This window comes from Molothrus ater, chromosome 3 (assembly GCF_012460135.2).
Source record: "Molothrus ater isolate BHLD 08-10-18 breed brown headed cowbird chromosome 3, BPBGC_Mater_1.1, whole genome shotgun sequence".
In the NCBI taxonomy this organism is placed as follows: Eukaryota; Metazoa; Chordata; class Aves; order Passeriformes; family Icteridae; genus Molothrus; species Molothrus ater.
In genome coordinates, this window is record NC_050480.2 from 87,270,687 (window position 1) to 87,337,147 (window position 66,461).

General features: G+C 44.5%; 1 protein-coding gene across 2 annotated transcripts; it reads right to left on the reverse strand.

The window, feature by feature from the left end:
- Positions 1 to 4,164: 4,164 nt before the first annotated feature.
- ELOVL5 (ELOVL fatty acid elongase 5) lies at positions 4,165 to 43,653 on the reverse strand. 2 transcript variants are annotated; one of them, XM_036380637.1, is made up of 8 exons: positions 43,583 to 43,653; positions 20,774 to 20,842; positions 18,755 to 18,942; positions 11,980 to 12,057; positions 11,168 to 11,339; positions 9,516 to 9,640; positions 7,546 to 7,680; positions 4,165 to 6,076 (listed from the first exon to the last, which is right to left on the reverse strand). In XM_036380637.1, exons 2-8 carry the CDS (start codon positions 20,829 to 20,831, stop codon positions 5,945 to 5,947), a joined length of 888 nt encoding a protein of 295 aa, XP_036236530.1. In that variant the 5' UTR covers positions 20,832 to 20,842; positions 43,583 to 43,653; the 3' UTR covers positions 4,165 to 5,944. The 2 variants fall into 2 exon arrangements, with proteins under 2 accessions (XP_036236530.1, XP_036236531.1); XM_036380638.2 differs by lacking the exon at positions 43,583 to 43,653 and adding an exon at positions 42,347 to 42,368.
- Between the last annotated feature and the right edge of the window lie 22,808 nt (positions 43,654 to 66,461).

Consider the following 66,461-nt stretch of genomic DNA (forward strand, 5'->3'; position numbering starts at 1 on the left):
CTCCTCTCTCTGTTTTGCCCTTTCTTAGATATACTTTCACAGAGTACCAACAGCTGCTTTTTGCCACAATGCAGAGCAGCACACCAGGAGATCCCATCCCTGGTTTTACCAGCTTTAGAAGTGGTCAGTGACCCATCTTCAAGCAATCCCCCAGACCTCCACACTACTCTTATGGGAAAATTGCTCCAGAGCCATATTTCACCAAAAAAAGCACTCATCCTATTTCTAGCCTAGGAAGACTCTTGGGTAGCTTATACCAAATTGATTTGTGTCATACACTTAAAATAGCTCATTTTCCTTCACAAAAATTTGAATCTACTGATGTGATACCCATGTTGGCTGAGGTTACATGCCTTCTCAACACTGTTCTTGTTAAACATCTGTTTTGCAGAACTTCTCCATTTCTTTGCCCATCTCAGTAACTCTTCTGTACAGCAGATCTTTTAAAATCAGTTTTCTTGAGAGCTGATGTATTCATCAAAAGGAAGTCCTGCTAGAGCCTCATCCTCCCATGCTAGCACATTACTCCTACTGAAAATGGACCAATTAGCAAATAAGAGATTTTTCCTCCTTTTTTTTTTTTCCCACAGTTGCAGCTTTAAGTTGTTGAAGAGATTATTTGAAATGATGATCTTCCTTCACTTCAGTCATGTCCACCTTTAACTCCCATGGAAACAGCTGTTACTGGTGCCTAAGGGGGATTTACAGTAATTCCATTTCTTACTCCAGCCATCAAGGTAGTTGCTGTAGGAGATGTAATCTTTCCTGGCACTGACAGTACTTTCTGATGTTGTAATCTCCAAATACTGTTGGAAACAGTCCTGGTTTTTACACCAGGGTTTCTCCTAAAACATTATTACTGGGCTCTGTTCTGGCTGAAAGCATTGAGACAAAGCATCTGCTCATCAGTCTGACCTTGCTTATCCATGGATCCTGTTGCTGGTCACCACACCCTGTAGTTTACATAATAATTTCCAAGATTAAAAATACTACCTATCCCAGAGGGATGGAAGATATATTTCCTTTGTCTACACAGTATTTTTTTAATTAAAAAACAATATGGGTCAATCAGATGTGATTACTTCCAGAAAAGCACTGTTACATTTTTCCCATTTTCTTTTTACTTCCTTTTACTCATCCTTCACGTTTATTCTGAAACCTATCATCATATTGAAATCACTGGTATACCATCTACCAGAGACTTTTTACATTCCTCCTATAGAAAATATAGTATCTATATTATATATCATTGAAACACAAGACGTGTGAGTCTCTCCACATCCCAGGTTGACTGATTTAAACATAATACACTTTTTTTTTTTTCACTGGACTTTAGTTGCTCTTTTCCCTCCTTTCTGTTGGAGATTATTTTAATACTTTGACTTAAAAACTAATGCCTCTGCTACTGTTATGTTACGGGAGGCCCTGGGGACTCCAGGTTCCCCTGCTTATACAAATGCATTCAACTGAAACTGAGAAACATATGGACCTTGTTTTGTATATCCATCTATTTAAAGTAAATGAATTAAAATAAAAAATGGAATCAAAGTTTGCTCTAAAAATCAGTTTGTGAAACATCCTGATGATCACAACTAATCACTTTTGCTGGTGCAGGAATTCTTGGCAAGAGGATGACAGTGACAATATAAGTTAATCCTCTGTACCACTACAACTTGGAGCAGCATTTCTCCAACAGATCTCTACGTGTATTTCATCATTCCCTGCATTGCCTCAAAGGGATTCTCTGCAGAACCCTTTGAGCTCAAGTAATTTGGCCTCTGATTTTTTTATACTTCTCTTTGGCATCCATCTTACTTTTACATCTCTTTTTTTGAACAAATGTATATGTTTTAGCACACATTGCAGTCTCATACAAGGAACACACTTTACCAACTTAAACACAAGACAGCTACCAAATATCAAAGGCAGAGGCAACCCCCAGAACAGCTCTCTATGAGTTTTGGGGCTATAAGTCCTATCATAAGCTCCAACACTTAGTATCTCTCTTGCATCAAGTAAAATACATGGTCAACCACAAAGATTTCCATAATTGTTCTCTGCTTTTCCTCTTCCTGCCAACCCAAGAATCCCAGTCCCACAGGTGGCTTGCACATCCAGGACACAGCACTCAATGTCAATAGCAGGATCACCCTAAAAAAGCTGCTTTCTGGCATTTGAGCTTACCTATCCCATTCACGGCTGAACAAAAGCTTAACATTTCATCACTGAGGCTGTAGAGCCTGAGTGCAGGGAGGGATTTGGTCAGCTCATGAACTGCACAAGATCTCAACCTAGTGGTTTGTAGCTTGGTCATTCTCTCTGCAAATAACTGAACTGTGTCCTCCTCAGCCAGCTTTACATGAAACCTCTCCATCCTGTTGGCAGCACTTCATCTTTTTTCAGCTCTCCTGCCTTACAACACAAGAAGTCCTTTCTGAGGACTCTCTCATAGTCCCAGGCACCAATCCCAGCTATTAGGAAAACTACAAGTGATCAGGAATTGAGGCAATGATGCACTGGAAGCTGAGCCAGGTGGGCCAACCCAAGGCTCATGCTTGGGTCCATCTATTATGGCATGATGTCTGATCTAAACCATCCAGCTCTCACTTTTCAGTTGCTGCTGAGACTGTAGAAGAGTATCCAGGAGCCACAGTTTTTGCCACACAGGTGTAGACACTGCTGATGTTCCCAAGGTCACATCTCCTGCCAGTTCTGGACAAAGTCACTGGGTTTTGTCACCACGTGCCATTAACCTTGAAGGTGAGGTTTGCAGCAGAGCCCCATCTCTGCTGGCTCACACAGGGAGGCCAGGTTGGTGCTTCTGCCTTTCAGGTACTTCCTGGAGATATGGCCTAACAGCCAAAGAACTGCATCTTACTGAGCCTTGCTTAGAAACACAATTTCATAGTTGAATTGGCATGTGAAGGAGAGGAAACTGTCTTAGCAACTACCTCAGGCACTCAGAGAACCCTCCCAGAGGAGACCAACAGAGCATGAAACCTCTGAGCCTTTCACACAAAGTGTAAACCCACTTCCCTGGTCTATGTTTTTTGTTTGAAGAGCCTGCAAGGGAAAAGACAGCCAGCCATTTAAGTAGCTCTCTTTTACCAAGTCTGTTGCGGTGTGAAGCAATATCCTGTTTCAGCTATCCCAGTTTCCCAGGTGTGCCAACCTCTCCCTTCCCCTCCCCCTTGCCCCCTTGCTAAGTGCTATCCATCAATCTTAACATTGCAGCAAGGGCGTGGTCTGGTTGGTGCAGTTCAAAAGATGCCTCTCAGCCCTGGGGTCACTGGCCAGTCCAGGTGTCACTGTCCCCTGAGACTGCCCCCCTCCCACCTGGTTGGTGGCACACCTGTCCCTTCCCCTCCCCTTTCCCCGGGCTTAAAAAGACACGGGACCATGTGGTCGGGATTCTGTTGGAGCTGTTACCAAGATCCGGGGATCTGTGACCATGGAATAAAACTCTGGATTAAACCCTATGACAGAATCTGTCTCCTTTTCCTCTTCACCTCGCCTAAAGCCTTTCCACTAGAGGTAAACCTGAGCTCCTGCTTGCCTGGACTTGTTCCAAGTGCCAGCTGCAGCATCCAGCCAGCCAAAGGTGTCTCTGAGGTGAAACACCACAGCTGCCACCTTTGGGCAAGCAGCAAGGGCCAGAGGAGCCCAGGCACGTTCCATCCGGCAATATTGGGATCATATTCCAATACATGTCCATCACCAGCCTGTCTGGGGTTGTTGCAAAGTTAAACACTGAAATCAGAGAGAGTTCTAAAACAATCACCTAGGGACAAGGGGAGCTAAAAGGAAATTGCAAAAATGCTCTCATTCTGGAGAGAGGTATTATCCTCATTTTATAGACAGGACAGCTGAGGCAGGAAGCCCCTCTCAGTCACATTAAGCTTTGCTCCTGGCATTCATCATCTCAGGCTATTGGGGCTGCTCTGCATTTAATGAGTCAGTAATCCCAGGGGGAGTTAAATCCATCACACAGACCAGTATTTCTACAGCTAGGCAAGGGAATAGTGTTTAGTAACTGCCAAAGGTTTCTGTAAAGAATGTCTTGCCAAATCTCTGGTACACTAAATGTCCCTGAATATCGTGGTGGCTCCTCCTTGGCCTGACACAGGATGGGGCAATGCATTGAATCTGTACAGACCCACAGAATTCAGGCAGAGATCATCAAAAGTGTTTTAATGATTAAACCATGTCAAACATTAACAATGAAGTATATTCAGATGAGCCAAGAGTTTATTACTAGCACATTTAGACAGCCTATTTTGAACATTATAGCTGCTGTACTGAGCTATGTAAAGACTCTGCAAACCAGTACCTAGAAATGAAGACACACGCACAAGCTTTGATAATGTAAACATAACAGACACTGTCTCCTTCAAAACAAGGAATGAAAACCCACAAGGCTAGTAAGAGAACTTATTAATTCCTTAAGAGATGTGCAAAAATTTTAAAAAATATTTAAAAACAATTAAATGTGTTAAAACTGGCATTTATATAAATATCAAAAAACCAAATAGTCAAACTTGAGCAATGACCAGCAGAATGTCTTGCACAATTCAATTTTTCAGAGCTTAATGGACTCCATCATGGAAGATACCAGAATACCAGCAACAGATATTGGCTCTGCAATTGACTCCTCATATGTGCAAGACAGGATTTTGCAAGAAGGAGTAACTTTAACCAGCACTCAAACCAAACCCTTAGATAACAAGCCAAAACATTACCAGTGATATACACAACTCACATTACAGAAACAGACATTTCCAGCACATTTCAGTAACATTTAAAAAACATTAGCTATGACTTTAACTGTTTAAACTTGCTTATTTGGGAAAAAAAAAATCTTTGTGTTAGGCACGTTTTGAAAGTGAATGTATGCTACATGAAGAACAGTTCAGATACCAACTTACACACAGACAATTCCATCAGAAAAGCATCCTTCTGGCTCCACTTTTAAATATGCTTTTGGATATGTCACAGACTTAAACAGTAGCTCCTAAAATACGGATATGGCTATGGTAATAACACTTGAAACTGCCAGTTTCTTATTAAAAACCACTCTTCATTTAGCATTTAAGAATTCTCAGAAATAAGAAAGAAAAAAAAAAAGAAAAAAGTGAAAAGAATAGATGGGTCCACCCTGTATATGCTCTAAACTTTAGAGACAATATTTAAATCTTACTCGACTGTGTAAGCGCCAATTACTTTTATGTTAGTGATGTACTTCAAATAAAAAAATAAGATCTATTAAAAAGGTAAAATAACTTTTCCATCTGTTTTGTGACTGTTGAGTCAATTAAAGCCAAATATACAAAACTAAATGCGCCGTTTCCAATTTCACTGCATCGAGTAAGAGATACGTAGCATTGTGTACCACACACAGAACAGTAAAATGATCAATGCATTCTTCTAAGTGACTTTTTGATAAAAAGTCAATCAACTGAAAAGTTGAAACATTCCCTAATTTTTAAACCAGTAATAAGCTTTGGGCCCTGCTTTTTAATTTAAGGCATGTGTGTTTATCTACTGAAACCAGCATCATACAAATTACCTCTACAATCACATGCATGATCTATAGTTAAAAAAATGGAGGTTTAGATTACAGTGTTTTCAAATTGTGAATCATAATTCAGCACCTATCATATTGACTAGTAAGGCAACAGCAGTGTTGGATAATATGATAATACTCCCTTCCACAGTCTATAGCAGGGTCAATGACAGCCCAGAATTATTTTTAAACTTTAACCTACTTTAATGTTCTGTATACAGTTTCTAGGGTGTTTGCACTGGTTAAGTCCTACATAAATCACACTATTCTAGGCAGGAATAGTTACAGTAGCCATTAGAGTATTAGTGCACAACTCTCATTGTGCTTACAATCAGATGATTTTGTTGTTGGGGTTATCAAAATGGTTTTTCAGTTTGGTCTTCAATCCTTCCTTTGTTTCCTTTGTTTCACATTGTTCTCAAGGGAAGAAAAGCTGTTTGTGTACCCGTTTGCAATGGCCGTAGAGCCATTCTGATACTCTTTCCTCCTCGAGGATGCCTTCTTGTTGTAAGTCTAAAATACATGGAAAGACACATGGTTTTGTTTAATTAGATATAAATAACCACTTCTTCACAGTAATTCTAGAAACACAAAAGTAAACTTGCATTCATCATTTCTAAAGACCTTGTGCCGGTGGTAAGAGTCTAACAAGCTCAACCACTTTTTGTGTATGAGACTACACTTCGCCTTTCATTCATCACAGTGAGAGGAGTAGTTCACTTGAAAAGAAAAAGACTTGGCAGTATGATGGCAGTGTTATACTAACAGTAAATCAGAAACAAGGGAAGCAATTTTATGAGCAGACTCATAATAAGAATATACTCAAAATGACATGTGAGGAAGTAGGTTTGAGGCACTGCAGGTGACAGTACCTTGAACAAAGCCAGAACAAGAGGTAGGTAAACAATAAAAGTGAAGTTCAGAGACAGAAATGTGATAGGAATTTCCATTGGCTAAGACAAGAATCAAAAACTAACAGGATTGGGGAGACTGTTTAAAAATTATAGACAGTAAAATATACATAATTCTTTTCAAAGGGGCTCAGCTGCCTGACAAAAGCAGATTTCCCTAAATTTCTGTATGAAAGTAATTTAAACAATTAAAAGTTAAAATATGAGCAAAATTGACAAAGAAAATCAAGTAATATCTGGAATATACTATAATGTTTAATTAGCATGTTCATATGCAGCAAGTGATAGAAATCATGGGACTGATTTTAAGAAGTACCAGAAGAACAGACAGGGAAGCCTGCTGTGTTTCCCCCCATGAATAATTCTCACAGGAACCAAAATGCCCAAATCTCTCAAATGACATTTGAATGACATTTGAAACATATAACAGTTTGCTTGACTGGGGGCAGCAGGCTGTTGGTTTGATTTTCTGCAGACAGTAGTTGTACATCTTTGTACAGAGCCCAGTTATGAACTGTTCTGAATAACACATACCAAGTCTGGATCTGTTCAAACATGAAATCAGATTTGTAGAAACACAACTAAACCCACTTATTTTCCGTATGAAAATACAAAAAAAGTGCCTGTAGAAGTGAACAAAATCCATATTTCTGCATGTTGTGAGTTTAGGAAGTTTCCCTGGATAAAAACCAAGCATCTCCCCTTGTAAAAGCAGAAATGAACAATTCCTTCGGGTGCTTCACAGGTTCACATGCTGCTGGTTTATTTCACACTGGAAAGCTTTGTCTTACCTAAAGCTCCTCCTCTCCCTTACCTGCAGCTAAAGTTGCAATAAGCCATTTTTTGTATAACTGGCTCACTGAAATTACTAAGCATTCTGAATGATGGGTACAAAGCATTAGAAGGCTTGAAAGTAGGGAGGGGGTGGATCAACAAGTGTAATACTTCAAGAACAAATGCACATTAGTGAAGGATAGCAAAAGGACATTTCCAGCATATCTTTCTGTCACAGCTTTCCAGTGAGACACAGCCAGCAGAATGCTAGAAAGAGTTGATGAATGTTACTTTTACCTGAATATAGAAATTTGTGAAGAGGATAATCAAAGAAATCATGTAAGAAATCTGAAAATACAGCCAGCCCTGAGGAAATGCACATGGCCAAACAACACCACAGCTGGTCTGGAAGATTGTCAAGACAAACTGAATCTGGGGAGAGAAAACAAAAATAAGAGAAATGGAGCACATTAATGGAAGGAGGAAAAAAAACATGAATGACCAAAACCTAAACAGTTATTTCCAAAACAAGTAAATAGTATGTAATATTGTGTGTTTGGCAAGTGTTTTCTCTGTAAACCTGAGTTAGCAGACATTCAGATTGTGGTATCCTGTTAAGTGTGTTTATTTCTATTTTTCCATTTTAGAACATCAGAGTAACTTAGGCAGAACTGATATATAAGTGTCCCAAGGAAGAAAGACCACGTTCTTCCTAGTGAGAGTTCAGTGGGATTTGACTTTACCATCCTAATGGAGTAGATCTGCATCTCACTGCTTCAGCTGCAAAAGACCTGGGGTCAACTTGGTCTACACACAGACCCCTGCAATCCCTTCCCACAGACAGGAACTGTCTGACATATGGCTCCAGTGGAAGAATGTTTGGGGTAAAGGCTGCAGGGAAGCTGGGGAGCCAGGGAGGAGGATAAGGGTTCAATTATCTTTAATTATCCCTTTTGGAAAAACAGAGTTTGGGCTTATGTGATGCAGAGGGCCTTAGGCAAAATTCATCCTCACATAAAGGCTACCAGATTAGGGAATGTTTATTTTAAAAGGGAAAGACTGTTTGTTCTGCTCTGCTATTTTGCTGCCCTAACAGCTATGCATGCAGAGCAGGCAAGGAAGTGAAAGCAGCTATGACAATAGCCAGGGGAGCAACTGAAGCACCAAGACACTGCACTCTGTAGCACTTGAACAACCAGGATGAAGAACAGAGCCTAAATCTGGAAAGAAAAACAGAAACAAACCTCAAACCAAAGCAAACCTATTCGTCCCATGAAAATAATGAGCCCTTAACTACAATACTTAGCCATCCTTCAGGAAGAACAGTGCTAAAAAAAAACATGTTGAGAATCAACACTGTGAATTGCTGGCAGTAAATGTTATTAATCATCACCAGCAAAGGTTATTAAAACTATTTACAGCTCTAAGAAGGGGTGGGGTGGGGGGGAAGAATATAAAAAATAATTTATCTCTAGGTTTCAGTTTCCCCCCTACAAAATGGGGAAGAGAGAACACTCATGCACATTTCCTTGTGGTGTTCTGACATGTTGTACACATTGAAACCTGCTTCTCGTGCAGTATCACTATAGCGTGTGCTGTATTACTGAATTTCACTGCTCTTACCACCTCCAGCATACAGTGGTCAGCTTCATCACCACACACACTAGAAACAATGCAAACTGATACAAGGAGTCCAACACGGAATTACAAGAGAAAAATCTGCCCATTTAAAGTGCAGAAAGAGAGCAGAAATATTGAATAGTTTTTAATAAACCATTTGCAACTGCATGCAAAAGTAGGACAGAAAAGGCATTGTCCCTCAGGACTAGAATGGCCCTTGTTAGCTGTGGATGGCATTGCACTCGGTTTCTGGTCTGTCCCAGCCTGACCAACCAAGCACAGGGAAGAGCAGGCTAGCTCAAGAGGGCTTGTAAGAAAAGCCTCCTCCCTGGCTACTGAGCCCCAGAAATCTCAGCACTGCAATTCCCAAATGCATCTAGCCACACAACATGGGGTGGGGGAGAAAGATCCCACAGACCTCAGCACTGATTCATGTACATCCCCAGTCCCCATGGTCCTGGAAACAGAGCAAACAGACGTGCAGAAGCTGGGTTTCTAAGGTGATGTAGGCACTACAAGGTGTAGAAGGTACTAGCTCTCATTCTCTCTTCCTCTATCCCCTGCCAAAATTTCCTGACTTGGTAAAGACAAGAGGACCTCATCATGAATAAAGAGCCTGCTGAAGCACTGAAGAGCAAGTCACTCACCAGCTGCCCCTGAGTGATGTACTTCTTCCACCACAGATAAGGACGCATTGCTGGAACAGCAGACAGTCCGTAGTAGGAGTACATGAGGACATGGATAAAGCTGTTCAGTGTGGCACCAAAGTAAGCTAAAAAAAGGGCAAGGGAAAAAGAAAGTACACTGCATTACCAGGAAGGAACATGCTGTTTCATGGAACCTACAAAAATAACAAGTTCAAAATGTTACTATTTAAAATACGATTTCTCTTAGAAGAAAAGCAAGAGGGTTCTTTTTTTACCCTGTTTTTTATTCTGCCTACCCAATGGAGTAGCTGAGCTGCTTTGCAGCTTTGTGCTTTACACCAGCCTTCTGGTTTTGTTTCCTCAAGTTACTCTTTTTTACATCTACATTATGGTTTCTCAAGGGAACTGAGGAAACTGATAAAAAGGAGGAACACTCACATACCAAACAATCAATAGTTTCACCCATCTACTTTTAGGCTGATTTCACTTCCTTCCAGGCAGGAGCCAATTTTGTCATTTATAACCAAAAAGCTTCAGATACCTTCAGAAACTGCAAGTTAGCTATTTTGTTTGTCCTTGTTCACAGCACCTTTAGTCATTAAAGAAACTTCTAGCTTAACACCAAACTGCATCGAGCTGTGATTACATAACAGAACATAAAGCTTGGAAGAAGACATGACTAGAAATAGCACAAAAGTGTTTTCAAACCACATGAGCACAAGATAGATTCCACGTGCATGCAGTTTTGATTGCTGTATGAACAAGGGCTGACTTCCTTGGAGGAGAACGTGTTTCCAGATGCAGACTTTTTATAAGTTCAGTATTACTCACTGTTGTGCTGACAACACAAAACAAATACAAGTTTCTATGCTCTTTGGCTGAGAGACCAGACTCCTGAGGAATGCAGCCTCTTAGTCTGCACTGCCAGTAGCTGACATCCATTGGGTTTGAAAAGGTTTCTCTTGAATGGAGCGTTCAAACAAAGCCAGCATCTATAAGCTGCACATCTTAACCACAGCTAAGCCATGATAATGCAGTTAAGAAACTAGATGCCAGCTAAATGCAGTAGAAGAATTGAAGTCAGATTGCCAAAGGTTAGCAGGATTTAGACAAGAGAGACGTGGAAATTTTCCACTTAAGATTCATTTGCTCATGTTCATTAGTGCTCAGGGGACAAGATTTTAATTGAAATCATTTGTTATGGCCAGTGGTATAATGAGGCTAAATTAAGAAAGTCATATCTCAAGTAAATTTTACAGATACAAGGACTTAGAGTCACTTTTAGCTGTTTTACAGCTGAAACAAGCTTCTGGCTTGACCTGGAAAAAGGGTATTGTTTCATCAAAAGGTCTGTAACTACAGCAAAAACAGAGAAAAGCAAGGTTGATGGGTATCTGACATGGGCTAATGCACCTGATAAATGTCACACTGCCACAAAAATTCTTCAGTCTACACAGACATTCCTTTCCTAGAGGCTGTGCTGGCAGCTTAATTCCTGCAACCATCTACAACAGTTGCAATTCAGCAAAGCAGTTTATATGGTACAGAACAAGTCTTGCAGCTGAAGGTACCAGAGATGTTTGGTTTGATCAAAAGACCACCAGAACAAAGCTCCTGATGCAGATGTTCCCCCACCATAACCCAGTACTTACAGTGACCACAAGGCACCCAGTTCATAACAAACCACCAGATGTTCAGCATTGTTGCATGGTGGTAGACATGCAGAACAGTGATCTGATGATTATTTTTCCTCAAAATGAAAAAGAAGGTATCCATGAACTCAATGAGTTTGGAGAAATAGTACCACCAGAGGACACGTATGATCTGGAAGGAGGAAACAAGTTTTAGAAGCATTGCACATTGTGGGGGTTTTCAACTCTTATGTTATCTAAGTGATCAAAATTCAGATTCTGTCCTGCACTACTAGGATTGAAGACACTGCTGGAATCTTCTGTAATACTTCTGCCTCAGGTTTCTCCAAGGAGATCGAGGCACAAATCTACAGCTACAGCTGAAAACAGGACGACAAAGACTGCTTCAGGAGGCTACTGCTGTGCACCTGGGTTGTCCTGGGAGAAATAAGAAAATATTTAACCAGAGCTGGTGCTGCAGTGCTCTCTGTAAAGGAGAGGTCAGAAGTGTGACCAGAAGAAATCATCACCACATCTCAGAAAGAGAAGGGGAGTCTCAACATAGAGTGGTTGGATACAGGCTGAACACCAGGTCCTCATTTTTTGATCTGGGACTCTTGAAAATTTGCACATAATTACTCACAAAAATACCAACCATGAATATATCAGAGATGAATTATTATGTCCGACAGTGCATTGTCTATTGTACTGCAAAGGAAGGAAAATAGCTTACAGTTTAACCAAAATGTGCATAATCAATACTGTTCTGCTCTCCACTTACACTCAAGTGGACAATTTGAAACATTTCCAGCTCTAAGTCTCGATTACAGTACCTTCATATCGGCCTCTCCTCCACTGTGTGTATCCTGACAGAAGAAATTGTATCCTCCTTCCAATACTCCCGTCACCAGCTGAGCAAATAAAAAAAATAAAGTGTTACTGGGGAGAAGGCTGAACTCTATGGCACCTGCAAAGCTCCACAGTGGCTCTGCCCAGACATCTGGTGTCAAGAAAATCCTGGGCACCTGAGGCTGGCATTAGGTTGAATTCAAGTTTCAAGCAGTGACTGAATCATAGTGAAGGGTGAATTAATAAATTCTCCCAACTGGGGTATACCAGAATAAAAACAGGAGAAAACATTTTATCCCCACTTATCCCACAGTGTGAGTATTTTCAGAGTGAAGTCTCCTTCTTTGCTGATGATCTCATTGTTAGAGAAAGTACATAATCAAAGTTCAGTAAATACATTTTTCTTCTGATTACTTTTGGAAAGAGCTACATCTTTAAAAAATTTTATACTCAAGAGATGTGCCTACAATTTTTTCAGCCATGTGACAAAGCATATTTTCAGCTTTGCTCTCCTTAATAGCTAACAACACATGCTTCACTGCATTGCCATTCTTCAAGATCTTTTTAAGCAATTCGCTCATGCCAAGCACATTACAACCTTCCCAATACAAGTGACTTCCTCTGCAGGATATGCCACTGCTTTCCTGACTTCCTGGCATAACAAGTAACACCTCAAACATAACGGAGTCACAATAAAGAGTAATGACCAGCTTTTAGTCATGACAGATGACAGGGTGTCTGCTGTGGAGGGGCTGGCTCTAATCTCTAGAGAAACAAGGTCCGTGTCGGATGTTCTCACCCTTTCACAGATGGTAGGAGATGGTAGGACAGGTTGACTTGAATGGGAGAAGGGAGCATGTGCAAAGACATAAACAAGATCCCCTTTAGTATCTCAACAGAAGGGATCATTTTATAAACAATGTTCAGATGTTCTTCCTCTTGGGAATAGCATGAGGAGAGGAGTAACAACTTGAGGCAACTCCCAAGTGAAAAAAAAAAATTGTTCGGTATCTCATAAAACATCTGAAAGGCAGAAGCAGTTGTATGTTTTTGGCCTTATCTATCTGCAGGATAAGAAATAGCTTTGCAAAGCCACAGTAGAAATTCCTTATACTAAAAGTCATTTTAAAAGATCACTTGATTAAAGGACTACAATAACAGGTATGACTAAATGCTGCTCAGAACTGTGAACAGGAAGCTAATTTTAAAAGGTTCAATGAAGATTATCACTTAAATGATCTACCTTTCCCCAGTGTTATTTCCTTCATGCCTCATTTTACTCCTAAATTAGCTTTTAAAATACTCAGTCAGCCTAGGTCATTATTTTTGACCTTCTGAGATAGTATTATTGCTGTGATTTAGGGGAAAAAACGTACATCTAGTTATATAATAATATACAGATCTGAAATTATCTCTTGTATTAGAGATAAATCAATAGCAGCCTCCCACAGCAAGGGCAGGGCAGCCGTGCACATCAGCAGCAGAGCCAGGCACTTCCCTACCCAAGCAACAAAGGGAAGGCAGGCATGCAAGGACTCCTCTCCTGGCTGCAGAGCTCTGCAGAGGACACCAGTTTAGAAGTGGTACCTTGCTCAAGGACCAGCTGTGCCCCAGAGCAAGCTCTGCACCAAGCCACCACCAGGCCCTGAGGGAAAGACTGCGTGCCTTGCAAGTGCCCGCCAGTCCCTCAGACAGAACACCACATTGTGCTGTGATCATGTTAAGAGCTTACAGATGTTTTCATACACTTCTCATAGTTCAAGGAAGTGTTAGGAATAGAAGGATAATCACATTGTTTACATTGTAATTAATCCACCATTAATGCTGCACTCCATAAACCTCTTCCCAGTAAAGGCTGGCATAGTGAATCCACAGCTCTTTTCCTGCAAGCAGTAGAGGTTCACCATCTAAAGTGTAATGCAACCAAAGGTGTCTCCATGGATCCCACCTCTCTAAGGGACAATGGCATCAGTGTGGCTATGAGCAGTGGCTTCACCTCAATCTGAGTACTCTCTTCTTTACAAAAGAATGTATTATTGTATGCTAGGAACTGTAATACTCTCACAGCCACAAATGACATAAGAAAAGCAACCTTTGTAGGAAATGTCAGCATATTTTATCATATAAATAGCTAGTAGAGTTACAAAAATAATTTCCTTCCCCACTTTCAAGAAGGAACTAATTGGTTAAAAGCTGCTACAGCTGCCCACAAACTGCTGTTGCTGCCCACAAACCTTACTCAGTGCAACATACAACATGTAAATAATCTTCCCCATTTAGCCAGCTGCTCCTTTGCCTGGCATCATTATTTCTTGCAGCCACAATGCTTTAATCCCATGCTGGAAGGCTTCAGAAAACAAAACCAAGAGATCACTCTGAAACATGACCACAAATGGCTCCATTATGCACGCGTGTACAGTCCCAGGAAGCTGCTTCCCTGCCACCCTAAAAGCAATAAGGAGGGGTGGGAAATTTCCAGCAGTGCATTTAAGTCCTTGCTCACACTTGATGTGGGCTGCTCCCTGGATGCCAGTGTTTCCAAGACTTCTTACACCACTGTACAGTAGGTGTGAAACCTGCCCAGAAACAGAGCAGTGGCTCCTCTGCCCACACAGCCCTGGACTGCCTTTCCTTCCTTGCCCGCTCTCTCCAGAAGTCCTTCATCTTCAGGCTGGCAGGAGTCCAGGGTGCTGATGGCACTGCTGATGGACAACCACAGGAAAATCTTCTCTTGAGAAATTAACATGTCCAGAAAAGGCCAATTATAGCCATTTGCACTTGAGCAAACCACTTCACATGGTTTCTAAACAGCACAAAAAGACAGTTCATAAGCCAATTTAAATGGTACTCAAACTCAATGTTAAGCCCCTCAGCTCAGGGGAAAACCTGCAGCTCAAGATTCCATTTGTGCTGAAACAACCCACACTTTCTTCCCCTGCAATGAAGTTTTCTTTTTTCCTATTGCTTTCATTTTGTAATTCTGTTGCTGAATTCTTTGAAATGCTGTGGCACATGCTTTTTTATCACTTCTGCTACCAAAATAGGCCAGGACACTTATGCCAGTCTGACTGGGTGGAGGAGCGGTGTTACTGTGGAGGACTTGGTTTTTTTCTCATGATAAAACTAAAGTCTGAGACTCACTGGAGAGGGGCAGATAAGGGACCTAGCACTGCATCACACTGTCAAGGCTGATGGGTTTACAAGGCTCAAAACACAGCTAGATTAGAATGAAGAGAAACAGAAGTTGAGGTTGATCAAAGAAAGCAAATGCCTGCACAGATACAGAATTTTATCTTTACATGAATGCAGTTACCCCAGGGCAGAGATAAGAGCTTCAGGAGGGTGGAGAAAGAAAGGGGAGAAGGAAGAGCAGCCTAGCCTGCCACCCATGGCTCCTGTGACACAGCACCTCTGCACAGAGTCCCCTGCAACACCTCATTCATCAGGAAAATCTCAGACTTTTCTCAGGCAGATTCAGTAGGGAATTTTTCAGATGAAGAAAGGAGACAGTAAAGAGATCACTTAATAAAGTGAGCCTTCATCATTGACTGGTTTTCTCTAATGTAAGCCCAGGTACTCCAGATCACTTGGCCAGTTTTGCTAACAAACTCCCCCAAAATAACACAGGTCTGTGTGCAGTGTAACTGGGTACCTGGCACTCCCAGCTGAGACTCAAGCAGAGAGGCACAGGCCCTTGCACAGGCATGTGTCACAGCGTTGTGATCCCAGCACAGAGCAGCAGCACGGGGGAAGCAGGGCTGCTTCTGCTGTACCAGCTGCTCCTGCAGCTCCCCCAGACACAGCCATGCCAGCCCATATCCTCTAACCCCACTGCCAGCCCCTGCTAGGCACCTTCTCCACCACGCAGGAAGCCATTCCTTGATGCCCCTGCCTGAGACATAGAGTGTTATTTCTCCTTAATGTCCAAGCACTGTAGATTTTTACAGAACAAAGCATTGTTTGTCCCTAAAGAACATCCTGTCCTCCTGAAGTATGTGACAAATTAGACAAAAAACCTCTCCAGCTCCCCTAGATCTGCCTTGTCTGTTACATTGTCTGGGACAAGAGCAGTCCTCTTCTCTGTGAGTACCAAAACCGAGCTAAGTCATTAAATATCCTAATAAAAAAGGTATAGCAAGCACAGACAGAAGCTATTAGGAATTCCACATAACAGGTCTTAAATTTCTAGTGATTGTAGACCGAAGTGCACAACACCTAGAATTACACAAATCCTATGATGCCAAACTTCCCCATGTTACTGTTTACAATCATTCAGACATAAAGGTCAGAAAACCAAGTAGGTCATCCTTTTCATCCCAGCTGGGAGGATACCTCACTTTAACATCTTGTTTTGGTCACATAATATGCAAACTGAGCTGTGATGCTATGAATCATGACCTGAATCACCATAGCTGTAACTCAGGAAAAACTTCAAAGTAGGGTTTCAGGTGTACTGTACACAAGCTATTAAAGCAACTTCTTTTCAGACACGCTACTAAACAAGTTCATAAATGGTGACATTTTATGATTTTTCCTCAGAGTAGGATTGAAAATATTTAATCCAACTGAAACTCAAAATGGAGTTTTGAGAGTTCCTTACAACAAGGAGGAGAACAGGGAGTTACTCAAGTTTTCTGAATGCTGTTCCTCATCATTCTGTCTTAAAAGCAAGTAAGTGCACTATGAAGTCCTGATATATGGCTAATCCTTCAAAGGAAAGTTTCCAAGACTGATGAGATATGAGCAAGGGTATCACATGCTGTGCAGGTACTCCAGATAGAGAACAGACCTAGAGGTGCAAGAACCCATTTTTCCCTGTGCCCTTTGGTTCTCTCCCTGCAAACATCAAGCAGTGTGGTGTTATGTCAGCATGGCTCTCTGCTTTGCAGCATTTTTATGGGATCAGTCCCTTGTTGCAGGGCATCACTTGCCCTCAAATTCAGCTTGTAAGTGCTGCCAACCACATTTTATTGCCACTATAATGTGTTTAATCATCTTCATAATGCTCTAGCTTTGTGTATGCCCATTTACAAGGAGAAGGTATATTTACAATACTAACAAACAGTTCCATGTGGATAATACTAGATTAAGAGCAACACTCATTTTCACATGAAGTATTTCATTATATAGGAAGGAGGGGTCTTAATATTCACTGCATTTTAGTTGTGTCATTGCTCCACAATATAAAAGCTATTTATCTGGTTACAAGTATGAGGACTTCTTCAGCATACAATGAACAGTCCCCCCTTGGTAACCAGTTTATTGTTAGCAAGAAAAAGACATTTATAGGATCAACAGTTTGGGTATTTTCTCTTGTTTAAATTTACCAGCAGGTTTTGTAACAGAGCAGAATGTTACAGTAATTTAGAAACTATGAGTATTATTCCAAGTATTCACACTTGGTACAACTGAAGAAAAGCCTGCACTTCTAAACTCTCAATAACATTACTGGAGGTTAAAACAACAGATCATTATATAACTGTAAATAATACCTGCATCAAATAATGCAGATGGACATTGAAGTCAACATCAACACTACATTTAAACAAATGAAACTGATCAACACACGTATTTTCTGGATTAGAACACCCTGACAAGGAGTTTAGAAATGTAAGCACATCAAGAACACAAGTAGTTCCAAGTACCTACTGAATCCAAAACAGCTCCCAACCGAACAATTAAGTATCAAGTTTCTTAATAAACCAACCCAATAAATTTTGAGTAGACAATTCACTACACAAGAGAAATAACATTGAATTTAAATCACTTCATCTCTAAAACACTCACCTTGTAAAACACTATAGAATTAACTACAACATTAAAGGAGAATCACAGCTTATATACACTTCTAAGCTCATGCAAAAAAAAAGAGATTAGTAGTTTTAGTCCTAGGCTGCATTTGAAAAGACTGTAGTGAAAGAATTGAAAAGAGGATGCTGAAAATGAAATATCTCCTTACAGAAAGAAGAAATACTTTGGCTAAAAGTGTGCCAGAATATTCTGTCCATTAAAGCAAAAGAGTAATTTTCTGACCACATCATTATTTACACTACCATAGTTCTTCATTTTCACTTGAACAAAAACAGACAGTTCTGAGTATAAGTAGCTAAAGAGATCTTTGGGAAGTAGGGACTTTACACTGCCTAAATATTTGTGTTTTTATGAAAGGAAATAAGTCCACAGAAAGTTCAATTCAGTCTGAAATCTTTTTGTATGTTTAGATTTTAAGCTCAAAGAAACAGATGAATCACAATGGCATTGTTTCAGCAACATTTTTTCTCAGCAAAACTAAGAGGATGCAAAAGAACCTATTGCAAGCTTACAGACACAGATGCAAGGAGTGCGTGCATGATTAAACACAAGTAAATAAAACATTTTGCCCTCCAAATAAAGCCACAATTTTTACAAGTACTTTGTACAGTCCACCAGCACAATCACATTGAGCAAGGAGACATTACTGAAGGAGTAGCCAAGTTCATGCTGAAAGATCAAGACGTCACTTCCACTGACTGAGCAAAGTGCATTTGAAACATTGCTGCCCAAGGTCAGCAGAGATGTTTAAGGCAAGGCTTGTTTCACACCATCCTTAGAGGTAACATTACAATTAGGGTTTTCTCCTCAGACAAGTGACATTGAAAATGGTTGCACCATTTCTGCAGATGCTTCCCGAATTCAGAGGCACTGCTCTACTTTCAACATGAGCCAATGTAATTAAAACAGACACTGCAAAATAAGCCTGAGCAACCCTCTCTCTCTTACCTCATAAAACATATACAGAGAAAGCAGCGTAAGTCCAAGGTTGTAGATCACTAGAATACCCCTGCACGAGAACGGCTGCTTATTTCGCATGTACTTTGGTCCTAGCCACACAATTAGTAAGTACAAGGCAGAGAAGATAAAGGTAGGTGTATAGTTCTCCAGAAGAAGCCATCCTTTTACTCTGGGGTCTGAAACAAACAAACAAAAACATACAAACACTTAGATTTTGTAAGGAGAGAATTCAATACAACTAAAAATAGTTGTACCCAAAATTATTCCAGTGCTGGAACACCAAAGAAAGACAAAGGAAGTGCAGCAAGCCCTTTTACTAATGGCCACGTTGCTAATTACAAAAAACATTTTATTTACACATTTAAGAAAGCAGAAATAATTCTTTTCCTAAGGCAAAAATATTCTTAAGTTATTACCACTATTATTTTTAAATACTCATTACCATTCAGAACTGTCACCCACTTGAATACCGCAGATAATTATAAAGAAAAGCTTCAACAAATCTCTCCCCTTTATTTTCTCAAACCAACCCTTCCTGATGGTACACATCTTATTTCCTAGAGTCAGCAAACTTAGGAGTGAAGCAGACACCTCTGTAGGTATAGGTGATGATCCTGATAATTATTTTCCAGTCAATCCTAACACAATTAGACTTATGTATGTGCTATTAGAAAGAATTAAATTTTGGAGTCCTTGTATGAGCAATGGAACACAGAGCAGTCAGTCCTGCCTGAGTAACCAGTCTGGCTGGCAATGCATCAGCTTCTCAGGAAAAGCTCAGAGAATTTTAGGGAGCTACTTGGAACATGAGTGTGATCCTTTTGAACCACATCTGTGTTGTCCACACCCAGCAACAGCACAGTACCTCACTCTTCTCACTAAAGTCAGCCCAGAGTACTGAAACCAAGTAAACCAAACTATGAATGAACAATTCAAGTATTGCTGTCATTCACAGTCTCGACTTAATTTTAAAGGAGTCATACATGGATCCTGAATGTATGAAAGGAGGCCTTAAAGCTGTAGGTTGGAAAGTAGGCAGGCAAGGCAGGGAATTGTTTGGATTTGCCACCTTTATGGTTCATAATTTTTCTCATACAGCAAACAGAGACCATATGCCAGCACATGCAATATGTTAAATTGCCTGGATGTTCTGATATAAACAGGCTTAGTATGGAGAGAGAGGCAACAAGGGCACTGAGATACTAATAAAAGCAAACAGAAAACACACTTAGAAGAATCAGAGGCTTGTTCCATCTCCTGTGGACTTTCTCCTGAGAAGGGGCACCATCACTGGATCTTGAGTGGGACAGAGAAAAGGCATTACTACAGCAGTCAAAAGAAGAAAGCACATGCAGAGCAGCACTGCTCTGCACACTCTGTGCGGGATGCAGCCATTTAATCCCCCTGGTCAGAACCAGGTGGAACTGGACCATCCTAACCAAGCCCGCAGCATGAGGCCACTGCTTGTCCTGGTTCCTCAGTCTCTGGCTTCCTCACACTGACCAGGACTGCAGTTCTCCACCAGCAGAGTTTTTCCCTGGGTAAAACCTACCAAAACTATTGCTTCTTCAAAAAAGAATGGTTTCAAAGAAGCAGTGTTTCCCAAAAACTATAGATATTTTTAGTGAAAAATTCCAGAGATCTAGTTATGAAGGCAAGAGTAGAGTGGCCTTTTTAGAATAAAAGCTATTACTAAATTTAAAAAAAAAACCAAAAAAGCAGCAAAGATCTGAGTGAGGTAAGTCACCCACTAAGACAAACAACATGAGCTTAACTGATAGCAAGAATGACCTCTTCAGGTCAAAAGATCAGGAGCATTGAATAGACTCTTATTTATTACACTGTCAGACATTTTGATGCTTTGCAGGTCCTAAAGAAAGTAGTCACCTGTCAATGTCAAGTTAGAGGAAAAATGTTTCTTATGTTCTAATAAGATCAGTTTAATTTATGTATTTATTATATTATTTTTATTTATGCATTTATATATTAGCTTTTGAGAAATCTTACCTCTGGGTCCAAGCCAAACATCAAAGTAACTATTGATTGTTTTATCCACAAGTTCCATTATACAACCTACTGAAATGGAAAGAAAAAGAGAAAGTTAGTTTTTCTGCTCAGTTTACTGTTCAGCATCTGAACACATTCTGTAAGGGTTAACAAAGAAAATACTAATATGCAAAAATTCTAGCAAACACAATGGACTTTCTCAGCATATAGTAAGTACATGAAGCTTATTCTAGTCTCAGAGAGTCATTGGTGTACGAGCTACATTTCCCACTGAAGTTATTAATCACAGTCATAGATGCACAGAAGCTTAAAATAATTAGCTCAGATTAACTTGAAGTTCTTTCTAGTTCTGTATTTTGTACACACAAATAAAAGCTGGTATCTTGAAAGATCCCTCAGTGAGGAGGAGGACTGGACTTTGAGAAAGCCAGCAACATTGAAATTTTCAGATAAAGACTATGAAGCTATTTTAACAAAGAGTCTCAAATAACTAGCAAGGCCAGCTAGGGAAGAGGAGGGAAGGAGGAAAAAAGTAAACAGTGGCTCTGCTATCACCTGCAGATAGGTGACTGATTACAGCTCTGATTAACAGCCCATAAAACCAAGAGATCAACAGTCACCCAGTGACAGAGAGGGCTGCAGAGTCCAGGGAGAAAATACAGCATCTCCTGGCATGAGCATCTCCAGTTCCAGAAACTGCTTACTGCTAAGACATTACCAGGTAAAATTCATCCAACATCAGTAGAGTGATCAAATGTCATCTGTCAGGTCCTCACACAGCCACTGTTTATGGGTAGCACCTGGTCTGTACATGGAGGCACCCATGTTGTGGTACCTCACTATGGTTAAAGCAGGAAAGAAGCAGCAACACTGTCCACAAGCAGGGACAACTGTGCACAAAGCTGTTCCCAAGAGAAGAGGAAGTAATTTTCTTCTTGATTAAGAAAAAACAAACAAAAAATAACCACCAAAAACCCTAACCAAAACAATAACCCCCAACTATCCCAATTTCCTCTTTTCTATCCAGAACTGTACTGTACTTTCACTAATAAAATTTTATCCACTTCTAACAGAATGGTTTTCACTTTGTGGTGTTTCTCCTTTCCTAAAGTATTAATATTAGGAATAATTTTTAGCTATGAGAAAATAACATAAGCAACACAAGCTGTCAGTATACCCACAGCACCAGCCAAAACAATTACACAAGCTTATTTGTACTTGTTAAGAAAAAAAAGTTAGTATTTTCTTTTTTTTTTAGTTTTACCTAAATAAATATTTCCCTTCCACCTGTGCAAATCCCGTCTCTAGGGGATTTCTGATTTATGAAAGTTAAATTAATCATATATCCTCTGGTTTTGGTCAGCTGGGACTGAAACCTCAATTTCATCCAGGTCCAACAAGAAAAGCCAAGCAGGATCCAAATTATGCTTTCTCCCCAGTCCCAAATGGGACTGGGAGCCAGTGCTGAAGGCCTGCAGGGGCTTTGACTTCCCATGGGACCAAGCAAATACAAGGGGCTTAGTCATGCATTTCCACTCTGTGGTCTTCTTCCCCTCCACTGCAGGGCCCCAGGCAGGAGGAGGCCAACAGGCTCCCTGAGCTCCCTGAGCACTTCTGCCTGCACCACCAGCCACTGTGCCCTGCAGGGCTCTCAGGGACACACAGGAGAGACTTTCACTTCCATGTCATACTATTGGGACTACAGAAAGCCACAGGAACATCACTGGAATCTGCTCAGCAGGCACAAACAAAAGGGCTTGATTGAAATACCCAGAAGTGTTAAAAGTGTTTTGCAGCCCTAATTCTTACTGGTTTTATTTTCTGACTTAACAAGCCCAGCCCAAGAAAGCAAACACTTCAGAATAAAGTGCATTTTTGGGATTATGTCACCTCACCAGCTATGGTACTATGAGCACTTGTGTGAATGGCCACAGCACTGGCACAATGGTGTCCCAGGAATAAGGAAACATAACTTGTGTCACCAGAAGCACAAACATCAGGAAAGCTGTGAGAAATGAGTATATAATTACAAGGAGAAAAAAAGATATTTAGAGAAAGCACCTTTTTTATCATCTCATCATTTTTTTTCATTTGTCAGCTATTAAATATTGCCACGAAACCCACTCTCTGCTGGATGATTCATTTTGTTGTTTGAGATCCCCACTTAAACAATTTGTTGCTCTTTTGATCCAGTACTAATTGGCCTAGTTATGCAGCACTGCATCAGGCAATAATCTGCATCTGACTTTAACCTTGCTTCTCACAGGCAAAGGCTTCAGATGGCAGAGGCTGGTACAAAACCAAAGGTTTGTTGTACTAAAATATACAAAAAAGCTCATGCCAGAAGTGACTTGCTACATCCATTGCTACATTCACTGTACACTAAAAATGCATATATGTAAATCAAACAAGTTAGAAACCAGAAACAAACTCTGCCTAGCTATAGTAAAGACAGCAAGAAATGAAAGTCCACATTGAAGTTCTCCATAAAACTGAAAGAAAAAATCATTCCCCAAGAGGAGGAGGCCTCTACAGAGGTCTCAGCTTTTTTGGGCTGGTACCCTAAAGCAGCTTTTTGTGGCAGCATTATCTGACAGCAGATTGTAAAAGACACAGCAAAGGAAAAACTACTCCTGGTGTCGATTTCCAGAATTTGCAGAAAAAGAAATTGTTTCAAAAGGAACTCATTTGTGTAACAGAAAAACAGAAGGAAACAATCTGCTTTTGTTCGAGAGGGGGTCATGTGAAAATGCATCAAGTCTCCTGCCAACAGCCACACAACATTAAACACTGCTTCAACAGCAGCAACTACAAGGGTTCTTTTTAAATTAGAATAGTTTCCCAATTCAGAGAAACATCGACTCCCAGAAAAATTAAACCAGTGGCCATTTGAAACACTGTGATTGGCCTGTTTCCTAATACTGAAAGTAAGGTAAGCAAATTCTGCAGCTGACCGCACACATGAGAAGATCAGCAGCTCCTTTACCTACAAGTCATCCCACAACAAGGCACACTATTCACAGAATCATGGAATGGTTTGGAAGAGACCTCTGAAGCTTATCTAGTCCAACTACCTCACCATCTTCCACTCAAGGTGCTCAGAGCCCCATCCAATCTTGGAAGTTTTTGTGCATGGGGCATCTATCACCTCTATGACCAATTTGTTCCAGTGCTCCAATGTCCTCACTGAAAAAACTTCTTCCTTACATCTAGTCTAAATCTGCCTTCTAGTTCAAAACCATTGTCCCTTGTCCTAACCCTACAGTCCCTATTAAAAAGTTTGTACCCATTTTCCTTGTAGGCCCCTTTTAGGTACTGGAAGGCCACAATAAGACCTCCCTGGAGCCTTCTCTTTTCCAGGCTGAGCAGCTTCAACTTGCTCAGCTTGTCTCCATAGGGAGAGATGCTCCAGCTCTCTAACCTCCTCTGGATCTACTTTAACATGTCCAGGTCTTTCCTGTGCTGAGGACCCCAGAGCTGGATGCAGCACTCCAGGTGGGGTCTCACCAGAGCAGAAGGGCAGAACCTCCTCCCTCATCCTACTGGCCACGCTGCTTTGGATGCAGCCCAGGACACAACTGGCTTTCTGGGTTGCAAGCACATGTTGCCAGCTCTCCTCTACCAGTTCCCCCAAGACCTTCTCAGCAGGGCTGCTCTCAATCCCTTCATCCCCCAAACCATGCTGATGGTTGTGGACTTCCCCACCCCAGGAACAGGACCTCACACTTGGCCTTGCTGAACCTCATGTGGCTCCCAAGACTCACTTCTTGAGCCTGTCCAGGTCCCTTTGGATGGCACCTCAGGCATGTCAACCACACCCCTCAGCTTGGCTGTTGCCAAACTTGCTGAGGGTGCACTCAATCCCACTGTCCATGTCACTGATGGGGACACTGAACAGTACTGGTCCCTCCACGGACCCTGAGGGACACCATCAGGACTCTGAGTCGCTGACCATTCCTCTCTGGAGGTGTCATCCAACCAATTCCTTTTCCAGTGAACAATCCACCCATCAAATCCATATGTCTCCAATTTAGAGAGAAGGATGTTGTGGGGCACTGTGTCAAAGGCCTTGTAGAAAATGACTGATTACATGAATAGCCTTATTCAGTACCTACAGTCAGGGAAAAAAGACCCAATTGAGCCACACAATGCTTTTTAAAACATGTACCTCTATATACACCAGCTCTATATACACCAGTTATTTTTTCCTAACCCGCCTTTCTACAATGGAAAAATAAATCATCCTCTCTGCCACCAATTTTTACCAGCGCAATAAGGCACTTGACCAGGGCAAATTGGATCAGAGTCTGGAAGACATTTCAGTCCTCCAAGTCCAAATATCTAATCCATAAAAAAAACCTATCTGATGCTTTAAACAAACAAAATTACTGGACTTTAATTCTGCAACACAAACATAACAAAGGGTAAACTTGCACCTTGCCCCAACAAATTGAGCAACATCATTGTAATACTACATTTTCAATAATCCTCTGGATTTTGACAGACAGGTTTTTTTTGGATCTTTTGGCATCCTGGGTTCATTTCTGGCACTATGAGCTGAGACAGCCACCATGCTCCAGCAACCACACAAATATTTGGGCAGCAGATGTGAAGCTCTGTCCTACTGTTTAGTCCAGGCATTGATAGCCCTGGTGCTTCTTGGTGTAACAATCAAAAATACAGTTTAAAGCCTACACAGAAACATGCTTGTCTTGTAGAATACACTTCAAAAATTTATTTATAGAAAGTGTTTCATACAGGCTACCAGCACTGACAGCCTGCTCTTCTAATGCATGTAAACTACTCTCTGAGGAAATGGCTACTACATACTGGAGGACTTAAACCAGTTTCTGCCCTTCAAAGGAAATTCTCCCCTACGCTTTCCACAAAAATGCATTCTAGAGGGTTTATGCTATGAAGTAATTTAAGAATTCTTCATCACATTTTGATGGTGTTTCTTGAGTTTCTTCCTGGAGTAATTTTCTAGGTGTAAAGATGATGCACAAAAGTATAAAGGTTTGCTTTCTATCCCATGGCACCCTTTTTAAGCAAATCAAACAGCAGCAAAAAAAACCAAAAAATTTTAAGCTGAAAGCTCAAAGCACTGGAGAGCCTGCTCCCCTTCAGAAGCATCCTCCAGCTCTCACCCGGCTGCTCAAGAACTCCCTGAAACAGATCCCAGTTTTCACAGCTAAGTGCCTGAACTTGAGTTCTAATAAAATCCCCAAAATAGGCATCTAAATAATTGTTCTGGCTTCTGAGAGAAATGTGCTGTCAGGCCTGGCTGCTCAGCCTATTTGGAAAACAGCCACTTTCTGTTCTTAAATTAGGACTTCGAAGCCTAAATTTAGGCACTTGCTTTTGCTTTTGGAAATCTTGATTTGTGTTTTCTCTTTAAAGTAATGTTTCCCAGTCCCTGCCACTGCAGAGGTGACTCCTCTTCTTCCTCCAAAAGTACAAACTATCCCTCCTCCAAAAACCCAGTGATCACACTGCTGTTTGCTTTTGTAGCTGTACTGGAATTGAAAACGTTCGGCTGCTTGAGAACTGGAAGACAACACTGAGAATCAAAGCTGTCACCGTTTTCTGTCCATTGCCAAAGCTGCCCAGTTTCTCCTTTCAATTCCCCAAGCCCTAACTGCCCCTTGAATGTGTTCCCTTTGCCTTTCAGCTTCCTGCCAACTCCAGATTACCCTTTTCTTCCTTTTCTGAACACCCTCGTAGGGCCCAACCACGCTTAATGTTAGCAATAGAAAGGACGTCAGAATAAGCTATAGTCCATATTGATCTGAAAGTGGAGGTATATTTATTTTATGGGAGACCAGGTGAAGCATGAGTGCTGCAGATTTTGCACTTAAATTTTGTTAAAATACAAGAAGATATTTTTAAACTTTATTTTGAATCTCTATCTTTAGCAATGTGATTCAGGTTTTTGGCCCCCTGGCATCAGCAGCAAACCCTCCAGGATCCACAGTGCTGAGCTTTCACACTCACCAGCAGCACCAGCATAAAAAAAGTTTAGAAATAATTAATTTGTATAAAATTCAGAGAAGTGTAACAAAAGTGGGACAAAGGAGAGAAGTTAGTTTCAAACAGTTAAACCTCAGTGGGATTTCAAACCATTTGAAAATGCATGGTTTAAAGAAAGACTTTGGGAAGGGGTGTATATAGGGGGTAATATATAGGAGAAATGATGTCATGAAATTACATATATATATATATATATATATATAAAAAAAAAATATATATATATATATGTGTAATTTCATGACATCACTTCTCCTGTCATTCCATTCCCTCAAATCCTTCAGTAATAGTTACCTTATTACATAAACAGAGATGTGGTAGGAAAGTATTTTACAGAACAGAAATAAATACAAGAAAGAATACTGCAAAACAGAATAACTAATTGCACTCAGTACACAATACCTCATGAAATCAGAATCTAATGATCTTCAGGTAGGCAAGTTAATAGAAATGATAGGTTCTTGCAATTTTATTTACACCTTCAGCAGATCTAAAATAGCTCAAATTAGGATTCGACTGTCCTAGGATTAGAACACTCACACAAAATTCATCCCTTGCACTCAACAGCTCTTGATATGGCATGAGATGACTTCAGACAGAGGGAAAACACCAAGGGTGATGGCCAAGCAGGATGAGCAAGTTAGAAACAAGCACATAAACACACTCATGGAAGTATTAAGAATCAGAGAAAAATGGTTCATGACTGCCTCTACACGCCAGAAGGATGTATCCAGCATCCATCTACAAACAAGGACATTTCATGCTGCAGACCCCCCTGAGCAGCAGCAGATCTGGCATCACTCAGCACTATGGTTTTCACAAGAGGATGCATTTTCTTGCAATGAAGTGTCCAGGGGGTATATCCTGTGCCTGCACACTGTGCCCATACCCCAAGCACTGCAATCCTGGAGACCTCCTCACTGCTGCCAGCTTACAGCCCATGCTGTGAGAGCAACACAGCCAAGACTGAAGGAGCATCTACAGAAATAAAATGTGGAGGAAGAAAAGGCAAAGCATGCAGGTTTATTTCAACTGCTGTAATTGTAATAATTTCGACAATTGTAATTGTAATATTGCAAATGCAATTGCAATTGTGATTGCAATACAGCAATGACACTGCAGAGAACTTCTGCCTAGGGTTTAAGAACTGCTTCCTTTTTATTAAAAAGAAAAAGAAAGTGAAAACAGAAGAGTGAAACAGAAGAGAGTGTCTGTAACAAACTAGGTTAGATGAAATAGGGGGAATATGTACATGGCACAAGAGCAACAAGGTTGACTTTTTGTAAGAAAAGCCAAAGCACAGCATTTGCTAGATAGCTTTGCTCAAAGCCCCCCTCCCAAAGCACTATGGGCAGTGTTTATTAGCAGCTACTTTTTGAATCTGAAGCTCCATCTTTTTACAAAAGCTGTGCTGGTATTGTAATTGAGAACTTGGGGGTCCTGGCTGATGACAAGTTGAGCCTGAGTGAGCAGTGCCCTGGCAGCCAGGAGGGCCAATCCTGTCCTGGGGGGCATCAGGGACAGCATGGCCAGTTGGGCAAGGGAGGGATTGTCCTGCTCTGCTCTGAGCTGGGCTGGCCTCACCTTGAGCCCTGGGGGCAGTTTTGAGTGCCACACTATATAAAAGATATTTTAACTATTTGAGAGCTTCCAAAGGAGGGCAACCAAGATGGTGAAGGGCCTTGAGGGGAAGCTGTATGAGGAGAAGCTGAGGTCACCTGGTCTGTTCAGCCTGGAGGAGACTGAGGGGAGACCTCACCGCAGCTACAGCTCCTTGTGAGGGAAGGAGGAGGGGCAGACACTGATGTCTCCTCTGTGGTGACAGTGACAGGAACTGAGGGAATGGCCTGAAGCTGTGCCAGAGGAGGTGTAGGTTGGATATTAGAAAAAGGTTCTTCACCCAGAGGGTGGTTGGGCACTGGAACAGCTCCCCAGGGCAGTGGTCACATCATAGCCTGACAGAGTTTGAGAAGTGTCTGGACAATGCTCTCGGGCACTGGGTGTGACTCCTGGGGATGGTCCTGTGAAGGGCCAGGAGTTGGACTTCATGATCCTTGTGGGTCCGTTTCACCTCAGCTTATCCTGTGATAACTGCAGCTCACAACTGAAAATTAGCCTCAGGAGGCCTGGGAAGCTAAAGACAGTTGAAAAGATGAAGGGAAAAAAGCTAAGTCCAGACCTTTCATTTCTGGTTTCATATCTTTCATTCAAAAGCCACCTGCAAGAAAGTCTGATTTTTTTTTCTCTCCTTTAATAATGGGATTCCTGTAATCTCTGTGATTACAGAGGAGAAAAATAAAGGTACATTCCCCAAAGCCTATTTTAATGAGCCTTCTTGGTCAAAACATTGCATTTTCTAACAACAGAACCAATGAGACTACAGTCAGTAAGACCAAAAATGGAGAAGCCCAGCTTTGCAGGACCATTGCATTCAGAGCACTGTGTACTAAAGACAGTAAGCTTCAACTTACCTCTTCTTTAAATGCCCATGCCTCATAACTGCATAATAAAATTTAAAAATAAGTAGGAAAAAAGTGACAAGTGGGACTTTTCATCCACATGTCCCTCATTTCCTCCAACACCTGCAGCTGCACCACCAAATCTGAACACCAAGAATATTTGTCATCCACCTGCCCACTTCCTCCTGCCAAAATCCTGCACTCAGGTCTGAACCCAGGGGACATCTCAAGAGTAAAACTCAAAGCATGGAGATATGTAACTCTTGGTTACCTCCTTTGCATTTAGTAGTTTGACACATGAAAGTTTGCCATCTAATTTATAAAAGTACTTAAAATTCTCCTGCACGTGTTAAACACTGTACAAAGCAAAAAATGGCTGTGTGCAGTTATTCTGTAAACAAAGCTTAGCTATAAAAAGGTTATCTCAGGTTCACATGCTGACTAGATACAGCAATCCAATGAAAACTGGAGGAATTAGAAGACCATGAAAGCTGAGCATGACAGTCACAAAGGTAATGCTACACCATGCAAATCTGACTTGTACAGGGATAAGAGTGCACATAAAACCTGAATTAAGATGCCCTCCTAAGATGTGAAACTACAACCCCTGTGTTCAGGTGGGTAACTGACACCTTTCAGAGGACCACTTGTGTTTTGGAAAATAGATCACACTGAAAAAGCACACAAACAAGTCACCCTTAGGCAAGCTACACTATGTTAAGTATTTATTTATGTGCTTACTCTATTTCCAACGCTTGTGGGGTTGTACCTGGAGTGCTGTGGGAGAAGTGAAATTCTCTGGAGAGCCCCAGCACACAAAATTGCATGCAATACACTGAAGTAGTTACACCCCTCAATACAAATTAATTTCTGTAAATTTACCTAAAATAAGAAAGGATGCATACTGGCACTATAAATGCACCCCATTTCTTTATACAGTCACCCATCCTATGAGAGGTCAATCTTAAAACTTTTCTATGTTCTGGCTGTACACCTGTGAGACCCTGTGTGGCTGCAGCTGTACCAATACTTGGAGCCTTCATTCTGAGATGCTAAACATCATAACATCATGCCAGACTGTACCATCATACATAAGTAAACAGTACTAACAGAGGTCAGGTAGGTATGAATGACAGCTAACTTTAAATAAAAGGTACAAAAAAATTTCCTCGTTTTCCCACCATTCTGAGAAGAAAAAAATTTTGAAAAATACTTTAGGTACAAGTGTTATGCCATGGCATTGTGCTGCTCAGGACAGAATCCTCACCATTATATGCCCTGTTAAACCCCCTGTCTTCAAAACAGTAAAAAAAAAAAAGGCTCATTATTCAGAAAATCAACTACCTTTAAGATCTAACTGCCTTTCTAAAGGAAAAAGGTGCTAACACTATAGAAAGCAAGTCTTTTGACCTTGTTCCTGCCCAGGCTGTAGAAGGAGTACTGAAAGTGAAGACAACATGTCCTGGCATGGGGATGGAAAACAAAGAGACAGGAGATTTCTTACAGGTGCATATGTGCATTTGTCAGATCATTCCCCCACAGCTTTCCCTTCTGGTACAACACTTCACACATCTGTAAATTGCTATTGTTGCCAAAGCCATGCAGCCAGCTGATGGCATTTCTGTTATAGAAGCTCAGGACTGCAAAGCCTGGTGAGTCCTGAGGAGCCGAACATCCTTGCCTGCACCAGACCCATGTCAAACCAACTTCTGCTGAGAATTTTTGGGGTACCAAACCATTGCTGTAACAAAGGCCCATGAAAGAGGACTGAGTCCTCGAGAAGTTAGAAAATAAAGCATTGGTACCTGCACATTTTCTTTGTTTGATTTTGGCAGCACTTTCTGAAATGTTACTTCATCAAAAGACCCCGCTCCAGGAGGCAAGTACTGCAGTTTCTTGTATTTTATTATTTGCTTTAAGGGTAGAAAGACCAGCCAACCAATTAAAAGGAAATTCTGTAATGGTACAGCTGTGTGTGATCTTATCACTTGCTCTTTCTATGAACTTTAAATAAGACTACTGGAGGAAAAAAACTCCACATATCTGGCAACTTCCAAGATGTTTTCTGCAAGCTCATAATATAAAAGCTTCAGTTACTTGCAGAAGGCAGGCAGTGAATTCTAGGAAAAGGTACCTTTCCTCCAAAGTTTAGCCACTCTTTCTTTCAATAAGAGGTATCAAATTCTTGGTGCAGTGAGAACCCTGCTGCCATTAAAGTCTGTTCCAAGGAAGAACACAGCTAAACTGAGCCCCCAGCTCCAGCCCCAAGATGCAGAAGGTTTTGCTTCATTTGCTTCCTACTTTCACAAGCACTGAACAACAGCAGGGTCAGCACTGTAACTTGATGTAATATATCTGCTTTAAATACAGGGACAAAGCAATATCCAGCCAAACAGCAGGAGACAGGTTTCCTTCCCAACCCTGCAGCTATCCTATCCCATTCTCTGCAGGGCAGCAATCCCCTGAAAAGTGGGGCACCAGACATGCCTCCTCTGCCTCACAATGTGTGTAAAGCCTCTTAAACAACATCTTCAGCAACTCACTCTCCTAAAGATATGCATCTCCATCCATCCACTTGTGATGCCAGCTCATGCCCATCAGCAGCCCTCAGGCTCAGAGTCATCGCATCACCTGATCCTTGCTCTGGCTTCTGCATTCAGCCTGGTCCACTCTATAACCATAACCACAAACCATCTATGCTGCCATACCCAGGGCATGTGCAGGAACAAGGAACACACAAGAACAGATGTGACACAGCTGCAAGGCTGCTTTTATTCCTTCCCTACTCTCCACCATGCCTTGGTGGAAGGAACCTGAAAAACTGAGGTAGCCCCAAAGAAACCAACCAAGCAAGAAGATCAGCTTTCAGCTGGGTCCATTGCACTGCTGATTTACTGCAGGAGAAGCAGCAGCATGATGAGAACATGTGGGTGATGAAGAGGTCTTACATGGCTGAAGATGAGCACAGCCAACACACTGCACCCAGCAAGGAACCACAGCAGAAAGAAAGGCAAATGAAACAGACAGACAATGGAAGATGCAGAATGTCTAATGCAGAACTCTAAAATGCTATTAAGAGGAGGCCAAAATAAAATGCATTGCACAATCAACATTTTACATAGAGGAATGGTTCTAGTGAAAAGTACAAAAACTTGCAGAAAAAAGAAAGCACAAAGTAACAAAAGGTCACACAGGATATGTCAGGCAGAGCTAGCTTAGAAGATTTCTTAATTATAATTGTAGCAGCAGGAACTGACAGATTATTGCACCGGAAAAAGCAAACAAAAAAAAACCCCAACCTTGATATGTTCAAACTATGAAAGAGACAGATCTTAGGATGTGTTAGCCTGTTTCTGTCTTGATAACTGCAGGGCTAAGGATGGTCTCAAGGCAAGTTAGGCAGGGGAAGGGGGAAAAAGGTAACCATCAAGAGACCAAACACATGAAGAAACAACAAAACGTTTCTTTCAAGGAAAGATAACTTGAATGTTTCATTCAATCTAAACACAGCTAAAGTATTCCAACAGAAATGGGGCTAATGAAAATAAATACACAGAAAAAGACTGAAATAAAAAGCTAAGCACACAGTGAATATGATGAAAACCTCTTGCTACACCCTGGCCTGAAGGGCTTGAGGACAGAAGGGAAGAATCTCCTTTATTTCACAGCTTTATATGTTATACTGTAAGAAACATGTTGTGCTGTAAGAAACAACAAACAACAACCCTACCAGTGATTTGAGACACATCTTGAACACAGTAACCCAAGACTAAATTTCAGTTGGAAGTTTGACTTTCTGATAATACTAAGTGTTTTTCACTTGATGCCCAAAGCTTATTATTAAATTTATTAGATGACAAAAACACATTGCTGTGCAATTGGTGATTTACACATAGGAAACAATGCTGACTGCAGCAAAGTGAAAACCTTACTTACAGTGTATAAGTGCTCATGTTCTGCCAGGAGTGAAAGGACAGAATCAAGTAGTGTTTCATCAGCAACACTTGTAAAGCAACTCTTTAAACTCTGGGCAAAAGATGTGCTTTTTAGCCTCTATATTAAGACTCTATGCATTAAGTATAAAAATATCAACATATTAGAAATTGCTCAGCAAGTAAACCCTGAGCACATTCTGAGTACTATTCTGAGTGTACCTATTTCATACATGTTTTGTACAGACTGTGTAGGATACAGAATAATGTTTCAGACAATAAAATTGCTCTCTCATGTCAGCAGCTGTCTCAAAGTCTTCCCCTCTGGAATCTCACCACAACCACATCTCTATTTTTACTGTGTGCTAAAAGTAAAACATGTTTTTGTGCAAAAACCTCTTTCATTAAGCAATTTTCAAGTGCCAAAACACCATTCCTATAGTTGCAGGTTATTTTTCCACAATGTTCTTATCTCTGTGTAATACAAGCCCTCCACACAGATGTGTCATCTCTAAACCAAACAGCAGCAAAAGTACCCTTCAGTTAAACAGACCTGTTATTCTTGACCAGGGAGTTAAATGCTCAAGCTCATATCCCCACACTGGAACTAGTACGTGGTGGAGGAATAAGGGTGGGGTAAAAAACAAAAATTAAAAACTATCAAAAACTTTTGTTAATATTCTACTCTCACGTTAATGACTGACAGCTTAGGTGGGAATTTGATAAGAATCTTAGAAGAGCAGTGATGCTGTAAAGTGAGGATGTGCCAGAACCACCAATGGCTGATGAAGCTTCACTGGTTCAGTGCAAAACCCAGCCTTGCTCCTCTGTTCTGCAAAACAACCCTTCATGGTGTTGGGTGAGTCAGAGTTTAAAACCAAAGACTGAAAAAGAGATACAGACAGACATACAAAAGTGTGAAAAGTGTGTTTTTGCAGCAACAAAAAATTAAGTAAGGAGAGGGGTGGAAAACCACATCACACCTCTGCTAGGCTTCTTCACACGTGCAGTTGGCCCCTTAGTCACTGCAGGTTCAAAGAGGGTCATCTCCTTCCAAGGCCATGCATCTCTCCTTTGAAGGCAACACAACACTAAAGGATGTAAATAAAACACTCCAAGAGGATTGTTTTTCATAGACAGTAAAGTGTAATTAAAATCTGGAGACACTACTGTGTTCTCACAGAGAAACATCTCTGTTTCTCACCCTTCAGGATCCAAAACTGTACTTTAACAGCTTCCTAAATGTATATTTTAAGACCCAAAGTTAATCCCACGGATGCTTAGAAAAGTGCACTGTGCTATATGCAACCGATACCTGAGCTGATGCATCGTTTGAGCCTGACGTGTTTTGTGAAGCCAAGAAGCATTCAGTCTGCACAACTGGAAATTCATCATAGCTCTGCAATTGTTCAATGAGAGTTTAGATTTGAGTCTCTGATCTAAACAAGTGGAGCACTGAATTTAGAACGTTTGAGCCAATTAAGACAGACTTTAAAAAAAAGAGAAGCATTTGAAAACAACATTAGCAGTCCCTTCCTGCACCATAATGCAGCCACTTAGCAGTGGTGAAGGAAGAAGAAATCAATACAAAGAAGTACCAAAGGATATTATTTTTATTCTGCAAGGCATGACCAGACTTGCAGCCTGCTTTTGTGTGCTTCAAAGGGAGATGATGATGGTTTTGAAAGGGCTAAAAAAAGAATAAAGAAGTTAGAGGTTCTGGGAACCTGTCAAGTAAAAGTGGAGAATTGGGTATGGCCTCTAGAAAAATTACTGGGAACCTAATGAGGGCTGCAAAACCAGAGGACAGAGTGTCATGGTTTGACCCTACCTGGTAAATAACACCCCACAGCTGCTTGCTCACCCCTCTGCAGACCTGATGGAATAGGGGAGAGAATCAGAAAAAGATAAAGCCTGAGTGTTAAGAACAGTTTAATAAATGACTAAAATTATCAATTACATTAACAACAACAATAATAATAATGAAAAAGGAGATAAAGAGAGAGAGGGAGGAATAAAACCTAAGAAAGACAAGTGATGCACATTACAGCTGCTCACTACTCATTGACTGATGCCCAGCCCATCCCTGAACAGCATTGGAGCCTCCAGCCAACTCCCCTCAGTTTACACACTGGCCATGACATTCTGCAGTGTGGAATATCCCTTTGGCCAGTTTGGGTCAGCTGTTCTCCTGATTGTGCTTCCTCCTGGTCTCTTATGCATCTGCTCACTGGCAGAGCATGGAACACTGGTAAGTCCTTGATTTAGAGCACACTCTGCTCAGCAACAATTGAAACATCAGTGTGTCATCAACAATATTCTCATACTAAACCCAAAACACAGCACTGTACCAGCTACTAAGAAGAAAATTATTCCAGATGAAACTAGGACACACAGCTCTTACTATTTAAACTCACATGACAAGTGGTCTGACACCATCAACTCTAAAAATGACTTACAGCCATGCACAATTTTTACTTATAAGAAAGTAGAGAAAGAAAATTGCAGCAACAATTCATGCATTAGCAGGGCAATGATCTACACTGAAACACACTGGCCTTTCTGTGATTACCTGTATTACTATTATTTTACTCCTCCTTTTTAGCTGAACAAACAAATGCAGTACTCCTCACTGACTTGCTCAGTGCCATCTCTCTCAATCTCTGTGTAAGGATCTGCCACCCTGTATTGCTGGTGTTCCCTCGTACTTGTGTTCTCCTCTGGTCCTTACACTGTGTTTTAAGCTCTTGCAGATGGTGATGGAGACACTCACATAAACCTTCCCAGCCCATGGCTGAGGCCTGGCAAACCCACCCACCCCTCCTACAGCCAGAGCAAACAAGAGGCTGCAGAGGCAACCATGGTCTAAGCTGCACCTTCTGGGTGGCAAACAAGTCAGAATTCAAAAAAATACTAAAAAACCTGCTCAAATCTTTTGAAAGAGGCTTTTCTGCTTAGGCATCTTACAGACCCAGAGAAAAAAATCTGTAAGTAACCAGGCCTACTGTACTGGCAGCTTACTTTCTGTCATTCTATCACATATGTTGATAAAAAAAGAACATTCTGCACCATACTGTACAAACACAAGTATTTTCCCCATTAATGAGGCTTTATGCATGCACAAAGCCATGCTCACAAGATTAATGCAAACCTTAACAACATGCCAAAATGCCACTGTACACCAAGTGAATCAAGGGATAAATGTAAAATGCAAGGGATAAATGCATGACCCTAATTTAGGACAACCAGATGAGTCTGCACCAGTTCACAGGGTCTGTGATCAGCTAAGAGCAAACTCTCCACATCAATACTGCAAAACAAAAATGAACCACCAAACCACAATCAGACATTCACCATAAGCATCTGCTGCCCTGCAACCCACAGAAGCACGTACATAAAATGCAAGCGCAACTTTCACTGTGTCCTCCAAGCCAAATCCAGACTGGTGTGCCTTTCCCAACAGTGGCCCTTCCTCACCAGCAGGGGAGCAGCCATGTGAATGAATTGACCCCACAGAGCGTTTCCAGCAAGCACACAGGCCATGCCCCTGAAGTAACATGACATTTGAACTTCAGCATGCAAAAAGGTTTCTCAGGTTTCTTTTTCTAAAGGGCAGGACGATGTTAAACATTGAAGAATGTCATCCTCCTAACCAGTTAAAGGTTTAATTATTGTTATTTAAGTCAAAGGTTCTCCCTACTGTTTGGCAAGGAGATGATTCTCAAAATGATGATTTGAAACACTAGTATTTTTAAAAGTAACCCAAGAGCAAGAAATATTCCTTCAGGAAAAGGTTAACTGAAGGTTTCTGATTCAATTATGTGCACAGAAGTAACATATCTAAAGGGAAGCCTACATAGATCAAGGTACAAAAGCTTATAGTTTCCCAAATCTTCAATGTCTCAAGTGAACCCAAACCTGAGGACACAGGATCAGCTCAAGGACTAGACCTCTACTTTCAGACCACTATGGTGACGATACAGTAGTGGCAAATGTAAATTTCTTTTATTAATTTCTAAGAGCTGATTTTAACTCAGCAGAAGAGCTGCTCCTCCACAAAGTTGTGGTCTGCTCCAAACCTTAACTGTGTGGCATCTAAGGGAAGAAGGTGTTTTCCCACAACTAGCACTTGCTAAGGGCTCTTTAGGCAACACAGGCATTAGCAGAAATACTGCTTTAACTCAAAATGCTTCCCAGCAAACTTTTAACAGCAAAAAGTGAGGGAGGAAAAAAAAAACCCAACTGGTAAACTTGCTTGCTTATGAATTAACTAGCTAAACATATGAGGTGTATTTGGTTTAATAAACTAAACTACATTATTCTGCAAAATAATACTTGTTAGTTATTGTCTAACCCTGATAACATCCTTAAGGTGACACAAACAAAAATTCCCACTGGCATACAGAAAAGCTGGGTTGTTACCTGAAATCAAGACTACCTCCTTTTTGAAATCAAGTAGATGTTTTAAAGCAGAGAGCCTGAACATGTGCACAGGAAGAAAGCAATTACCCTCCAATGACTGCAAAGACAGCTGGCAAGAAGAGAAACAGTTTTCTCAAGGTCAAGAGGGAGAGGAGCGCTTCCAAGTGATAACAGAAGAGCAGTCACTTTGCTCAAATCACTGACCCAGAGTCTCAAAGAGGAGGGTTATGCAGGGATCAAAGTGCAGGGCACAATTTGAAAATGCAGGAAGAAAGGTTTATTCCACATTTGCTATATTGCACAAGCAAATTTTATCTCCTGAAAATTCTAGGGCAAGTCAGCATATTTAGCCACTGCCCGTAGCATATCAGTTGGCAGGCATATGTTTGATACAAAGTTTTGACATAGAGGTCAATTAAACACAGACAACTTTAGCTTAAATACAAGCTCATGAAATGTCTGTATAATTCTACCTGCCCAGTATGCCATTGGTCATTAACAAAACTATCATTAATGAAGCACAAACTCTACAGTTAATAAAGTTTTAATAAGGGCATGAAAAATATCCAGTTGCAATGGGATGTCAACTCACAGCACTGAGCTCAGCATAAGTAGGATGATTCATTTCTTCATGGAGAAGTGACAATTGCACTTAGCAGCACACATTTTTTGTAAAATCTCTACACCTGGTAAGAAGGTTTATTCCTGTTTCACACAAGTCGACTATTTCACCAAGAAAATAATTCTCCAATGCATCCAATACAGCAGGAAAGCATTTACCAACCACATACTTCAGACAAGTTTGCTCTTGTGCTCTTATTTGCCCTGTAAGATAATATGTTCTAAATGCGAAAACACAAACAGAGAAACCAAGGCAATAAATTTCAGGAGATTAATTTCATTAAATAGATATAAGGAGACCCAATGCATACACAGTCGACAGCAACTTTACAAGTTATTTCCATAATAAGACTGAAGGCAGCATTTATTTGATTTGTCAATCAAAAAAATCATGTCACTGTTTGCATTACCCTCATCAAACAAAGACCTAACTGCTGTCTGTTGGATGATGGGAACAGGCTTTGGTGCCCTCAGAAACGCAGCTATAAATCACTTTTACCAATCAGCACTCAGGAACTGCAGGGATGTCAGCCCAAGCAATGCTCTCTTAACTGTATTGCTGCAATACCAAATTTAAACAGCCTTAGGAAAGGTCATAGCAAAGCAATCTGACCTGGAAAAAAGTTTTTAAACAGACCAGCTTCTGTGTAATTCGTTGATTATTCTTTTCATTTGTCCTTGTGTGTTCTTCCATTTAAGGGAAAAAGCATTTTCAATGCTAGTGTGCATCAACTGCAGGAATCTCTGCATTTTTAGCACATTTAATAATCACAAAACAAATTAGCAACTACATTACAAAGATACATAGTCAGTTTTTTGAAGTGTCTGGATGCACAAGGAGAAGTGTGCTCTGAGTATCATGCAGAAAGCATCAGTTTCTTTAGTCTAGTATACAGCAAAACAGCTCTGAAAAGCTTATGCTGCAGTCTGGAAGAATGTAATTTTGTACATTGTAAAAACAGAAAAACAAAAACTGCAAGAGCTGAGGCCAACAGCCACCATGGTATTCCTGTCTAAACAGTTTTATAGATCTCATCCCCACACAACCAATTCAGGACATGGTAATGGCAGAAGGTAACAAAAGAGGATTGACATTAAGAAGACAAAATGAATAAGTTGTTATGCAGGGGAGGTTACAGTAAACAGCATAATTACCTATACATGCCTTCTCACCCTAAAGGAAGAGCTGCCAAATCTAAGTGGAACTTTTGTAGCTGTGAAGAGCCAACATTTTGCTTGTGATCCACTTTAAGACAGCAGGAGTAAAACAACATGCCAAGAAAGAATAGGTAGAGGTATTTGTGGCTCTTCTCTTCAGCAATGAAAGAGCACCCCTGCCTCTCCTAGTTCAAAGTCAGAAAACAAAACCTCCATGTCCTGAACAAAAAAAAAAAAAAAACAAAACAAACCCAAAAATCCAAAAACACACCACCAAGAGCCCATTCACTCCAAAGGACTTTCTCAGTACCAAAGAGCCTTCCTGGCATGAGCTGTCACAGGGAACACAGCACAGGCACTCTGGCTTCCTGCCCTTGTGGTGGAACCCAGACCCAGAGAGCTAAGTCCCTGCCGTGTGGGCAGCAGGGTGACACCTGAGATGGCTCTGAGCCCACCCTGCCACACCACCAGACTGCTCCTGCCCTGCCACGGGGCAGGCAGCAGCAAGAGTGAGTGCTCACTGCTGACATCCTTTCAGCACCAGGTCCGAGAGGATCGGTCACAGGGGACAACAGTACAGAGGCACGACCCTGTTTTAACAGGGCACTCTAGGCAACTGCTGTTTCTCTCCCAACATTTTTTCTCAGGTGGGATGCAGACAGCATTAACTGGGAGATTTGCTTTGTCTGCCACCGAGTGAGGGTTGCTGAGACCACCAGAAAAAGGCAGAAGACAAGTATTTTAACCTTGTGCTTTGTCTGGGTGTCTTTTTTTTCCACCGAGCTCAGCAGAAACAGAAGCTTTTGATGTTGCAATGTTTACTGCCCCAAAAATGAGGAAGGTAAAGGAATGAGGTCAGCTCAGTACTTGAGAGCATTTAACCAATTAGCAACTGAATGTCCCTAACAAGGAATATGCTTGCAAAGGGGCAGTTCTGGATCACTTAGGCTGGGATCTCCATCTGTGGCTGCTGGACTTGAGCACCAGATCAGTTTGAAATCCTAAAATATTATCAATTCCACCTTCATTCCCAAAAATCTGAATCTTCAAACATATTTTCAAAAATCTGCTCCTAGCAAGTTGCAAAAAAAGGTGCAAATAAAGGAACTGTCCAGAGGCCTGATGGATCTACAGTACTATTTCAATTTTTTTTTTTGTTGTGTTATCTTTCAGTTAATTTCTCTTATAAACAATACAAAATGAAAGTCAACAAGGAAAGAAGAGATCACACTAGAGAATTCAAAATATTTTATTTCAATTCTGGCTGTACTAAAGACAAAGAATGTAACAAGAAGAATTCATGCTGAGAAATTTAAGAACAAGATCAACTTAATAAAATTGTATAATACTAGACAATAAGTAAACCCAGAGACTGGTCAGACAGCACATAAACTAAGTATTATTAATGATGCTATATTTAAGTACCAAATATGCATGAGTTTTAATCAAAGATAGTCCATCTGATCAGCTGCTGCTAGGTAAAGGCTAACTTAACTCACATAGTGCATCTGTTTTTTAAAAAGCAGCATGAGTCACAGAGACCATCAGGCAGACCTTTGCCAGCTTGCAAGACAAAGCCACATTGCATATTCATTTCACTGTTGCTCTCCCTAGTTGCATTTGAATGGTAAAATACAGGAGACTTAAGTCAGAACATATGACAAATTCATTTAGCTACTTATGAATAAAAAACACAAAGAGCTTCCAGCATGCATTACATATGTAATGTGTGCTTTGTATGAAATTCAGTAAAGTCAAACAAAATTCTGGCATCTCTTCTAGTGCTCTTGACCAATATCAGCTGGCACAAACATCCCTGAGAGCAAATCCAAGCTTAATTTCAGCAAACTCAGCACAGTGGTCCTTTTCATTTGCTCCTAAGTTCACATAAAGTTAGGAAGGGATCTCCGCCCAGCTGACCCCATCTATCTCCAGGTACCACAAGTTTAAGGTAAAATCCTCCCTCTGTGCGCAAGAACAGCTGCCTCCAGCCAGAGTACACGCACTGGCTACATGCTGCTCTGAAAGCAGACTATGTCTCGTGTACGACAAATACATGAATACTCATATTAAAAATTCCAGCTTTTATTGCTAAAGAGCATCAGACGATCACGTGTGCCACAGGCTGACTCTCCCCGACACAGCTTCAGTTGCTGTTAGCAGCAGGTGAGCCTGCACCAGGACTTATCTCTAGCTATGGAGTATTTCAACAGCAGAGGAAAATCTCGGGCTGTGACTTCACCAAAGGAGCGAGAAGGACTTAGAGTGAAATACATCGCAAAACTCCTCAGCGTTATTCACAAATTCTTACTTAAACCAAATAAATCCCCTCTCTCTATGCTAGCAGCTTAATACTGATGCAGCAGCACCACTAGCCCCCATCTACAAAAACCTGGCAGCCGCCAGCCCTCCACCCAGCCGCGGCCAGCGGCGATAACTCCAGCCGCGGCTGCCAGTCCTGGCAGGAGCCGCTCTGGCAGAGATAACCTCACCCTGGAAGCAACCTGGCCCAAAACTCCGACGAAAGCGGTGCCGCCACGGGAGACGCCTGCACGCTCATCCTCCTCTAGTTTCAGCTGCAGGGCGTGTTTCCATTTGCACAGAGCGGTTTTAGAGACTTCCTGATGGGAAGCATCCCAAGTGCAGCCATGCCCCTGCCTTGTTTTCCTCGCCATCGCTAGGAGCCGGCTGAGCTCTTAGCTGGAGTTTTCTGTCACAGCCACGAGAACTCGGCCATGGCACAGAATCCCACGGCATCAGAGAGCACCCGAAGCACTGAGAATACAAATGAGCCGTGCGGGGCACTGCCGTTCAGCGGCGGCCGGGGCACGGAGCGGGCAGCGCACACGGCTGCCGGAGGGAGGGAGGGAGGAGAAACGCCTCTTGTCTGCCAGGAGCCCCATTGCTGAGCAAGCCAAGGTGCTACTGCTCCTGCTCAGGTCTGCAGAACTGACCTTTTGTCTGCAGACTCACAGCACAGATCGATAGCGGAAAGCTCTCTGGAGCGGGATCCTCAGATGCTGCATCCCTGGGAATCAGGGGAAAGGAATGAGGGCAGAAAAGCAACAAACGCAGGCAGAGAAGGAGAAGACACACTGCCCAAGAGAATACTTCACATAACCCCAGGCACTGCTTCTAATGCTGCTGGTACCCGAGGGCTTCCAGGAGATGAAGAGATAAAAGCAAAGTCATAAAGTTTTTAAGGAAGTCCCTGCACAGGCATCTGACACACTGACACATTTCTGTCGTCTGCCCTTTCTTTTCTGCTCATTTCCTAAGGCATGTACGCTTTAAACACCTAGGTTTCTAAACGGGCCGGCCCCTTTCAGAAGCACTGCACATCTCCAGGGCTGAGCTCTTTCCTGGTTTAACGCGGCGTCTGCCCTGTCCCACACTCAGACCCGCGAAGTACCGAACTACCGTGGCAGCGGCTCCAGTTCTAACCCAGCAAGGCGGTCAGGGGCGCTGGGCAAGAGCTCAAGGAAGAAGGAGAAGTAACAGCCTTCCCTTCCGAGGCCGACGAGCCCTTCCGCTGACACCGTGCCTCTCCGCCGGGCTGCTCTCCCGGCCGGCAGCGGCCGCCTCAGCGGGCCGGGCCGGCGGGATGCACACCCCGCACACCCGCCGCGGCGGAACAGGACGGATCAGGGCTTCTGTCCGGAGCCGTGGCAGCGCTCAGCCCTCCGCGAGCTCGCCGGGAAGGCAGCTACGGCCGAGGACGGGGCTGAGGTGCGGGGTCTCCTCCCTTCCTGCCCCTGTTATTTCACCCCACCCCGTGCCCCGCACGGCGGAAAGCGCTGCCGCCGCCGCCCGGGATGCAGTATCCATGGCAATGCGGGATTGCATCATGCTTTTGATTAAACCGGGGAAAAGACGCTCCCGGCGAGAGCCCCGTCCCTTCCGCCGCCCCGTCCCCTCCCTTCCCCGGCCGGCCGGCCTGCCCGCCACTGCCGGCCCCGTCCCCGGCCGCAGCCCCGCCGGGCACCAAGCCCCCCCCTCCGCTCCGCGCACGGCCAGCGCTGCCGCCGCACTTGTTGCACGCCCCGCGAAGCGACGCCCCCCGCCCGCCGTGCCCCCCGCCCCCCTCGTCCTCCGCATCCCCCTACGAGCCCGGGCGGCCGCGCCGCATCCCATCTCCGGGCGGGGAGCCCCGGCGCTGCGCTCCCTCCCGGCCGGGGACGCGGCCCTACCTGGCGGCGGCGGCGGCGCTGGGGGCGGCGGACGGCACCGGCTGGTCTGTCCCGCTGCGAGCCGCGGGGGCGGGGCCGGGGGGCGGGCGCGGGGCGGCGGGCCCCGCCCCCCCGCCGGCCGTGGGCTGACGGTGACGTCAGAGTGGTGCGGGGGGCTCACGGGCGGCGGCGGAGGGGCGCTGTGACGTCACGGCGGCAGAGAGCCAATCGGGCGGCGGGGGCGGCTCGGGAGCGGCTCGTGCCGCCCGGGGCTTGGGGCCGGCGCGTCCAACAGGTCCCGGGCGGGACGGGGAGCGCGGAGCCGGGAGCCGGGAGCCGGGAGCCGGGAGCCGGGAGCCGGGAGCCGGGAGCCGGGAGCCGGGAGCCGGGCCCTGAGGGCTCTCAGCCCGGCCATGGCAGCGGGGGGCCCTGTGAAAAACAATATCGGACCATGTAATTAAAGACTCTCATAATGAGGTGAGCCGCGGGCCTACATTAACGGTCCCGGGCAGATGTACTTGGCGTTTCCTGTGTTTTGAAGTAACGGGCTTCGCAACGTGACAGCATTTTTGAATGTAAGCTCTGGCTGCAATTAAGTAAATAGTATTTTTAACTCAATCATATAATAAACCCGCTGGTTTTGCTGTGTAATTTACATGCATATGCTGAGCTGGTCCCCACAGTGTCAGATGTCTGAGGAAGGAATCTCAAAGCACCCTCTTTGGCTCCTTTCCAATGGCAGGGATGCTCAACAGAGGAAGAAAAGTTCTGTCCATGCTCTCCAGACACTTCGTTGCCTCCCCGAGGTCCTAACGGGGCAACAGTGAGGGTTCTCAATGTTCCTATGGCCAACAGGAAGAAACCAGTTTATTTCTTTCCCTCTCTCATGTATTCCCTTGTGATGGAAGATGACCTTTAAATTTTTTCCCCTCTATAAGAGTTTGTTCCATCTCTTTGTTAATTAAATGAAAGTGCTACGTAAATAAAGAGCAGCTTTGCTTTGCAAAGTAGAGGAGTCAAGCAGCAATTTGCATGGGGTTTATTCAAGATCAAGTATCTCCACTCTATGGGAAGCAGTTAGCAATTACCACATTTGGTCACCACAATATAAAAAGGACATCAAGCTATTTGAGACTATCAAAAGGAGGGACACGAGGATGTGAAGGGCCTTGAGGGGAAGCCATATCAGGAGTGGCTGAGGTCACTTGGTCTGTTCAGCCTGGAGGAGACTGAGGGGAGACCTCACTGCTCCTTTCAACATCCTCATGAGGGATAGTGGAGGAGCAGGCACTCATCTCTTCACTCTTGTGATCAGAGGCAGGACCTGAGGAAATGTCATGGAGCCAAGTCAGAGGAGGTGTAGGTTGGATATCAGAAAAAGGTTCTTCACCCAGAGGGTGGTTGGCACTGGAACAGCTCCCCAGGGCAGTGGTCACAGCACAGCCTGACAGAGTTCAGAAAGCATTTGGACAATGCTCTTGGGCACTGGGTGTGACTCTTGGGGTGCCCTATGCAGGCTCAGGAGTTGGACTCAATGATCCTGGGGAGTCCCTCTGACCCAGGATATACTATGATTCTATGAGTACAATAATGCAGAGTGTTTCCCAGTGGGATCAGAAATTATGTTCCTTAAGCTTTCAGGGATAAGACAAAATCTCTCACTAAAGTAAGCACTGAGGCTATGCCACTTGTTATGAGTAGAAAAGTTGTCCATTTTTTTTAAGGTTGCAGAGTTAACAGGTTAAACCAATTGCTGCTAAGTTGGAGTTTTAACTATTTGTTGTTAATAATTTCATTCTGTAATCACCCTTTGTTAATACTTTTTCTTTAATTACCTGTTGTTTATGGTAAGAAATCCCTCTTCAAGTATCACCCTGCTGCTTCCTGGAAAATGGCACCCGGGACTGTGAGGAGGAGGTGACATCGGGGCAGGTATGCAAATGTAGAAACACCTCACCAAATCTAGCAGGAAGAACCCCTAAAACAACGAGGAATTAAGAGATCTAAGTGATGTCTAGAGGTGAGGAACTGAATTCAGTGTCTGATGAGATCCTTTTTACCTTTCACCTAATCTAAAGGATGTTGGCTAGAAAGAGGACCTCAAATGTCAAAGTGAAAAAGTGGGAATCTCTGGCTGCTGTCATGAGGACAGAAGCCCCAGCTTTGCTTGCAGACCTGGGTGGACACAGCTGCACTCTTCCTCCTCCTTGACGGCGAGAGCGCAACCCATTGGTTGTCCCCACCCAAGCTGATTTTTAATAAAAGCATTAAAAAGGAGAAAGATCTTCTGCCCTATTTATTTCACCACTGTTCTTTAATCTTACTTCTTTTATTAGAGTAAGATGTTAGGAATGCTCTTTGATTGATGTTGCAGGAGTTTTTCTCTTTTTTTTTGTTTTAAAGCTCAAATCTATATTTCCCTGAAGGACCAAATCCTTGCCTATGTGTTTTAACACTTTGGAAAAAACCCCCAAACCCTATGAAAACCAGCACAACTGTCAGGTGAGTGTGCCTTGCTGAAGGCCCTTTGCTCATGTTCGTGTTTTGGATGTTTCTGAGGCATCCCTTCCTATTTGTGAGAAGTCAAGCCATCTTAATTATAAAAGGTGCAAGTCCCATTTTTTCTCACTGGAACCAAAATGTGCTGAGCTCACTGAAACATGACCAGCATTAGGTCTTTTCACATCTTTCACACTTTATTTAAAGCCCTTTTCAGTGTGCTTTAAATAAAATTCCTTCCCAACAGGCATTCACATTTGTTTCCATGGTTTATTGATGAGAGATGATTGCAGTGAGTGTTACTTTCACAGCCAAAACAGCTTTCTAAATCTGGAAGGTGCTTAAATAATTAAGACTCAATCTGGCTGTTTAAAAATAAAAAATAAGAACTTAAGATGCAGGAGGGGATGGAGTGGGGCACAGAGAGTGTAGCTGGGCAGTGAGCAGCACCCTGTGCAGGAAGGGGATGTTCTGATTCCTGGTCCCCACACTGCATCCCAGAGGCAGGGAAGCATGCCCCAGGCCCACCAGAGGCTGGCACGTTCCTGCTGTGCTTCCCTTCACTGTGGAGCTTGCTTTTCATGTTTGGTGGTGGGGTTTTAATGAGACTCTGTATGCCCAGTGTGCCAAGTAAGTGGCACTGGAGAGGGACGATACAACAGCTGATGGAGGAAACGATGAGGCTGGGGGCTGAGATTTTGGGTTTGCCAGCCCAGCTCCAGTGGGAGACTCCCAGATGGCCAGGTGGTCTGCTGGTTCATCCCTCTCCAGGTCTCTCCAAAGCGCTCATGCTGTTACCAGTCAGAGAACAAGAGCAATGTTCAAGCATGGGAAATGTCATTCCAGAATTACCCATTTGGGAGAACTAAGCAAACAATGCCAAATGTTTTGGGACTAATGTTTGGCATTTAATAAGGGTAGGAGCTGACCAGTGTCATTCTGGGCTGCAGATGTACTGGGGCCCAGCATCATCCTCGTCTTCTTGCAGCATCTGCAGGTTTGTCAGGAGTGAAGACATTACCATTGACCTCTCCACTGAGCACTGATGAAATTGCTGCTGGTATGTTTGCTCAGGAAGGGCTTCAGGGTTCAAAGAAGGACAAATGAAACACTATGCAGGATTTAGACAGAAGGATTGCTAGGGCTTATGTAAAATAAGTTATACCTTGCATATAATTTTAACCTGTATCTCATTGTATTGTACTCCTGCCTTTTGAGAGAGAAGAGGCAGAATCTGAGCACTGTGGAAAGGCAAGTCCTAGGTGAGCCAGCCTAGGCAGCAGTGGCAGCAGCAGCAGAGGTGACAAAGAGGCCTCAACAGATAGGGCTATCCTCACTTGATCAATGGTACACAAAGGGACAATGTTAAATAGATACTACTGTTTGGGAGTATGGGTAGGAAGAGAACAGCTGGAACATTTGGAAGTAAAGTGAAAAATCAGTGAGAGCTGCAGCACTGAGAGGACAAAAGAGCTGGGAATAAAAGACCCACCAGCATGGTGTTTGAAATTAGCCTGGATATAGGGTTAGTAGTGTGTGCTCCAGGGAAACAAGCCCAAATGGTATTCTTTTGGGGGGTGAGTTACCAAATCTGTCTTCTTTAAAAAAAAAAAAGATTGTTAGAAGTCCTAGCTATGCCTATGTAGTAGTGGTTCATCATACACACTGTAATGAATAGGTCCTTGTTGTGATTAGAAACAAATTAATCCAGATTTTCCAGAAGTAAATTAACAAATTGATTAGAATAAATAACCATCATTTGCCACTCAGTCATCTTAACGGGATTTTTCAGTTCTGCCTGAGTTTGCCTTGGCATCCATCCAAACTGACTGTGGCAGCTCCATATTCTTTATCAGCTCAGTAAATGGGATGTGATTACTGTTCCTAGATCAAACACTGGACTAAAGAGTCAGGCTTAAACTGCAACATCTATTTCTTCTGAATATGGTGTTTTCTTCTGTTGTGCAGATGACAAATGCCTCATGCTGTGTGTACAGCTTTGTCTAACTTGTAAGTACTTGACTGTTGTAGACAAAGCTTCCAAGCAAGTCTTTCTTCACAATTTTGTATTTTCAGGACTCATAAGCAAGTGACTGGATGAAGCTGCTGCTTTGAGACTCTAACACAGAACTGGGGTGAACACATTCACTTTCTGTTCTGAGGCATGATCACGTTACAAACTGCTCTTAGCTTTTTGCAAAATTCATACGGGCTAGAGTGGAAAAAAATTCTTGGTCCTGTGTTTGAATCCATTTTTGTGCATTTTACATTAACAGTAGTTACTATTCTGCATTTCCTCTTCCTCTTATGTCTCCCTGCAGTGTGCGGTGCTGTAGGCAAATGATTGAATAGGATTGAAGACCTGCACCAACTCACTAAACTTTCAGTGTATTTTAAGAGCCAGATTTACCCCAAATAGTGTCCCACAAGACCAAAATATTTTGTTTCTTGTAAAATAGGTCAAATAATGATGGAATTTTCTCTGTCACTGGTGTTAGTATGTTCTTCTTTCTCATGTTCATAATTTCAGAGGGAGAAAATGTGATTGAAGTCCACCCTTGTCAATGCTGATACAGCTTTAATTACCCCAAGTTCGGAAAATAATGAGTCCCAAGAATCTTGCCACTATATAACAGCTAGTTTGCTCCTATGGCACTTCTGGGGCTGCTAATAGGAGACACAGAAAGAATGACAAGTACTTCCAACATGGGCATGAAGAAAGAGGTCACTTAAGGCAGAGTTCCGCAGTGATTAACACAGCTAACGTGGCCAGTGCCGTCCGTCCGTCCGTCCGCAGCCTGCTGCCTCTTTCAGCGGCTGAAGGAGAGGTGGAAATCAGTACTGGCTTGTTTATAACCCTGCGCACAGGATTTTGAGTTGTTTATAACTCAACCCACACCTCTGTCTCTGGGGCAGAGCCAGGCTGTGGCAGGGCATGGCCCACCTTGGCCCACCCAGGGGCTGGCTGGTGGCTGCAGTGTGCCGGGCAGGGGCAGCACGGACAGTCACCCCGGTGTGCTGCTGCCCCATTGCCCCAGAGCCCCATGAGCCTGGCCCAGCTCTATCCTTCCTGCCTGCTTTGGGTATGCTCCTCAAAATCTGGGCACATCTGCAGGGAAGAGTAGAAGCTCTTTAGGGGGAAAGTTTATTTTCACTTCATACAGCAAGCAGCTTCTGCTGGAGGCTGGAGGAGAGTGATTTTATATGAGCTAATGCTAATCACAGTATGGTGAACAAAATATAAACTGCATTGTTTTGCATTAGTAATTGGATGCCTTGCTCCTTGCCTGTTCCTGCTATGGTGTATTTTTGTTGACTTGCTGAACGGATTACAACATCTAATCCTTCAAAACAATGTATGGTTTTCCAAAAATCATAAATCCATCATTGTCCATTGCAGCCCGACAACAATTTTCTTCTTAATGTCTGAACTGGGACTGGGATTTGGACCTGTCATATTACTCAATATAAAGGAGCTGGTAAGAGAGCAACACTGTATTTCCATGAAGAGTATTAGGTGTTCTGATTTAGAGAATCGGTTAAGGGCGGCATTTGCAATCCCTCTTCAGTGCTCCATGCTGCTATCCCTTTTCTCTTTAATCACAACCAGTGTAAACTGTTTGAGATAATCCTGTTGTTGAGAAAAAACAGTGTCTTACTGCTTAGAGCAAACAGTGAATCATGTTTTTAAAAAAGAGATGAGGGAAAGTATTTTTGTAAGTGCTCTGGTTTGTCTGAAAACATGTAATGAATCTGAATGGTGGTCATTACATGTTGGAATTTTTAATGTATTAAATCTATTCAAACTGCTTTGTTGGTGGACCTCATGGTGCCAACTCCTGATAGTCAGGATAGTTATTCAGTGATCACTGTCATCGTGTTTTTGAGGAGACTGTTTCCCTACAGAGCACTCTGATCCTGATATAAGTCCTTTCCTCTTTCAGCTTTAAGTGTGCATAGAAAATGTATTGTGCATTTTGAGAAAACCATTATACCTGGACATTTGCCCTGAGTTAAAACTATTGTATACTGTTTCAATAGTGTGTTTTATTGAAGTTTCACTATCTGTGCAGACCAGCCTGCAGCCTGCCTTCCTGGCTGCAGGAGACCAAAGCCTCAGTACACAGCTCTGAGCCCTCCCCTGCCCATCTTCCCAGCAGAAGCTGCAAATCCAATGTGCTGTCTCTGCTGCTTGCTCAGCTAAAGTGTTCAGATATCCTTTCCCACTTTTAAGGATTATTCTAGCTCTCACCTGGGAAGGCAGAACCTGCCTTTGCTCTGTGGTCTTTGCAGCTTTCTTGGGACCTCCACTTACAAGGCCTGGGAAAAAGGGAGGTTGAGAATGTATTTTACAGGCAGTTGGAAAAAAAAAGTCAAGTTAAAAATGAAACATATAAAATAACTGGTGTTAGGGAGTTTTTCCCATTCTCACTGATCATCTTCAGAGAGCCCTCTGGAGATGTGCAGCTGAAGATTGAGCCACTCAAAGCAGTTACTGCTATTGACCTCAGGAGAACTGTGATGGGGCTCTGGGGGGCTCCTCAGCTGTAAGCTATCAGCAGCAACCTGCCAGCTATTGGGAGTGATCTTTGGTGAGTGATACAGCAACCAATCCTAGTCAGGTTTTGTGTGGGAGGTATTTTAACATAACCCTGCATCTTGTCAGATGAAAAGTATTTTGTCTTTCCCTGGGAAGGATGGATGGTTTGGTTTTTATTCTCCTAGGAATGCAGTTTTTTCCCAGCTGTGAACAATACAAGATATGGGTAGACAAAAATGGTGGATATTCTTCTCTTCCTCCCTCACTCTTATCTTATTTTGACCACTCTCTCTGTAAACTCAGGGTGGGGACTCTTTCCCACTATGTGCATGCATAGTTCACTTCAAATACTTACATGGGAGAAGGGTATAGAAATGTCACATACCCTGGAGCAATTTTGATAATGACCCAAGGAGCTCTAGGGAAAGACTGGGTACACTCCTGGTCACTATCCAGAGCAGCCTCATGGGCTCATCATGAGGTTGTAAGCAAGCAAAAGTCTTAGAGATGGCTGAATCCATTCCCTCACCCTTAGGCAGACTGAGATTTTCCTCTGCATATCCAAAGATACTGAACTGTTCCTGCTGTGCAAGGTCAGCAGCCAAAAAGAACATCCCAGCCCCACAGATCCTCACGTCCCAAGTGTGTAGGCTGGGACTGTGCCTGCCAACCAAAGCCATGTTAAAGACCACAGAAGGTCGTGATGGGGTCCTGGGAAAGAAGAGTTCTTGCTTTAAGCAGAGGCTGCAGTCCCTGGGGACTGGTCTTCAAAGAAGCAAGCCTGATTGACACTTTTGAAAATAAATTATATTTGAAACAATGCTGTGGTCAGTCTCATTAGTTTCTTGTGTCTTGCCTTCCTCACAACTCTTTTTGAACAAAGTGTCTACTTACTTCAGCATGAAAATAGTACTTAAAATACTTGGGTTTGCTTCCAAAACATTTTTTTAATGCTGCTGATGTAACATTTCTCCAGACTTGTCTTTTACGTATAAATACATTTGAGCTTACAGTCCTGTCTTTTAGTTTTATGCTTTTTTTCATTAGGCCTTACACCTATTCTGATGACACCTAACATTTTTTCTGTGCCTCTGATACATAATTTGGTCTGTAGTCTTCTTTACCACTTCCTGCCTTCATAATTTATTGCATTTTTAGCATTTTCAAGCTGCAGTCTGCTAAAACCTGTTTATTTGTCTGCTGTAATTTTTGTTTCCAATCCTTTGACACAAATTTTCATTTCAGTACTTGAGCAGCAATATCTGACTAACAATTGTTAGGGTTTATTTTGTTTGTTGGTCTGTTTTAAAAGGAGGATGGCATGATTACACTATTGTCAGAATCTACATAGTGACCTTTTACATCCATATCCATCCTACTTAGCTTCATGGCACTGATGATGTGATGGATGTAGGTCATGTTGACTGCTTCCCTGAGTAGAAGGTTAATGCATCCACACCCCTAAGCAGCCACCTTTATGAAAGTATTGGAATTATGAGAACCAGTCCTTGTTTTTTGTCTGTCCTTATTTCTCCCACATAACTCCATTTTAAATGAGACAAGTCCTGCTTTTTGAGTCCTACCACAGTTTTGTCTCTTGCATTTAAGGTTTATCTTTTCCATGATTTCTGTGACAAAGTATTTTGTTTCTGAACTTGATCTCATTTTCTGCTTCGGCTGTATCACTGTCTAATTGCTGTACTCTTATGATTTGATACCTTTAAATACCAAATTTGTATCTAATTGAATTTAGAGGCATTCTGTATTCTTGTAATTGTGTTTTTCTTAACTTAATTTAAAAGGAAGTGCTTTAGTATAGTTGGACTAAAGGCTGCTTTTATTTTATTGTTGGAGTAATTTTATTCACTAAGTTATTCTAAAATTGAAAATTTAGAAAACAAGCTGTGGCTTGTTCACTGCTGCCTCCAGCCTCTGCATGAGAATGGCTGTTGTGGGATGTCCCTGCACGCTTTCATCTCCAGGATGGCTTCTCTGTGTCAGGACAAAACAGCTGGAACTCAGAAATGCCAAATTACTGGTCTTTAATGAATTACCACATCAAGCCACAGAATTGTTTGTGCTCTTACTTTCTGTTGGAAATGAGAGAGAAGCGCATGAGTCTAAACCTTTGCAGATCAAAGGTACCATGCTATGCTTTTGCTGGGGACTGAGAGCTTTTAGTTCCTGCTTCTGCACAGGCACTTGGTCAGCTGCAGGCACCTGAGCCCTTAGGTATATTTTAACAAGAGCTAAAGTAGTGCAGTGTATGCTGAGGACACTTACTACTGCTACCAGCTCTGCTCAGCACCAGCAACTCTTCTAGGCATGTATATGAGAGTGCCTCTGTTCTCATAATTATAGTATCACTACCAACATGTTAAAATTAGACAAGTTAAAAATTGTCTGAGCTGAAATGCACTCAACTCCAGATGCAGTTATCACTGAGAAAAACTGCTTTGAAGCTTTAGCTCCAGATAGGTGATATCCTGACACCCTCCTCACCTTTCACTTGAACGAAGCTTTTTGCACAGACTTAACACACATGGATAGTCTTTAAAAACAGCTCTTCCTGTCTTTTTATTGTACACCAGTAAAGCATTAGAGGCTCAATGGAGTGTATTTTTTTACATAATTCCTTTATGCCACCTGCCAGCCAGGGAGTTGTTATTTTATTACAGTAGTTTCTCATTAACTATGTGCATTTTCTGTGTAGGGGGCTGCATAAAACATCCTCTGAAACTTGGAAGAATAATCAGTTCACTCCTTTATTCTGTGTGAGGTGTCCATGCTCCTTGTTTCTTACCTCTTGCAGATAGTGGGTGTGAGCCCTGCACAGTATGGACAAGACATTCTACCTTTGAACTGCTGCCAAATTCAATGAACTGTCACCTTTGATGTATCCTGGTTTCTTCAACCTACTTTTATGAGGAAAAAAAAGCATCACTGAGTCTATTTGCTTTTTTGTTATAGCCGCTCCTCATATCATTTTGACAAGGTAGTTGCCTTGTTATATCCCTTGTATGGATCATTGATCGTGTCACTTTTTATAATCATTGCAGTTTTGTTCCAGCCCTGCAGTGAGAGCACTGTCAGCAGAGAAAAGGTAGTGCAGAGCTCAGACTTCTGCCCTGTTCTCACAAATGCAGTAGCAGGAGATTCATCATCAGAGGCTCTTATCCCCCATTCTTCACATAGTTTTGGAGCTCTTGGCAGACTTTCTCCTTCAACCCACACTGTAAAGACACGTCTAATAAGGCCAACAGCATGAAGCCCATTAAGATCAGAATGGCAGAATAACTGAGTCCAGCTTTGCCTTTTAATAGTGGAGAGTTGTCTTTTTTAAAGGAAGGCAGATAAGTGTGCTTCAGCTCATAAAGCTGGCAGATTTCTGACACTGAAGCAGCAGTGTATGTTTGCCCCATGAGTGCCTGGATGCCAGGGTGGGTTGAGGCAGCAGATCTCCTCCTCAACTGTGTTTGTATTGTGCCTGCTGCAGAGAGGTCCTGCCCCATCCACAAGGAGCTCCATGGGATGTGACCTGTGGGCAAGACTACTTACCACCCCTCCTGCTTCCAACACATAGCTTTGTTATACTTGGATCCTGTGTTTTATTTCAAGGTGCTTGCTGTTCCCTTGCCCTTTCCTCAACCCCAGTCTCTGCCAGACTGACTTTAAAAGCTGCAGTCATCTGATTTCTTCTGGAACATTGCTCTGACAAGGAGGCTTAGCGTTCCCAGTGCTGCAGCTTTAAAGGATGACTATCCCCAGGGGTGGCAGGATGGGCCACACAGGCACTGTGGGCTTTGAACTCCACTCTGTGTATTGGCACCATAGACTAGTGCCTCTGTTTAATATAGTTATCAGTGTTTCTTACTGCACCATTGTACTCTACAGTATGTAGAATTGATTTGACATGAATCAGCAGGGGAAGCGTGCAAATCCCAAATGAATGATGTGCAATGTTGGCTGCGGCTGCGCGGATGGCTGGAGTCCCGGCACTCCACAGCCCAGCTCGCAGTCCAGGTGCTTGCCCGACTCTGAGTCAGGTCCGCACCCGTGGGTCCGCAGTTCACGGGAGGGCGAAAGCCACGAAGCACGCGAGAAGAAAGGGAGGACTCAGGCAGCTGAGAAAAGTCAGATTTATTGTCTGACTAGGCGGGTACAGGACACGGAGGGGCAACCTGGAATGGCCTGAGCAACCTGAGACCTCGAAAACTGGTGTGCAGCAACTTATAAAGGCAGGGGGGTGGGTAGGGGTGTACACTTACAACAGCGAATAGGAACATAGAAATTTAGATACATGTTGCGAGTGACAAGCCAACTCAACAAATCAATGAAAAATCGAGGAGGGGCCCTAGCTCCTGTCCAATCACCCAACGCCCAGGAGGGAAGAATCTAGAAGAAAGGGATGGGTTGTTGGGTGATAGACAAGGGGCTTGGGGTGGGGAGAACTTGGATACATCGAGAAACCATGGTAACCTGGGTGGAGTAAATAGATTGACAGCAAACTGCCTAAGGCAGGGACAAACCACTGCTGCTCAGGGTAGGGGAAAACTGGAATGAACCAAAAACAGAACACCACATCTCCCCCTTTTTTGTTTAAAAAGAAAAGGGGAGGGGTGGAAGAGCAGAACCTTTTGGACATCGAACACAGCAAATCAGTCTCTGAGAGAAACTGACTCAGGGTCATTTCCATCGGAGGCACCAGGATCTTCTGAATCTCCACTCATCTCTGATTGGGAAGACGTCTCTTCCCAAGAGTTCTCTTCCGGGAGATTGACAGGCTGAAGATGAAGAACTTCTGGGGAGTGAGCTACCTTGAAAATGAGTCTTTTAACACAACCCCAAAGGATTGACCCCGAGATTGAAATAATAATTAAAGTAAAACAAATATAGACAACTGATTTTAAGACAGACCCGACCCAGCCCGACAACCCCCACCCTGAAAACAGGTCCCCCAGCCAGTCCGCAGTTTGTTGCTTGATGTTGGAAAGAAGGCCATGCATCTTGTCAATAGTGACCCTTGCATCTTCGGCCCGAGAGGACAAGTTCATGCAGCAAAGGCCCTCAAACTCTTCGCATTTGTGATTGTGGAGCAGCAACAGAAAATCTATTGCCACTCTATTCTGCAAAGTCGCCTGCCGCGTCATTTTCTCATCATATAGGAGGTTGGAAAGGGCGGCTGAGGTAAAGTTGGCTTGTTTCTCCACCCAACACTCTAGGCGGGCCAATTCGCCTAGAGACTTTGCAATAGGCACCCACGGCAAAAAGATGGTGAGCGCTACGATTTTCGGCTTAGCCCAATGTTCAATGACTGAGTCACAGTCTGGATCAAGATCTTTTAGGTCTCTTTTTGCGCGGGCCGAATCAGAGGTCAAATTCAGGCTGTGACTCTTGTTTCTCCAATCATAAATTTGAGTAATGTTGGGGGTCAACAGCGACAGCCGACCAAATGCGCAAGGGCCTCCTATGTGGTGAGAGGGGATGCCTGCCCAAGCCCGGTCTCCGCAAATGAAAAAGATGCCCCGGGGGAGGGCTAACGGCTTCCCGCCCAGGGTGGAGGAGAGTGGAACTTTAATGGGTTTTTTGCACCACCGGGCGGCTTGATACCTGGGATCGGACGGGTTCAGGACCGTGTACCCTTTCTCTCCGGGACGGGGGGTAAATCGAAACTGAATGCAAACAGGAGCAGCTGCAGAACCGAGCAAATGGAGCTCTTGGGGTTCGGAGTCTAAAGGGACAAGACCTCGGACTCCGTCTCTCCAGGCGCTCCAGAAGGTTGCGATAGCATCGCGGGTGGTAGACAACGAAAAGGCATAATTAAAAGGAGGGGGTAACTCTGAAGGGGGGAGAGGGATCCCCACAAGGCAGGACGACATCGGGTCCTTTGCTGCGCCGGTGTCCAGGCAGATGTGATCTTGTCCTAGGGCCTCCGCAAGAGTGCGCCAGACATTCGCCTTGGGCTGGGGGACGATCCACGCGTAGATGACGAGCTGCGTGGACCACAGGGTGGTTGCGAGCAGGAGGAGGTAACTTCGGGTCCGGGCCATGTCTGGAAAGGAACTAAAAACACAGGATGTCAGGCACAACAAGGGGTTAAACACAAGGGGATTCTGGGCTAAACAGGTAGCATATATCAGGGAGGATGACGAGGGGGTCAGGGGGTCTCTTCTTCCGCCTCCAATGCGCAACTTGGACCTGCCCGACCGTTGTCTTGTGCTTCGCCCCTTTCGGTACGTAAGGCCGCACCCATTTGGAGGGGACCCACTTGGGGCCTGAGGGAGTAGAAACACAGGCAAATCCTCTCCCCCAGGTCACAAGGTTGAAAGGCCCCTCCGTCTTCCAGGTCTCCGGATCCTTGACAAGGACCGGAGGCCTGGATTCAGGCTGCAGCTGGTTGTGTTTTCCCAAGTGCCTTACCATCGGAGGATTGAGGTTCTCGAACGAGCAGTTCAGGAAGTTAAGAGTGAACATTGCTCGTGCGAGGCGGATGTGGGGGGGCTCGACCTTCATCGCCGCTTTCTGGTGTTCGAGAACCTTTTTCAGGCTCTGGTGGGCCCTCTCCACCATGGCTTGGCCTGTCGGAGAATAGGGGATGCCGGTCTTATGCTCTATTCCCCATTGCTGCAGGAACTGGCGCAATTCCTTGGACGTGTACGCTGGCCCATTGTCAGTTTTAATGAGTTTGGGGATGCTCAGGACGGCGAATGCTTGAAGCAGATGCTTTTCACAATCCGCCGCCCTTTCACCTGCGTGGGCGGAGGCGTAGATAGCGCCAGAAAAGGTATCAATTGAGACGTGCACAAAGTTCAACCGGCCGAAGGCGGGGATGTGCGTGACATCCATTTGCCACACTTCACAACTCGATAGACCACGAGGGTTTGTCCCCAGGCCCATGGATGGCATTTGGTGGGACTGACACTGGGGACATGTTGCCACAATCGCTCTGGCCTGTTCGTGGGTGAGGTGGAACTGGCGAACCAGGCCAAGAGCGTTCTGGTGGAACCGCTGGTGGCTAAGTTTGGCCTGCCCGAAAAGATCAGGGAGCGGGGCTACTTGAACAGGAGAGGCAAGGGCGTCTGCACGCCTATTGCCCTCCGCAATGAACCCCGGCAAGTCAGTGTGGGACCGGACATGCATCACGTAAAAGGGTTGCTCTCAGTGGGAGACTAGAGCAACAAGCTTCGAGAGCAACTCGGAAAGTCGAATGTTTGCAACGTCTTGTAGGATAGCACCCTCCGCTCTGGATACTACACCAGCAACATACGCCGAATCTGTGACTAAATTAAAAGGCTCGGAAAACCTCTCAAACGCCCTAACGACTGCATCCAACTCAGCCACTTGTGGTGAGCCTTCTACCACTGTAATGTCTGCCTCCCACCGCTGAGTTTGAGGATCTCGCCAAGTCATCACTGACTTGTGGGATGCTCCGGATGCGTCTGTAAAAACTGTTAAGGCGTCAAGGGGAACCTTGCTTTGAACTGACTTGAGTGTCAATGTAAATTCTTGATTGAACAATTTGTGGGCCGGCCGATTAACCGAAATTTGGCCGGCGTAACTATCCAGGGCTAATTGAAGCATTTCATTAGTTTCAAAGACGTTCTCAAACATCCTCATTTTGAGGTGGCCCGATTCAAATTTAATAGGGACGTGAATGCATTCCAGGTCCACACCTGCCAGCTCCCTGATCCGTGATCTTGCCTTCCGGATCAGGTCCGCCACCAGCTCAAGTGGCTGTGTCATTCTTTTGGACCTGTGATGGCTGAGGAACACCCACTCTATTATCAAGAAGGGGTCCCCCGAGTCCTGGTCCTTGCTCTTTTTGATGTTACTGTTCCATTGAAAGAGCAGTCCATGGAGGTGTGGCAATTTCCCCAACACTATGAAACGAAAGGGCAGGCCCGGTTGGTAACGGTGGGCCTGCCTGGCCGCAATCGAACTTTGAATCTTTTCTAGCGCTGCCTGGGTCTCCGGAGTAAGGGTCCTGGGAGAACAAAGCTCCTCTCCCCCTCTCAATAAATTGAAAAGGGGGGCTAGGTCTTCGGTCGGAATGCCTAGCCAAGGCCTTACCCAATTTAACGACCCACACAGCTGATGGACATCAGCCAAGCTCTTGATGTTCGTCTTAATTGCCAATTTTTGAGGAACAATGGTCCTCTTTGTGATCTCAAGGCCAAGGTACTTCCAAGGCGGCATCCGTTGAATTTTGTCTTGCGCCAATTCAAACCCTGCAGCAACCAACGCATTGGTTGTCAGGTCAAGAGCATGGGCTAGCAAGTCATCGGTCGGCGCACAAATCAAAATGTCATCTATATAATGATGAATGACGACGTCCTCCACCGCTGCACGAATCGGGGACAGCAGGGAAGCGACATACCACTGGCAGATCACAGGGCTGCATTTCATGCCCTGCGGAAGAACTGTCCAGTGGTAGCGCTTGCCTGGGGCTTCACGGTTGATGGAGGGAACCGTGAAGGCAAAACGTGGCGCGTCTTCCGGGTGTAGGGGAATTTGAAAAAAACAGTCTTTAATGTCAACGATGGCCAGATTCCAATTTTGGGGGAGCATCGCTGGGGAGGGCATCCCTGGTTGAAGAGACCCCATGTCTTTTATGATGGCATTAATTTGCCAGAGGTCGTGCAAGAGTCGCCATTTATCTTTGTTTGGCTTTTTGATAACAAAAACGGGGGAGTTCCAGGGCGACATGGACTCCACCAAATGGCCTTTACGCACTTGTTCTTGCATGAGCTCATTGAGCGCCGCTAATTTTTGTCTATTGAGCGGCCACTGCGCCACCTGAACTGGTGTATCAGAGAGCCAATTCAGTTTCCAGGTGGGGCGCTCACCAGTGGCCGCCGCCCGAAAAACCTGGGGAGCCGCAGGTAGGTCAATTCTGGCTCCCCACTGGGCTAAAAGGTCTCTTCCCCACAGGGGCTCTGTGTAATCTAAGACAAACGGACGGACTGAGGCCAATTGTCCGTCAGGCCCCGTAATTTGTACAACGCTCTTAGATTGTCTCGCTAATTGAAGACCCCCTACACCTCGGATCTGCCCAGGAGCGTTTTGCAGATCCCAATGCGACGGCCATTCCCGAGAGGGAATGACCGTGACATCTGCCCCGGTGTCTAGCAGGCCGCACATTGCAACTCTCTCTCCTCCCTTGGAAAGTAGACACATTATTTTTGGTTTCTCCCGCCCAAGGGCTTGAGCCCAGGCCACCGAGTATTGCTGCGATGACTCAGGCTGAGTGTTTGATGAAGATGCTGTCCCTGGGCTCAGTTCTGACACTCGGATGGCCTGCGCAATGACTTGCCCCTTGGGCAGGAAAAGAGGAGGGCTGACACAGTGCAGCAGGAGCGAAAATTGCTCCGAGCCTGCTGATAACAGACCCGGAACAATGTTCACTCCTGGTGGAGTCGTTTTTGTGTCCCCGAGTACGATATACTTGCAGCGCACCCGCTCCCAATCCTTCGGGCACTCCGGAAGCACAGCAACCTGATGAAAATCGGCGGAACAGAGATGGAGTGTCTCCGCGAGCTGCAGCCTGCAGGAGGAAACACAAGACAAAGGAGTTAGTTCTGTCTGAGTTTGGCGAAAGGTCAAGTCCGGTAATGATGGAGGCTGACTCCCTTCATTCCCCCCCTCTCCTCTAGGTGTTACGGTGCCAGGATCTGCCTCCTTATTTTTGTCCTGGCGCAGGGGGGCACTGCGCTGCAGAACTAGTTTTTTTGCGGTGCCCTTTCTGGGGCCCCCTGCTGTGCCTTCTTGAACTCATAAAACTGTTTCCTCAGTGGACACTGAGGCATCCAATGCCCAACCTTGCCACACAGATGGCAAGGCGCAGCAGTTTCGTTGGGAGCAGGGGCAGATGATGGAGTTGGTCCCTTGAGGGCAGGACAGCAGTCGGCAGGCAGAGTGGTTTCTTCAACGGCAGCAGCGATGTGACGAAACGGCGTCTTTTGGCGGTGGATGACAGCGGGCGGCGCCCCAGCAGGTGATGGAAACAGGACCTTCTTCTCACACACCTCTAGCATCTCACGCAGCGTGGGAGACGGCTCCAGAGGAAGGCTGTTGATAGCCTCACGGCAGGCCGGGTTCGCGTTTAGAAACGCTATTTGTTTTAGTAGTTCGGCCCGCACGCTCTCGCCTTCTACTTGATTGTTGATTGATTTTCGGAGCCGTTCAACAAATTCTAAGAAAGGTTCTTCCGCGCCCTGAAACACTTGGGAGTATGGGATTTGAGGCGCTGCCGCCTGCAACCCCAGAAACGCTTTTTCTGCCGCTCGGGCAGTCTGCTGTAGTGCCTCCAAGGGGATGGCTCTCGCTTGGGAGTAGCCATCAGCCCAGTTCCCGGTCCCTAAAAGATGATCCACTGAAAGCACTTCTCCTGTTGTGCTAAGGCCAGAGCTCGGGCTGTCCCATAGGGACGGGAGCACTTTCAGGATTTTCTTTCTCCATGCCCCTTCCCAAAGCACCTGCTCGGTGGGGTTGAGGAGGCAGGAGAAAACTCTGCGAAGATCGGCTGGTGTTACTGCCGACTCCGACAGAGCGGCCTGAAGGAGTCCCCGAAAATATTCAGAGTCCCGCCCGAACTCCCTCTGGGCCTTGCACAGCTCCTTCATTGAGGAGTGGGAGAAGGGGACCCACTGCGCCAGCGTCGCACCCTCCCCCACAGGATGAAAAGCGACCGGGGCGGCTGATGGGACAGCAGCCGGCCCCGTTCTCCGGAATCCCACGCCTTCCCCCCCCCCCCCCCGAACCGTGGGAAACGGAAAGGGAGGCATGGGAACCGGAAGTGGGGGAGGAGGAGGCGTGGCGTGGGAACTGGGTGGGAGGATCTACAGCAGACTGCACACCCCCTTGGGAGGAGCTTGCCGACTCCAAAAGGAAAGCAGGAGGCGGAGGGAGGAGAGGAGAAGGGGGAGGAGTTGAGGGAGGAGACAGAGGCGGAGGAAGGGGAGGGGAAGAAGAGGGAAGGGCGGGAGAAGGGAAGGGGTTGGGCCTAGGGTTTGGAGGATTTTGGGAAGAAGAAGGGGGGTTTCCCGCCACAACCATGCGGTCTCCGCCATCTTGTGGCCTTGAGGAGCCATTTTGATGGGGAGACCGAAAACGAACTCTGGACTTAACGGGGGTAGTGGGGGTAGGAGCGAGGGGTACTGGGTTAGGCTCCTCAGGAGACTGGCCAGGTCTTCTGGGGCGAGGGGTCCGAGTTGGGGGGGAGCCCAGGGAATGGTGGACACCTGGCGCGGGGCTGGCGCGGGCTGCTCTCCCCCGGGACTCGGAGCGGGAAAGAGGGTTACAGGGACGAGGGACAGGGGCAGAGGGGCAGGGAGAACTGGGGCAGAACTGGGGATCTGGTGGCCGCCTTTTAGAATCAAATTTAGATTTTTGAACAGACACCAAAAGTGAAATCCAATATAGGTGTTTCTCAAGCGAACGCTCCCCGGTCTGGATACCCCTTAGCAATTTAGACTGGACCCTTTTTAAGAAACTGGGGTCCAGGACCGAGGCTGGAGAAACGTCTGGAAAATTGGAGGTCAGCCACCGAATTAAACATTTTATTTCTTTCTTATTAACTTTGAAACTCCTTCCCCCCAGGGATCCCACAACTTGGTAATAAATTCCCTTTTGAGTTGCGGACAGTTTTGCACCCATCCCGCGGAAATGGAAATTGGGGAAATCCGCAACTCAGCTCAACCCAAATACTGCAGGAAAAGTCAAAGAAACCGAAAGGAAAAGAGAAAAAGGGGGAACCCAACCCGGCCCTTGCTCCAGAAAAAGAAGGAAAGAGAAAACGAAGAAGAGAGCAAGGTGGTGATGCCGCAAACGGCCCCAAGAAACTCACCCTGCCGGTGGGTCCAACGAAGGCTGCAGTACAGGGGAGGTCTCGCGTGCAGGACAGTTCCTTGAGGTGCTGCAAGGAGATGCTGTCCTTGTCCCCCAGGAGCACCGCTCCTCTAAAACGAGTGCGTGCTGCACTAAGGGGCGGCTTGTCGCCCAGCAGGAAATTTATAATCCAAATTCGTGAGGCGGTAGGCTCCGGTCCCAGCCGACAGCTCTCCAGGGGGACTCCCCGGGCGACTCTTCAAAGCTGTGCTGGAACGGCGGCGTCCTATTCCCGCCCCACGTTGGGCGCCAAGCCTGCGGCTGCGCGGATGGCTGGAGTCCCGGCACTCCACAGCCCAGCTCGCAGTCCAGGTGCTTGCCCGACTCTGAGTCAGGTCCGCACCCGTGGGTCCACAGTTCACGGGAGGGCGAAAGCCACGAAGCACGCGAGAAGAAAGGGAGGACTCAGGCAGCTGAGAAAAGTCAGATTTATTGTCTGACTAGGCGGGTACAGGACGTGGAGGGGCAACCTGGAATGGCCTGAGCAACCTGAGACCTCGAAAACTGGTGTGCAGCAACTTATAAAGGCAGGGGGGGTGGGTAGGGGTGTACACTTACAACAGCGAATAGGAACATAGAAATTTAGATACATGTTGCGAGTGACAAGCCAACTCAACAAATCAATGAAAAATCGAGGAGGGGCCCTAGCTCCTGTCCAATCACCCAACGCCCAGGAGGGAAGAATCTAGAAGAAAGGGATGGGTTGCTGGGTGATAGACAAGGGGCTTGGGGTGGGGAGAACTTGGATACATCGAGAAACCATGGTAACCTGGGTGGAGTAAATAGATTGACAGCAAACTGCCTAAGGCAGGGACAAACCACTGCTGCTCAGGGTAGGGGAAAACTGGAATGAACCAAAAACAGAACACCACAGTTGGCTTTATAAAATACTCATCCCTCATTGCTGCTTGCAGCACAACATTGCACATCTAATTGCCCACATGTAGAACTGTGTCAGCAACCTGCCTGGGTAGGATGCAGTTAACTAACCTAGCTAAGGTGTGATGGGTTTCTTTTTTTAAAAAGATCATGGCAAAGAGGGAAAGATCTGGTTTACATTTTTACAGAACCAGAATCCATCTTCTTCTTAAACTCAAATTGCCATTGATTCTAACAGTAGAAAGAATGAGCCTCATATTGATTTTAGACAACAACTAAAAATTGGATTTTGTGTGGAAAACTGTTCTTGGATCATGACTAATTACATCACTTCGGGTAAAAGCTATTTTAAACCCCTATAGTTATCATATTTCCTTTTAAATGCTGTTTTATCTGAAAAAAAATCCCCCTGTCTTCTGAAGGGGAAAAAACCCAAATTCTGTACTCAGTTCAGTTTTAGTTACCAGAAAAAATTCTGCATTCTGTAAAAACTGTAAGCGGAGGAGTGCACTTGCAGATTCTAGGGGCGAGGGCTGGGAGCAGGGCTCCCCGGCTCTGTGGGGAGCGGGGCGCCCCGGCTCTGTGGGAAGCAGCGCTCCCATGGCGGGGAGCGGGGCGCCCCGGCTCTGTGGGGAGCAGGGTGCCCCGGCTCTGTGGGAAGCAGCGCTCCCATGGCGGGGAGCGGGGCGCCCCGGCTCTGTGGGGAGCGGGGCGCCCCGGCTCTGTGGGAAGCAGCGCTCCCATGGCGGGGAGCAGGGTGCCCCGGCTCTGTGGGGAGCGGGGCGCCCCGGCTCTGTGGGGAGCGGGGCGCCCCGGCTCTGTGGGAAGCAGCGCTCCCATGGCGGGGAGCGGGGTGCCCCGGCTCTGTGGGGAGCGGGGCGCCCCGGCTCTGTGGGAAGCAGCGCTCCCATGGCGGGGAGCGGGGTGCCCCGGCTCTGTGGGGAGCGGGGCGCCCCGGCTCTGTGGGAAGCAGCGCTCCCATGGCGGGGAGCGGGGTGCCCCGGCTCTGTGGGGAGCAGGGTGCCCCGGCTCTGTGGGAAGCAGCGCTCCCATGGCGGGGAGCAGGGTGCCCCGGCTCTGTGGGGAGCAGGGTGCCTCGGCTCTGTGTGAAGCAGCGCTCCCATGGCGGGGAGCAGGGTGCCCCGGCTCTGTGGGGAGCAGGGTGCCCCGGCTCTGTGGGAGCAGCGCTCCCATGGCGGGGAGCAGGGTGCCCCGGCTCTGTGGGGAGCAGGGTGCCCCGGCTCTGTGGCTCCCCGTGCTGAGGGGAGCAGCGCTCCCATGGCGGCACCCCAGGGCAGCCGCGGTGACTCAGGTGCCGGCTATGGCCCAGCCTTTGCCGGGAAGCTCGTGTTTTATTTTCCAGTCAGTTCTGCCTCAGGATGTGCTGCTGCGGGCCACTCCCTGAGGTACTTCAAGGCGTGGGGCTTTTTTGTTGCTGGCAAGGCCAGGGAGCTTTGGCTAAAGGCATGAACAGGTTGTGCTGGGCTTGATTCATGCTCGCTCCTCTTCTGGGAGTGCCTGGGGAGGTGCCCGAGGGGCAGCTTGAGGTGCTGATAACATCCCAGCAGATGTGTAGGGACTAATTATTTTATGCCATGCCCTCTTCACATTGCTTTAGCCTTAGCTGAGGTGCAAATGTGCCCTGCCCTGGCCAGGGGCAAGGGGCCCAGGCTGCAGCAAAGCATCTCTCTGGTGTGTATGAGATGGGAAAGCAGCACAGGGCTCCCAGAACCGACAGGAGGGGTGAAGTCCTGAGCATGGCCTTGAAAAGGAAAATAAGGACTGTAGGGGAGGTGTCTTGTGTCTTAGGAGACTTCTTCAGCAGATCTGCTGGACCTTAAGGGAGAAAATCAGTTGGCATTATTTGGAGCCCTCTCTCTGGGCATGGTATTTGTACAGTAGCTTTGCTTGGTGAGACACCTACAAGTATCTTTTTATGTTTAGATGGTTCAGGTTTTTGTTAAAATTCGAATTTAATTATTTAAATTCTAGCAAACAGTGAGGGATGTGGCTGTCATGATGCCAACCACAGCATCTCAGCCTGTACCACTATGAAGACTTGTGCTTACCTGTCAGGAAGGGTAGTGGGCTGGGGCTGAATGGACATGAGCTGAACAGAAGTTTGGGACCCAAATTGCTTCCAGCCTCATCCAGTACCTTTATCTGTTGGTCTTGCGCATTTGCAGGTCAGTTTTGTGTTAGTAACACGAACCTCTGCTTGGCATTTTCTCCCCCCATTGACTGCCCGCTGGCTGATGTCTCTTCCAGTCTGTCAGTCTGTGCTCTTCTAACCCTGAATATTGAGTGCCCCCTTACAGCCCAGCATGGGGATGTTTGGGCCTTGTTCACCAGAGGAACACAGACATCTCTTTCTTCACACTATATTTGCATGGTCACGTTGTCATCTTAAATCCTGTGGTTAGGGACCAAAGTTCCTCCATCAGACCATGTTTCATCCCTCAGATAAATTCAGATCAGAAAAACATTCACCCATTGCATATGCTATTTTTTTTTTCAATACCAGCATTGCTGGCATCTGTCTTCAGGTACTTTCAGAACATCCTCAGTTTCTTCTAAAAATATATACTTCCTTTCTGTACCTCGCTCCTTTTTACATGATATAACATCACCAAGTCACAAATATTTATGGTGTTGGTTATTCAGTTTAGTTAGCTGAGAAAAAGGAATCAAAAGAGAAGGTCATAAGGTAAAACTGAAAGCTAGTAGAACACTGGTGAGAAAACAAAAGGAAGTTATCCTAAGGGCAGAGCTGAGGAGCAGAGAGAAATCATGTGAAGTCTGAAGAGATGGTAATGAGGAAATACTGCCTGGAAAAAAGATGGCAATTTGAACAGCCTAAATAAACTGTAGAACCATAAAGAATACATCCATTCATATAAAATCTATTGTAACATTCTCTTTTTTGAAACACCAGTGGCAAAACCCAGAACCATATCTTATTTTAAAAGAGCAACAGAAGCTGTAAACTTCACTTTCTTGGATATATTTGCTAGCACCAGCAGTCCAGCCAGCTGAAGGTAAACCATCTCCCTGGCTTTGCCAAGTACCTGAACCTTCCTCCTGCTAAAGAAAGGC

What these genes read in the sequence shown, in the direction of transcription:
- ELOVL5 (XM_036380637.1), bottom strand. Translation starts at nt 20,831, where the DNA reads ATGGAACTTGTGGATAAAACAATCAATAGTTACTTTGATGTTTGGCTT. An exon ending in CTCTGTATATGTTTTATGAG is followed by an intron (nt 12,058 to 18,754) that starts GTAAGAGAGAGA and finishes TTATTTGCTCAG; the next exon opens with CTGGTGACGGGAGTATTGGA. An exon ending in CTGGGTGCCTTGTGGTCACT is followed by an intron (nt 9,641 to 11,167) that starts GTAAGTACTGGG and finishes CCCTTTTTTTAG; the next exon opens with CTTACTTTGGTGCCACACTG.